The 72,089-nt window shown below is 41.4% G+C and overlaps 2 protein-coding genes and 1 long non-coding RNA gene across 4 annotated transcripts in view; 2 read left to right on the top strand and 1 right to left on the bottom strand.

The window, feature by feature from the left end:
* Positions 1 to 1,137, top strand: part of TIMM10 (translocase of inner mitochondrial membrane 10) — an 11,214-nt gene extending 10,077 nt beyond the window's left edge. For both annotated transcript variants that reach the window (XM_015820553.1, XM_015820555.1), the window contains exon 3: positions 759 to 1,137. In XM_015820553.1, coding sequence (XP_015676039.1) covers positions 759 to 960 — 202 coding nt within the window. In that variant the 3' untranslated portion in view covers positions 961 to 1,137. The remainder of the gene's footprint in view (positions 1 to 758) is intronic.
* A 12,771-nt stretch (positions 1,138 to 13,908) lies between these two features.
* On the top strand, positions 13,909 to 44,494 carry SLC43A1 (solute carrier family 43 member 1). The gene is made up of 15 exons (XM_015820541.1): positions 13,909 to 13,965; positions 22,180 to 22,358; positions 24,109 to 24,292; positions 24,749 to 24,804; positions 25,386 to 25,462; positions 35,368 to 35,460; positions 36,132 to 36,265; positions 39,109 to 39,290; positions 40,941 to 41,087; positions 41,265 to 41,300; positions 41,931 to 42,069; positions 42,192 to 42,333; positions 42,509 to 42,582; positions 43,296 to 43,419; positions 44,133 to 44,494. The coding sequence occupies exons 2-15, from the start codon at positions 22,205 to 22,207 to the stop codon at positions 44,304 to 44,306; spliced, it is 1,716 nt and encodes a 571-aa protein (XP_015676027.1). The 5' UTR covers positions 13,909 to 13,965; positions 22,180 to 22,204; the 3' UTR covers positions 44,307 to 44,494.
* A 14,012-nt stretch (positions 44,495 to 58,506) lies between these two features.
* On the bottom strand, positions 58,507 to 62,567 carry LOC107291543. The gene is made up of 4 exons (XR_001548977.1): positions 62,523 to 62,567; positions 59,918 to 60,247; positions 59,098 to 59,226; positions 58,507 to 58,745 (listed from the first exon to the last, which is right to left on the bottom strand). It is a non-coding gene; the product is annotated as an uncharacterized LOC107291543 (long non-coding RNA).
* Between the last annotated feature and the right edge of the window lie 9,522 nt (positions 62,568 to 72,089).

Raw genomic sequence — 72,089 nt, 5'->3', positions numbered from 1 at the left:
CACTGACCTTGTGTTTTAACTATATAGCCCAGTCTAGATCATATTTTGCCGATATACATTTTTTCTTTGGTTTTCTGTTTAACCCATTTGAATAGCAGTAATTCATGGTCTGTTTTACAACCTGCAACTGGAAGTGTCTGACTGACTGGATTGTGAATGGCAGCTAAAAGAAGATGGTAGTGATGGCAGAGAAGTGTTTGAAGAATTATTAATAAAATAAGAAACCTACCATATTTCAGCTACTGAGGCAAAATATGGATTTTTGAATGAAGTGCTGCTACTCACTCCATCATAGTGTCATCTGGATTAGAATATTAAGATGTGGTAAACTAAGTTACTTAGAGTGCTTTGAGTCTGCAGTGTCCACTTTACAAAATTCAGTAATGAATTGATAGTTTCTGTACAAAAGTATAGTTTAGACCAGTGTTTCTCAACCTTGACAATTTTAAGGCATGTGGACTTCAACTCCCAGAATTCCACAGCCAGCAATGCTGGCTGTGGAATTCTGGGAGTTGAAGTCCACATGCCTTAAAATTGTCAAGGTTGAGAAACACTGAGACTATTTGTAGATTAAGAAGGGCTCATTCTGTAATTTTGATCTTAAAGAAATCAAAGTTGCATCAAACATTTTAGATACCTTTAGAGTTGTGGGCATGATGGTCTTTAAATGTTTTATGTTGTCAGAACAAAAGGCAGATGTAGTAGAAGTCCGAAAAATGACTGTTTCCTCAAGTTCTTTTCTTCTTGCACTATCACAGAATGACCAATGCCTGCCATCGTAAATGTGTTCCTCCTCACTACAAGGAAGCTGAACTGTCGAAAGGGGAATCCGTGTGCCTGGATCGCTGTGTCTCCAAGTATTTGGACATTCATGAGCGCATGGGCAAGAAACTGACAGAACTCTCAATGCAGGATGAAGAACTGATGAAACGGATGCAGCAAGGGACTGGACCTGCCTGAAGTCCGGCTTCTGATTCTCCAACCTATCTCCACACCTTGGGTCTGGACTGGTGTTAATTCTTGCTTTTGCCAGTAAAACATCCATACTGTGTTTCCTCCACCAGCTGCTAATGGGGGTGAAGCTCTGCCTGCCTTTTTTAGGCCTAATAAATGATTATGCCTTGTGAAGGAAAACAAGCTCATCTCTGGAACCCTTTTGTTAGCTTATCCTTTCTCGTTGAATATTGGAAGCTGATCCTTTATGTTTGCCTAGTGGGCTATTTTAACACATTATCTCGCTCCACAGACTTTCCCGGCTTGTTTCCATTCCCTTGGTACACTAACAGGAAAAAAAAGAAGCAGTTTATAATTTTTCATACTTCAGTTTTCATTTAGTGAAAACACCGTTCTTTCTTAGGTATGTTCAGTATTTCAAAGTCAAGACTAGGCAGGGTACTTGAGTAGCACCTGCTTTTACTTCCTTAGAGCAGTTGCTATGTTTTTTTTCCCCTGAGATCTGTTTACAGTACTGTACACCCAACAGATTTGTAGACATGCCGTGTGCATCTCCCCAGGTGTCCCCCTTTTGCTTTTTGACGACAAAGAACTGCAGGCGTTTCTGTTTAGAAAAGTGTTTCCCTGCCTTGGCAACTTTGAGAGAAGTGGAGTTCAACTCCCAGAATTCACCAGCCAATATGACCATTGCTGGAATTCTGGAAGTTGAAGTCCACACCTTCAAGAAAATGCTGGTTTAGAATCATAAGAGCTTGAGGGGTATTAAGGGCATTCCTAATGCATTCCCTCTCCTGCAGCATGTGGAACCATTTAATTCACTTCCATAGGGAATGGGAGTGGTGCATCACGTGACACAACAACTATCTCTTAGCTAATCTAGGTAGTCAGCCAAGCTAAATGGGAGGGAAACCATCCAATTTACCAGCCAATGTCAGGAATGGGGAGGGGTGGAATCTTCCCTTGCTCCAAATTTCAGATATGAGATGTTTCAGAAGCAGACTTTTCCACAAAGGAAAAGGAACATGCTGGCCTATATGATAATGCCTGATAACATAATAGTTAAATGTTTAAGCAATTGGTATGAGCGAAGTATTTCCCGTGATTGGGCTCTTTGGTAAACTGGCTGCAGTTGCAACAGACAATCAGAAGGGGGAGCTAAAGTCTGCAACTTTGAAGGTCCCAGGAGTGCTTGGCTGGTTTGCAGATTTCAGAAAATAGGAACCCCAGTATGTGGAATTCTTACTGGACACAGGCAGAGGCCAAGTACTGTACTGAGAATTGTACACTATTTGATAAGTGATTTCTGATTCAACCACTTCTTCAAAGAAAGATTACTCAAATTATTAGCTGCTGGCTTCTTGGCTAAAATATAGCTGCTGTTCTTTGATGTTCTTACTGAACCAGCAATTTTTCATTATCTCCTGGTAGCTTTTTATTAGAGTATACAAACAATTTCTCTGTAATTTGAAGCAGAGATCCTATTTCTCTTCATGTTGTCTTAATTTTGCTGGAAATAAGATGTGGCACGTTATTGCTTTCCAAAGAGCTTTCTGCCTCAAATGCACTTGTAATTCATTGGCTGTTGAAGAATGCCTCTGTGTTTCTGCATTGTTGTGGGTGCTGCAGTCTCTAGTGTGACATTTATGAACATCCAGGTGCTTTCAGAAGCCTGCCATGGGGCTCACTATGCAATCTCTTCTCCCCCCCCACCACAGATTGACTGATATTTTTAAAAATGGTCTCTCAAAACAGCATTATTCTTTGTCTGCTTGGTGCTCCTTTCTGGGTCCCTAACGCACACACCCACTTTCATTTGGATTTCACAGCATATTTGTGGGTTGCGGAGGCTAAATTATGCCTGTTGTGGCTTGTAGGAGAAAAATGTGAAGGGGGAGGGAAAAACAGATGGAGGCCATGGGAGGAAGGTGGAAAAGCGTGGGTTGGTCCAGGATGGTGCGTTTGTGTGAGGGAGGGAGAAAAATAAAACCATGAAGAAAAAAAGAAAATGCAGTTAAATAGAAAAAATCAGTGGAAGAGGTCTGGGTTAAGGAGACCACGGGGAAGCGCAAGGAAAAAAAGATGGCAGTAAAGTGGAGGTTTACATCTCATCTGCACATGTACACACACACACACACAAGTGTGAAACAAAACTTGGTGATTGGTACTTTTTAAGGAGTGAGTTGAGCTGATTAGCATTGATTAGGCAGTAGAAGAAATGAGTTGGCTGGTGGAAGCAGAAGAACCATTTGCTTTTTTTCTTGCACTCTACGAAATGGAGGTTCTACGGAAGCAGAAAGCCATGATTTCAGTATTCGCTACCCCTCTATTTGGCACTTGATTTCACAGGCGAATTATTATTTCTCCTTTAGCCTCACTATTGCCATTCTGTGTCAGCGCTCACAGCTATTTTTATATTTTTTTAAGAAAACACCAAGTAGATCTCTGAGCCCCAAACCTTAGATATCTAACTAAGCACACTGCTACATCTTATGACCAGCAGGGGTCGGTGGTCAACAAAGTCTTGTGAGCACTACTTTATCAAACAAACAAATAAATTTTAAGGTATGGCTAATTTTTTAATGAGTCTGGTTCATAATTGGGCCCCTTAGATTTCTTTTAGACGCGCTCTACCTTTTCTAATTAAATAGCAGTACTTAGCCAGAGGGTGATTTATTCAATTAGAGCTGCTTAAAGCAATTAGACGTTATTTAAAACCACATGCTGGAAGTTATTTGGCAACCCTTGCTTGTGGTTTTATTTCTACCCAGGGTAGGAGGCGATGCTGCAGTTGCTTTCATGGATCCCTGCATGCACCCTGCGGGGGCTGGGGAGAGCAACCAGAGTTTAATACACAGCAGCAACAGCAAAATTGCAAGACATTCACAGGATTTTGTGATTGGGCAGAAGTGGGAGAAGGAAAGAGAAATGGGACCGATAACACGTTTCAAATAAGACCCGGAATTTGATTCACAACAGTTCACTTCTATTCTTTAATTTAATTTCTCTGAGAGGAAAGTAAGTACTACAGGTAGTCCTCAACTTGCAATTATTTGTTTAGTGACTGTTTTGAAGTTACAACAGCACTGAAAAAAGTGACTTATGACCGTAGTTCACATTTATGACTTGCAGCGTTCCACTTGGTCATGTGATCAAAATTCAGAAGCTTGGCAGCTGGAATGTGTTTATGAGGGTTGCAATGTCCCGGAGTCATGTGACCCCCTTTGACGACCTCCTTACAAGCAGTGGGGAAGCCAGGTTCACTTAACAATCGTGTTACTAACTTAACAACAGCAGTGATTCACTTAACTATGGCAAGGTCATAAAATGGGCAAAATTCACTTGTCTTGCTTAGCAACGCAAATTTTGGACTCAGCTGCATTTGTAAGTTGTACTCCAATTGTTAAAACTATTAGGAGTCAAAAACAGATGTTCATGCAGATGTTTGCCAATAGACCCAGTACTGTTCTATATATCTATGTATCTTCCATAAACTTACTTTATAGCTACTTTACAAATATAAAATATAGAGTAAAATGCATATTGTATATTTTGCCCAGATCATGCAGGTCCTGGCTTCATATTGGCTATGTACAAACTGATCCTATGTTGTAGAACAAACTAAATTCTCATCTGCGTCTCAAGATTTTTACCCACTGCTGGCCCGAAATGCTTTCAATCCATGAACTAGCAGAAGACTCTGGCATGAAATTTGCCATCCTCGTTGCCAATTCCTATCCTTGCTCTACTGTCTCTGTTTTCAAGGCCCAGCAGTCACCTGACTTCCTTCCAAACTAATGGGTAACAAAAGCAAACTATATATCATAGTTGTCACTGAACACTGTTGACTTAAGGGGAAAGCAGCACTTTCGTATAGCACAGGAAAGCTTAAGATTGTCATCTTGTGGGCTGGGAACAAGGTGAAGGTGACATCAAGAGGACACAGCAGAAAAAATGATGATGCCAGGGCATATGTGTGCTGTTGTTAGATACAAGAGGGGAAATGTCCATTCCTGCAGTAGAGGCAAGATGTCTTTCAAATTATAGATATTCCTTTTGGGGAATATGCACAAGAATCTAATGTTTTTCTTCAGCAGGCTGGGGTGTCATCAGGAGACTTTTCCCCCCCAGTCTCTCATATATGTAATTGCTTTGTATTTTCCCAATTTGGCTTTGCCTCCTATTTGATGGTTTCCTTATTTACATTTTTCCCCCTCCAGGTCCATTTCTTATGGTGGCCTATTAATCCTAAGGGTATAAGCCTCACATAGGGACAGGGTGGCTCAGCATGTCCCGTTCAGTTTAAATCTGCACTAGTGTTGATCCCCAAACCTTGTCAGCATTAGCTTTATGCTTGCCATTGTCATGTTAGCAGTACAAACCTGCATTTTCCTTATTAGGGAAATTAATAGAAACTAGTATCTTCTGCCATGGTTTCTAAATGGAAAGCAAATCCATGTTTCTTCTGCCAAGGGTAAAGCTGAACTTATGGCTCAAGCAGTCTATGTAATAATAATAATAATAATAATAATAATAATAATAATAATAACAACAACAACAACAACAACAACAACAACAAAGTTGGAAGGGACCTTGGAGGTCATCTAGTCCAACCCCTGCTCAGGCAGGAAACCCTATATGATTTCAGATAAATGGCTGTCCAGTCTCTTCTTAAAAACTTCCAGTGTTGGAGCATTCACCGCTTCTGGAGGCAGAGGTTGTTCCACTGGTTAATTGTTCTCACTGTCAGGAAGTTTCTCCTTAGTTCTAGGTTGCTTCTCTCCTTGATTAGTTTCCATCCGTTGCTTCTTGTCCTGCCTTCAGGCGCTTTGGAAAATAGCTTGACTCCCTCTACTTTGTGGCAGCCCCTGAGATATTGGAACACTGTATCATGTCCTCCCCTCGTCGTTCTCTTCATTTACAGATCAATTAAGCTTAGAGCCACATCTCTTGGTTTTTTTCACCTATTGTGGCATCGCCATTCTTTGTCCATCCCTTGACCTTAACCATCAAAATGCTTTTTCTGTATTCAGGGGCATGCAGATCCTGGTTCACATTACTTTACTCATTAACCACTTCTAAATCTCCAACCCTGTCTTTTAAATAATCAGATAGCCGAGTTGCTACCCCTCTATTCAATTCAGTGAGAGAGAATTACTTCATAATTACTTGCTTATGCTCAGCAACCAGATCTTCCTTATCTAGCACAGTATTTTCTCCTATGAACTATTTCATGCTGCCCATTTAGGAATTTCAAGAACAAGATTAGGTGGAGAGAATTTCAGGCAGGATCTTAAATACCTGATGCACTGAAATTACCTGCAATGGGTTATATTTTTTGCACTGTGCTAAAGACTATGTACATGTTGCTTCTGACACAATCTCACATACATTGTTGTGAATAAAAAGGAGAAATGTAAATGAGATGCAGCTGCCTGTAAGGTGGATATGTGCCAGGTTTAAAAATGTTTTCAAGGTGTAGTAACTTAGATAATTGGTAAACTAGGCATGTTGGAAGGACTGTTCCCCGAAAATTGTGCTTCGTTGTATGCTATTCATAAATCTCGAAGCAACATGGATAAGGGAAGGGGGCAAATACAATAATCTAACTCAGGATTTCCCAAATTGTGAGGTGTGCCTGCCTTCGGGAGGAAGGTGCAGATAGAGGCCAGAGGAGGTGTGAAGATTTTTTTTAATGTCTTTATTGAAAATAAAGTTTAATTGTATTATTTTTATTGTTCATGTGTATTCATTTGGGTGTTTGGATTTTTAGGGGAGGTTTGTACATTAAGATTACACTAAAGGCAAAAAGTGATGGCAAACTATGATGGCAAAAAGTTAGGAATCCCGGATCTAACAATTAGACAAATCAAATTGCACAAAAACAACATTAAAACAGAAGATCACTGTTACAATTGCAGGACTGGATTGACAACTTAAAATAACACTTTTAAAGGAGAGATGGGAAAATGTTTATTTATTAGATTTATATTTTGCCTTTCATTCAAAAAAGGCAATAGGCAAAGTGCTAACTTCTATTTTTCCCAAACCTGTGAAGGTAGGATGGGTTGAGAGAGAGAGGGCCTTATCCAAAGTCATTCCCATTGGTTCAGTGTTAATTTTCATCTGCTCCAAGTAGCTTGATCAATGGTCAAAGATGATAGTTACTGTAGTTCAGCAGCCACAAGTTCCCAAGTTATAAATTTAAGTGATAGACAAAGCAAATAAATGCTTAGATAAGACAAGCCATTTGTTAACTAATAACTGAAGCACAAACTAGCCAAACACATTTCAACTTGGCATGTTGTCTGAACCCAGCTTCTAATGTTGTTTGTGTGTTCATAATTGCAGAAATGTGTGTAGATGGACTAAATTATAGTTAAGCTAATGATAACTAAATTTGTGGTGCAAACCCAGCTGTTCAGAAACACCTGAGTAATACATATACTGCACTTGCTAGCTATATCCTACATCGTGAAGCTTTCTGGATGTACCAGCATTATCTCTAATCAAAAATGTTTTTATAATGTATTTGAACACTAATGGAATATATATGCCAGCATCTCCTTATCTCGGGTAATCATAAGGCAATAAAAGCAGCCACTAAAACAAATAAGCAATGAAACAAATAACCATCTACTTAAAAAACAGAGCACAAATAAAAACCTTGAACTTGAGTGAAAATCCACACGAAAAACAAAAGCAATCTGTCTTCTGAGCTATTAGCTTTTCGGGTGGCCATATTCTGCACTTCTGGGAGGTATAAGGTATAAGATGGCTGGCTATATATGTTTTAATCAAATGAATACATTTCCACACTATACAGTATTGTATCCCTAATAGAGGAAGCAGTTCCTTGGCAAATCTTAATACTCAGGCAAGTGAAGACGTGGGGAAAGGCATTCCCTCAAACACAAGAGTCCCAAAAGATTTAGATGTCAGAATAGTATTAGCATTAACTCTGACTGGAAGCATAATGGAAGAAACCAAGCAATTCCTTTAAAACCAGCCATGATTCTGGTACCAAGCCACTGCTATATTTTGAATTAGCTTCAATTTGAATGTTTTCAAAAGTAACCCCAGATGTAGTACATGGCTGTACTCTAAAATATATGAATTCCTGTACTGTGATTAGTTCACAGCTCTACCACCTAGTGTGTCGTTTTCCCCATCAAATTCTTATAGCCTTCAACAGTGATCCAACAGCTGCACTTGATTCTGGTGACATGGAGAAATACTGTACCACTCTAGTGATCTCACCTAGCAGCTTCATATAGAGATTAGACTACCTAATAGGCGCGTGTTTATATAGAACATCTCCAATTTTTGGAATCAGCATTCACACCATCGCATAGCCACCAACTTTTACCATTTGTAGCTGGTGCAAAAAAAGATCTAGAATCAATAAAAACTGGTGAGACACAAGTGTACTAGCAAGATGGCAGTTACCTTACTTCCCTTCCCAGTCAGGACTAGCAAGACTACTTCAGCCTAGAATCCTTACCTTACCTCCATAGATAATTTCTCCGAGATGTTTGAAGCTGATTGCCTGTCATTATCTCAGCATTTTGTCCGGAAAGCAACTGGTTGATTGCCTTTTATACCTGAGTTCAGGGAAGTCCTTCTCTGAAGAGACTGTACTATCACTTTTCATAACATCTCCTCCCCCCACCCCTGCTTAGATAACCCCCCCATCTTTTCAAACCAGCCAGCCAAATTCTTCTGCTAGCTTTTGTAAGCCAAATGATTAAGACTGCATGTAGTGGAACAGATTGACTCAAGCATTTATCTTCTTTTTCAGGCCGTGCTGATTGAAACCAATGATCCCATATATCAGAGGTCCTCAACCTTTTTGGGCACCAGGGACCGGTTCCATGCAGAGATGTTTTTCCACGGCCCAGAGGGTACGTGGTTTTGTGTGTTGCCTGTATCTCGCGGATGGGGCTTTGCTTGTTTGTGCGGCCCTGTTGCTGTCATGCCGTGGCCCGGTACTGATCCACGGACTGGGGGTTGGGGACCCCTGCCATATATGACTAGGAAATGCTTTTGATATCAATCTGGAAAGTCTTCAATTACAGTGTTAAATTCTGATTAGATACAATAAACCTTCTCAAAGTACAGAACAATTTATCAGAGCAGATGGGCAAGAATTTCACTTCTATATCCACCAAGTAAAATGCTAACCAAATGCTAAGTATTACCACCTGGAACCAGTCTGCTGGACAACACTTTGAGGATACCATGGTGGAGATAACATGTCACAGAATGAGCCAAACAGCTGGACCTAATTATCTAAACAGCTCTCAGAGGTTTTCACTATAACAGCATTAAGCAAACGGGTTAGTGAGAAGCAATTACTTTTGGGGAAAGAGGGACACGATGCATTTATGTCTAGTTCTGTCTTCTGCTGCTGCTCTGGCTATTAGTACATAGGCACATGAATACAAATCTGGGGATTTTGCATTTCAAAATTATACTTCTGCATCACTGGGATACTGATTCTACATGTTACTCTAGGATTGTATTTCTAATACTAAGCACCAGTCTTCCAAAAGATCTTAATATGCTGCCCATCTGCTATAACGGTTAGAAAACTGCATTTAAACAAATAATAAATAGTTGAAAACTTTTGTATAAATAAATAATCACATATCCATTTTATTTGGAAAAGATCTTCTATAGGACCCAACTATGTTCAATAGTTCACCAAAATGGAGCACTGGGCAGACATATTTACTATCTTGGTGAGAGCAGCTTCATGTGGGATACAAATATCCTTTCAGGATTGAAGATTACTTGACACAGTCCATCTTGCAGCAAAAAGTCAGAATCTATAAGCAGTTGGGCAGTATTGTCCAAGAAACACTGTCCATGAAAGCCTTCACCAATATTTTAGCCTAGTGGCAGTCTAGTTAGTCTACTTTTATGACTAACCAATTTTATTTAAAGGCATTAAGCTTTTTTGAGCTGCAGCTCACTTCAGCAGATGCATAAAGTATTCAAAATTGCTGTGAGGTAAGCAGGGGGAAGGGATGGAAAGGGAGGAAGAGAGAGGTCAGTTATGCACATCCAGGTAACATAGGAGACAGGTTACATGTAGCCTATCAAGTGTTCATAGTCTCACCTGTATTCTGTCTCCTCAAGAAATCAGGAGGAGTCCGGTAGCACCTTTTCCAACTAATCAATTTTATTAAAAGGCACGAGCTTTCGTGAGCTCACTTCATCAGTTGCACAGAATGGCTCGAGTAGAAGACTTTCAAAAAAATGAAGTTTTGTTGAACTGAACAAACAACACTGAGCAGGCTTCTTGGTTCAGTTTCCAACTGAGCTCATTGCATGCCCTAAATAGGCATAGAAATATAAAGCTTTGAAATAATATTTGTAGTTGAGGGATATTGCTAAGCAGTTGGTGAATTATCCTTCTGCCTTACAACACATCATATTTTAGCAGTCTCTTCAATTGAAGAGCCATAATATCTATACTTGTCTTATGGTCACTAAACGCTTCCTCCATCTGTGCAGGCACACATACAATCATAAATGCTTTTAGTTTCCAAATAACATATCATTTAGGCTGTACCATGCTGTTAACTTGCATTGGCGTATATGATTTTCCTAACTTTACAGTGCTACTAAAACTGCCCTACAACAATTTAACATAGTTGCAACAAGTAGTTTCCCTCATATGAATAACTGCTAACATTGGATGTTCTTCTTTGACATACTGTAGTTATTTATCCCACCCCTTCTATCCTGACTTCTGTTCCTTTACCTGTTCTTGCTACATGATAGACGTGGGCTCACCTGCCTTAGCTAGTCTGGCAAGTTCAAGAGATAACCAGTTTAGAGAGTGTGTTTTGTGATGCACCCGAGGGCATAAGAATGTGAATAGGAAATTTAAAGTTGTTTTTTTTTTTAAAAAAAAATATCAGAATTCCAGTGTCTCTTTGTCTTTCTCAGTGTCTCTTTTATCTTTTTCAAAGTCTTTCCGTCCATTGGATCAAAACTACAAGGTCCTTGAAATGATACAAGAATTGGTATGTCAAAACAAGTGATGGAAGAACACAAACCAAAGAGACATAGGGATGGGGAAAATCTAAGCAAAGACGCTTGATGAGAGGACAGTAATTTCACAGCAAGAGCTCACAGTAGGAGCTGTGGATATATACGGCTTAGAACATCAAACAATATTCTTAGAATTCTTTGTCACAGGACATATGTCATTCTTATCCTCTTTTCTCGGAAAGTAATTTTTAACTAGACTCTAGAAGAAGGGAAGCTAGAAAAACAAGAAAAATCTACCTAAGGGGGATTATACTGTGAGCTAGTGTCTTAGCTTGCAAGCCATTTCATTTTTAAAAAATTATGGACTGCCACTGATTTGTAAGACACTTTTGGCAAAATATTGTTTTGCTGCCCCCTCCCCTTAAGAATTTTATAGGTAGTCTTTGGTTAACAACTGCCCTATTTAATGATTGTTTGAAGTTAAGATGGTGCTGAAAAAGTTATGACTGGTCCTTGAACTTATGACTGTCACAGTGTCCCACAAGCACGACTGCCATTTGCTGCCAGCTTCTGACAAGCAGTCAATGGAGAAATCAGCAATAAGTCACAAGTCACAGTCATCTGATGTCTCACTTAACAATCACAGGTGATTTGCTTAACGGCCACAATTGAACTGATGCTGTAAATCCGGTGTAGTCACATAATGTTTCATTTAGTAATTCCTTCCCTTGATGAAGGAGTTGTCAGTCCCAAGTGTGTTTGTTAAGCGAGGAAGGTTACCTGCATTTGCTACTCTTTTAACTTGAGACAACAGGCCAATGATTATGATTAGACAGGAAGTTTGGAATAAGCTTTAACTCAGAAAACCAATGGGAAGTGTTGTTTTATTTGCTTTGTATATGATTCTGTGCAGCTTGTGTTTATTAGGATGAACTACCTGGAACCGCAGCAATATGCATACCTGAAGAGTTAGCTGCACTGATAGCTTCAGATAGCACTCCTTTTGGAAGAAGTGAAATCTGATGTTACTGAGCACACAATTGGTGTTCAGAATGGAGAACTGATTTTTAAAACTCATTCTAGTGCCCCCCCCCCCGTTATGGTACAGTGCACAACTTGCACACCTGCTTGCAGAGATCCACACTACCATATGGTAAATAGCTTGAAAAATATTCTTTGAATTAACGTCAGCTCATTCTGCACTCCATTGTAGTAGTGCTGAAGGCATGAAGGAGAAACACAATGTTTTTATTTTATATTTTATTTTATTTTTAATCCTGGAGCAAGCCCAAGCAGCCCAGCACGACACTTGGAAACCTATTGTCACCGCATGGATTAGCTCAGCTGAATCAATTGATAGAAGATGGGCTTTAAGGCAATATCACAATTCTTCGTGTTTTCTTCTGTTTTCTCTGTTTCTTAGACTACCCCCCCAAACATGTTTTGCATGGCTCTGTAAGCATCACGGCACCATGGGACGTATATTTCTGCACTTGTGTTATAACAGCAACGTTTATATCGTTACGCCCCTTGTGCTTGTATTTGCTTATAACGGGGTAGAGAAACTAAGCCCGTTTCTCTCCTTTTCTTTGGTTCCGTCGTTTATGGTGAGGGAGCCCGCGACAGCTTTAGACGGTGTTGCTGCAAAGGATCCACCTGTGAACTGAGGGCTCTCCCTCACCTCCCCCACCCCCAAACGAAGTTTCCCTATTGGTTACTGAGCCAGGCCGGGACGAAAGCGATCGAAACTGGAGTCCAGCGGAGCCGAAATGCCCGGGCAACCTTTTAAGAGAAGACCACCTCTCTGCATATTGCGCGTGTACTTTTTCAGCCCCCCCTCCTCCTCGCGCGATCTCGCCCCAAGTTCCACGTCCTTTTTCGGAGGGGTCCCCAAACCCACACCGATGACCTTATAAAGTCACAGGCGGACGAGCCTCTCGAGACCTCTCGCCCTCCCCCCCCCTCCCGTTTTCACACCAGCAAGAAACACTTCCTACCCGGGACCCACCGCGCGGAACACGCGCTTCTCTTTCTCCAGGTTGAGCGGACCCTGCAGCTGGCAGGCGAGGCGGAGCGCCGAGGCGGCGCCGCCAGCGGGCTCCGGAATCGGTTGAGCCGCCTCCTTCGCCGCCGCTCGCAGGGGAGGTTCCGGCCGGCCGCTCGCCCGCGCCCGGGGGCAGCCCGTTGGCAACAACGCCTTGAAGGGGGAAAAAGGCGCACCTTCGTTTCAGCCCGCCACTTTCAGCTGGAGCCGAAAGTGAGTTGGTTAACTTGGGGGACAGTTTGGCAAAGCGGGGCTGGAAGGAAGGAAGGAAGGCTTAAATAGGGGCAGCGGGGGCCGAGGGGTGCAGGCGATCGGGGGTTGCCCGAAAAGCCCTCTTTGTATGGCTTCACTCCCTTACTAGGCAGGGCTCTGGCTTCCACGTGGCAGCGGCCGCGGCTCCCTCCAGCTCGGGCTGCCACTTAGGCGGCGGAGAGCGAGCCCTGCCAGCCATATCTTGACGCGCCCCCCTCCCGGCGTTTTGGATTTGGCTCGAGTTGGGAAACGAGGCCGTCTCTCGGCCTGCCCTAAGGCGGGAAGACAAAAAAGCGGGGAAAGGAAGGGGGGGATGAGGGTTTTTTTTTGGGGGGGGGGAGGTTGCAAATCTCCCGAGTGGGGAAGGGAGGGGACGAGTTGAAACGAAGGATTCTGGCGTGGCGATTATAACGCATTGGAGGATGTGAAGAACTGCCTCCCCCGCCCCCCCCGCAGATTTTGGGATGTCCCTAAGGATAATAAAACAGGGTCACAGGAAAGGGGTGGGAAGCAACTTACAGGATTTGCTAAACCCGCTTAGGCTGGAGTACATACTGTGGGAGCAAAAATCTCTTGTATGGTTTGACATTCAGAGGGAGCCAAGGGGGTCTCGGGCCTCAAACTTTTCTTGAACTGTGCTTCCCTTCCAGCTTTTAAAGATCTCTGAGAAGTTTGCAGAAAGACTTTGGGCTAATATTGGATCTGCATAATTGGTAAGGGACTTGTAGATATCTAAAAGAGCACCTTTACTCTCTTAACTATTTGTTTACAACTTCTGGATTTTCATAGCTTAAATTCAAACAGATGTTCATTTCCTGGAGCATGTTTTGTTCCTTCTCTCTATTAATTTTGCCTGATATTTTTCAGATCAAAAGCTTATCTGTACTGAGATTAAACTGAATTAAACATGCAAGGGTGAGGGATTTGGGGTGTTTTGTTTCCACTGTCAGTAGCTAAGTAGAATCACAGCTGTATGCGTGACCATACAAATGTGATACCATTTCGTAAATTCACATGCAAGGAGGAGGTTCCTGAGACTTGATTTTAAATTTGTCACACATTTAAGTTTCACTGAATACAAATCACAAATCTAAGCCAAATGTACTGTTTTATGAGGCGTCTTTGGTATTACTGGTATCTGAGCTTGGTTGATTTCTTGCAGATGTTTCCTAACCTAAACTGGGTAAAATCATCAGTGCTATCAGGGAATGGGGTTTACCCGACATGATGTTACCTAGTTTGAGTAATCAAACATCTACAAGAAAACAACCAAGCTCAGAGAGCACCAAGGATCCCTCATTTCCACCCTGAGCTACAAATATCCTCCTTTAGCGGTCCTATTTTATCCCTGCTCAGATGACCTCAGATGTTCCTGATCTTTCCAGATGATCAGCTTTGGGGGGGCAGTGAAAATATCTGCATGTCTAGTGAAGAAGGTCCAAGAAACTTAATTGGCCAAAACTTGAGTTATAGATGAGATGGGGTTTTATTGATGAATCCTAGTCTAACAACATTTTAATTGTTGATGTCAGTGACAGGCTGATAACACCAGCAGTCTTAACAGTACAAACCTTGCTTTGAGTGGTCACAAGCAAGTTCCTTCCCCCTAAAAGTCTGTAGACTCAGTTGTTAAGTGTGCCTGGACTTTCCATTATCTGGGACTGGTACTTGAGTCCTTTTGAATCCCCTGCCTTGATTTCTGTCAGGGACTACCTTATCAGTGCATCCCTAAAATTTTTGATCCAGATCTCCAAAGTGGTTTATCCATACAAAAGGTATCCTTTGTCTCTGTACAGTCTTGGCTATTAGTCCATGGTTATCTCTTTACCATCAAATTGCTCAGTTTTCTATACTCCTTCCGCTCTACTTCTCTAGATGTTACCCTCATCTCATTTTGCCTTATTTTATCTTATCATCTCCATGCAGCTCCCAGCAACAACTGTAAATTTCTGTTACAGAAGCAAAACAGTACAAACAAGACTCACTATTTTATAATAGTTACATTGTTCATCTGCCAAACTTGAAGTCACACTAAGGCAGTCAATGACCCAATCCATTTATCATAACAACTGGGTGTTTTTTCATGGACTGCCAAGAATAAAGTGGTGTGAGGAGGCAACTTAAATGGCATCCCTCAAATAATAATAAAGGTAGATTTGCATTGATATTCTACTTAGGCCTGCTCAGAGGTAAGTTCCTCTGAGCCATGCTTCTAAATAAATATGTAATGGATTGCTGCCTGAATAATGCTTGACACTGTGCAGTTCTGTAGCATTACTCTGATCAGTGCCTTCCTCTGCCTATTAAATTCTCTCTGGTTAGCTAAGTTAATTCCCTGTGACATACAGGTGAGATCTCGTTATCTAGCACCACTGCTGAGATGACAGCACCCAATTGGAATCTTCTTCTGTTTAAAAGCAAAGTGGTGGTTTTCCAGAGATTTTTCAATCATATTTATAATTCTAAAAAAAAATGTATAATGTTTCTCACTGCTAATATACTGTTTCTCTTGCTCTCACATTGCATTTCGAGCAATTGTGAAAAAACTAGATTCACTCTTACAAGTTTTGCTAGGATCATGGAAAACAATTGTGTTTGCTGGTTCATAGTTTGCTCAGGCACACCTGCATGCTGTTATCCTGCCATGGAAAATAGGAGGAAGGCCCACTACTTACTTAGAAGTGGAATCCTTGATTGCATGCTTTGTTAATTTTAATATAATTGAACCAACATTGGATAATACCCACTCTTCATTTCCTTCTTTATAAGGATGCCTATGGGATCTCTCTAAGTCAACTTTCCTTTGCAGTCCCCTATTTAGTTTTGATTCACAGAAACTGCTGTTTGCATAAAATTAACATCGGGTAGGGATCTTGATATAATGGGATTCTGATACGTTGATTCTTTCAACAAAGAGAAAAGAAAACAAAGAGGGAAAGAATCTGTCTTCTTTCTCCTTTTCTTTTGTTGTACTTAACTGACTTAAAAGAGGAATAGATTTTTAACTACTTGGCAAGGCACATACATTGGAGTTGTATAGAACCCAACAGCTTCATTCTTGGATGTTCATCTTAACAGCCTTAGACTAGGTATTTCCAAAGTTTTCTTTTCTTTACTCCATGTGGGACAGAATCTTGCTTTCCATCCTTAAAACAATCAGGCATCTGGTTTCCAGTCTATTACTGTAACTTGCTGAATTTCACAGAACATTTCACTGTTACTAAATGAAATGCAGGGCAGAGCATGTATTATTTTTGTAATATATACCCTTCTGTCATGAACAAGATACAATCAGAAGCCCTATGCAGTAAGGAAAGAAAAGCATAGGCATGCACTTGCCTACTTCAGTCTAAGAATTTTTCCATCTGGCCTCATGCTCTGTTAAAAAAATGCAGCAGCAGTTCATTTACTTTATTCAAGATGAATTCAGATTATTGGAAATTCAGGGAGCCATATTAAAATCGAATAATTTATAAGGATCTGTCATGTACTTCGTATGTATGGAATATGCACAGTATTATCAGAAGCACTAGATCCTTGTTTTTCTTGAAAGAAGTCGATCAAACAAGTTTTCCATTTAGATAACTGATAGTTGATAGCAACTGGAAAAATGAGACTAGATTAATTCTCTACAATGATTTCATTAAAGAGTAGCACGCACAGTTGCAAATATAGTATTGCTAAACATCAGATGATCAGCTGAGTATTTTGAAAGAGGTCTGTTAGGATAGCATAACCTTTCCATCCATTGGCCTCTAAATGTGTTGGACTTTAACTTTTATAGAGTAGTTTTCAGGAAGTTTTATCAGTTTTAACATTCTGGATTTCTGGAAAGTATAGTACAGGTAGTCCTTGACTGCAATCATTCAAAGTTACGTTGGACCTCTCCAAAACTACCTATGACCTGATTTTATAGTTAACAGTGATCACACACATACACAAACAGAAGTCACAGGATTGCATTTTGGGTGCTTGGTAACTTACATTTATGGCTCTTGCAGCATCCTGTGGTCATGTGACTGATTTTCATTTTTTGCTGATTTCTCGCATTTACTGGCCAAAAACATCCATTGGGTAAAATGAATTTGCTTAACAACCATGGTTCACTTAACAATCATGGTATTCACTTAATTCACAAAAATTATTGTAAAATCGGGTCTGGTCATGAAATGACCTGCTTAATGATTGCAACAACTTATAACTGTATTTCCGGGTTCAGTTATGGCAGTAAGTTAAGGAGTGTGCAAATTTTTAATATTCTTCATTATTTCTATAACTTGATCTGACTGTTGAAAGCGTTAGGTCAGAATCTGCTAAGCTTGCATCAAAAGAAATTCCATCTTTTGCAGAAAACAGCACCAAAATACATCATTTTCTGGTTACCCTACATATTCAGTTAAAGGGATATTCTGATTTAGTACAGAAAAAAAATATTTTTTTATAGAATAGAGAGAATTTCTTCCGTGCTTTTCAGTCTTTTCACTTCATTTTGGAGGAAATGAAGTAAATTTACTTTTTTTTCCTCCATGAAGGAAAAATCCCTTTTAAGGGCAATTTTTTATAATTATAAGATGGCCAAGAATCAAGCATAATGTGATCATTTCTATTGATATGCAGCATCCCAAGTTCCATAGAATTTAATTACAATTCAAATAATGACATCACGAAGGATTCATTCCACAGCACTTTTTATCATGAGCAGCCACGGAAGCGGATCCACCAAAGTTACAAGAACTCTCCAACATCTCATAGTAAGAAAGGAAGTTCAGATACTACGAAAGAAATTGTAAAACACAAAAAAAAGGAAGAAGTATAAAACAAAACTATCTTTTTCTGCGGTGCGGGAATAATCTTTCAGGAAACTGGAAGGCAGATTTCAGTGAAGTTGCAGAAGAATCCATTTTTCTAAAGGAGGGGGGAAAGTAAAATTACAGTTTAATGTATTCTCTAATCCAGATCAAAGTAATGGGACCAGTGTATCAAAAATTATATAAAACATCTTAGTATTGCAGAGCATAGAGCCCAGATAGAGCACTGCTTGTGCATTCCATCCCCTGTGGTTTATAAAAGTTGTGACTAATCACACTAAAGCTGGGCCTCCAGCCACACCGGCATTTGGCCCAATATTCCAACCTTGACATTCATACCTTTTAGGATTTGGCCGCATTTTTCTAGGAAGGGAACCTGGCCACTCCTACTCCGTTAGCACTGTGCAGTGTATAGTGTCAGGCTTCCAATGTTTGACAACACATTCCTGTAATATGGATTCTTAAACATTTCAAGCAGCAGCAGCTTTTTGGCACTGGATCCTTTCAAGTAACATCTGTCTTCAAGGTTCCTTTTTTTAAAAGCTTCTGTGCTAAATGATGCAAGCCCTGTTTCTTCCACTTTTCCCTTCTTCTTTCTAGTTTAAGAGCTATCAGCATCTCTTTCTCTCCCCCATTGTGCTTGTTTACAAATGCTGCTGGATCTGGTGTCATCTCTGAATTTCATTACCAAGCTGTTTACTTCCCATTCTGCCTCATTACATAAAGCATTAAATCAATCATGACCCACCTTGCATTTCTGGAACTTCAGAAATATTAGTCCCAAGCCAAATGTTCAAAAGGAAAAACCTAACATTCACAATTCAGGAAGTTGGCACAGCATTAGTAAAATCAAAGTTCTGTGCCGGGACAATCTGACTTTTGCGTGTTTAGGTTACACATTTACATTTTTAAGTTCTCAAAGTTTGCCTCTGAGGAATGTCCTAATTCACCTCTGCAGCCTCTTTCAGGTATAATAATAATAATAATAATAATAATAATAATAATAATAATAATAATAATAATAATAATAATAAAGCTGGAAGGGACCTTGGAGGTCATCTAGTCCAACTCCCTGCTCAGACAGGAAACCCTATACCATTTCAGACAAATGTCTGTTCAATTTCTTCTTTAAAACTTCCAGTGTTGGAGCATTCACAGCTTCTGGAGGCAGGTTGTTCCACTGATTAATTGTTCTAACTGTCAGGAAATTTCTTCTTAGTTCTAGGTAGCTTCTCTCCTTGATTAGTTTCCATCCGTTGCTTCTTGTCCTGCCTTCAGGTGCTTTGGAGAATAGCTTGACTCCCTCTTCTTTGTGGCAGCCCCTGAGATATTGGAACACTGCTATCATGTCCCCCCTCATTCTTCTCTTCATTAAACTAGACATACCTAATTACAGCAACCGTTCCTTATATGTTTTAGCCTCCAGTCCCCTAATCATCTTTGTTGCTCTTCTCTGTACTCTTTCTAGAGTCTCAACATCTTTTTTACATCATGGTGGCCAAAACTGGATGCAGTATGCCAAGTGTGCCCTTACCAACGCATTGTAAGGTGGTATTAATACTTCATATGATCTTGATTCTATCCTCTGTTAATGCAGCCTAGCACTGTGTTGACTTTTTTGGCAGCTGCAGCAGCACACTGCTGGCTCATATTTAAGTGATTGTTAACTAGGACTCTCAAGATCCCTCTCACAGTTACTACTATTGAGCAAAGTACCTCCTATACTATACCTGTGCATTTGGTTTTTCTTGCCTAAATGTAGAACCTTACTTTTTTCACCATTGAATTTCATTTTGTTAGATAGCGCCCAGTGTTCAAGTCTGTCAAGATCCTTCTGTATTTTAAGCCTGTCTTCTGGAATGTTGCCAGCTTGGTGTCGTTTGCAAATTTGATGAGTTTCCCATCTATCCCTTCGTCCAAATCATTGATGAAGATGTTGACAAACATGTTGGCTTTTGGTTATGACTTTGTTTGCCTCTAGGTGTTCACTGGTTCATTGTTTGATTATCTTTTCCAGCATCTTTCCAGGTATTGAGGTCAGGCTGCTAGGTCTGTAAATTCCTGGATACATTTTCCCCCCTTTTTTAAAGATGGGAACTACATCAGCTCTTTTCCAGTCCTTTGGTAGTTCCCCAGTGCTCCAGGATCTTTGAAAGATATAGTTCAGTGGTTCTGAGATCACATCTGACAGTTCTTTGAGAACCTTGGGGTGTAATCCATCTGATCCTAGTGATTTGAACTCGTCTAGGCTAGACAGGTACTCACTTACCATTTTCTTGCCTATCTTAACTTGTGTTTCTAATCTGTTTTTTATGGTACTGTTTTTTTATAGGTTGGGCTGTTTTTTCCCTTTGTGTAAAGACGGATGCAAAAAACGAGTTAAATGGTTCTGCTTTCTCCCTGTCGCTTATCACCTTCTTGCCACTTTCTCCCACTAATGGACCAATCATTTCCTTGACTTTTTTCTTGTTTTTTACATGTTGAAAGAAGCTTTTTTTGTTATTTTAGTTCATTTTGAGCCTTAGCTTTCCTCACTTCATCTTTGCAGGCTCGGGCTATTTGCTGATATTCTGCCTTAGTTATGTGCCCCTCTTTCCAGTTGTTATACTTGTTAAAAGTGAATATGTTTAGATTGCCTCTTCTGACTTACGTAAATATTTATATCCTTTTCTCCAAGAGACACTATGCTTAGTGAATGTGATTTCTTATTCCACATTGTCATCCTCCCATTAATCTCCTGAGAGAGGCAGAGTATTTCAAGATCATTCAGTAAGCAAGTGGGGGATTTGAATTCATGGCATGTATCTTTAGGTACTTCAATTGCTACATTAGAAGGGTTCCCCTTGAGCTAAAAACATCATGATTGGCCCATTTATGACTTCAGTGTAATTCTTAGTAATTTTTTCTCTAGGTTGTTCTGTGAAGACTTCTCTTGTCAAAATAATACTTCTGATACAAATACATTGTAAGCTTTTGTATACAGACGCATAACATAACATGAGCATCTGCACTATAGCTGATGAAGCCCACTTATGTAATTGATTTTCAGAAAATAAACACATTTTAAAAAGCTCATAGGAGCATGTTGTTGTTGTTTCTTTTAAAAAAGGGGGGGTACTTGAATTATACTTGCTGACAACAAACAGGCCAGTAAGCAATATACTGAGGCCAGTTTACTCTCAGTCTGTGATAGGCAACTTCAAGCAGAAAACAAGCGAATTGGCCTGGCCTGGTTTTTGCCAGCAAGCAAGGAACAAGATCTCCTTTCATAGCATATGATACTCCGTGGTGGGGTTCTAACCCAGGCATGTAAACGAAGGGATGTATATTGACATTTCTACGGGGCAGGGTTTGCCATTACTGGTCTGCATAGTTTTATCTTACATTTTATCTTCCTTTTTGTTCATGAAAAAAACGAAAGGGTGAAGGGGAAGGCGGAAACTCACGAAACAGATGGAGGCTCCAATGATGCATGTGCTTTCTGCAGGGAGGGGCTGTAACCTCTCTGAGGCTCCTGCCCTGTGAGTGGTAGCAGCTGCCAAGGCTGCCCTTGTTTAACTCCAGTAGCTACAAGGCAACTGATTGTGTGGCTCAGACCTCTTTTGGAAGAAATCCTAGCAGCTGTTTGCCCTCAGGCTAATAGCTGGGCCAGCAATTTCCTTTTTTAGTAGTTTTCAAGGTTATATATTCCCCCTTTTACAATATTTTGCTGCTAGCTCTTGCCTTCCGGGATATGGTAGTAGACAGGTATCACCACCCCGATGTGTAGTGTCAAGCTGGAGTGCTGCTTCATTACTTCTCTAGATTATTAATAACTCCAGTGAGTTTGGGAGAGTTTTGCATCCCATTATTTTCTTTAAAAGTAGGTGTCTCCTGCCATCAGATCTGACTATTGTTCCATCTAATATGGGTGGTGATTGGCAGAGGTCTACAGGCTTCCCTTCCTAACCCTTTTTGAAGAGAACAGAGATTGAACTTGGGACCTTTAGCATGTAAACCAAGCATCTTACCACTGATTGTCTTACCTATATGTCTTACCTATAATTTTCAGGTCAGATCAATGGAATAGTAAATAAGACCCGGGTGCCAAGAAAAATGATGATCTTGTTTTGTTTGCAGCCTCCTCTCACAAGCCAGAGGGAAGATGGCACCCACCTTGCATCAGGCATACCGGCGACGCTGGTGGATGGCCTGTATTGCGGTGGTGGAAAATCTCTTTTTCTCTGCTGTTTTGCTGGGCTGGGGCTCCTTACTCATTATGCTCAAACATGAAGGCTTCTACTCCCATATGTGCATAGGTGAGTTGGCTGGGATCAGAGCCTATTAGGTGAGATAAAACGATAAAGTATGGGGAGGTTTGCAGGGGATATGCTGAGCAAAGTGTTGCACTTCCCATTTCCACAAATCCTCGCTGGCCTCATCCCCAATTCTGCACTTACCAGAACATTTGCAGACGAAGCAAGTTGGGTCCTATTGACAAGGCTTCTGTGGGGACAGAATTAAGCATGAATCTGACAGAACTGATTAGTAACTTGTACCAGTATTGTGTACTTGATCAAAAGTTGAGAGGGGGACTCCATACAAATGGATTCAGCAGCTTCAACCTCGGGGTCTGGCATTCATATGACTCTTCCACAGATTCTACACAAATCTTGCAATTTATGTGAGGGACTGAAGATGGAGGAATAAACAAATTAGTACCAAATTGATAGAGCTGGTTTTATTATACGGTAATGGCTTAAAACAGTTTCTGTGGGGGTCCTTTATCGTTATTTTTTTATAAAACATCTCCACATTGTAGTTCCATATTGTACCTTCCCCAACAAGTGAAGTTTCCCATGATCCTAACTCTTGCTAGGGCTGTGAAGCATTCTATGTTGCAGGACATAGCAGTACTACCTCACCGTGACCATGTGAGATTAACAATCCCACAAAGCTTTTTTTTTTTCAAACCATCTTTTTGTAAATAAACACAGTGGCTGGACTAGCTCTTATTTTCCTACTATTTTCCTCAAAGGCCCAGAGAAATCTTATAATAGTGTTCTTCCTTATAAGATTGACCTTGCACTTTATAGGAAAGGCAGACTACAATTCCTCCAAGTGCCTGGACCTCTCATTTTCTGGAGTCAGGCTTTTATTGTTTCTTGTGATACAGCACCTCAGATCATGGCCTGTCTCCTAAATCTTTCACAAGCAACAGATTACTGTCTGACTTTATTAAAATTTTAGAAAGAGCTGCTCTCACTATAAATGATAGCCAAATCCATTATTCTCCCCTACTCACATTCTCTTTTATCATAGAATCGCTCCCTGCCTTTCTTGGCTGGCGATTGAACTAGCAAAGCAGCCCCTCTCTGCTCAGAATGGGCCCACAGCAATCAGCTGGAACACTCAGAATGTGATTCAGATCCTCTTCCTTCCCAGGTTATTTTGCTCCTCCTTTTGCTTTCTCTGCTGTACATGAGAAGGTTGTGTTTAATCCACAGTGTTGAACCAATGATCAAGAAATAATGCCACAATCAAGAAACTACCAACAAGCTAATAGTAAACAGTAGCCTAATCAAGGAGCCACCAACTCCCACTAACACTGGCAGGGCAAGCCACTAGTGCAAGGGTAGGCAACCTTGGCTCTTTTATGACTCGTGGACTTCAACTCCCAGAATTTCTGAGCCAGCCATGCTGAGGGGAAAGGGAGAGGTTTCCAAGCTCAGCCATGCTGGCTCAGGAATTCTGGGAGTTGAAACCCACGAGTCATAAAAGAGCCAAGGTTGCCTATCCCTGCACTAGTGTATAAAATGAGAGCAAACCCCACTTCCTTCTACTACTGATGATGTTACCTATTTTGGTAATGCAATGTCTGCAAGAAAATAACTAAGCTCAGAGAGCATCAAAGACCTCCACAATTTTGTGTTTTCTTCAGTGCAGCAAGAAGGTCTTGATTGTGCTTCTTTAGGAACAGAATACAATCCTGCCCTAGGATAGAATAGATGCAACAGTGGGATTTGAAATCAATGTCCTAATGTATTTTGCCATTTTTTTTCTCTTTAGATAAGAATAACACCAATGTTTCAATTGTGTTTAATGTGTCCCATCCCTGGCTCAGCTGTGTGGAACAGGAAGAAATGCTTACCCTGGGTTTCACCATTGGCTCCTTTCTCTTGAGTGCAGCTACTTTGCCTCTTGGCATCCTGATGGACCGATTTGGACCCAGGCCACTCCGCCTAGTTGGCAGGTAAGAGGAAAAAGGTCTTTGGGCTGAGGCAAATAGCATGGTGGCCTGTTGAACAAAATACTTAGGAAGACAAAATAAAATGCCTGGAGGTTACTAGGTCACAAAATCTCATTTCAGTGGAAATGAATAAATATTAGAAAGTGAACTTGTACATAGATTAGAAACCACACTGGATGGAGAGGGAGAACTGACAACAGATTGCAGCTTTTAAGGTGGAGAATATAATTTTGAAATAATTGGGGAACAGTTTTCAATAATTTTCTGTGTCTTTTTGAGGCAGAATTTCCATAGCGGGAGCTTTCCAGTTGTGTTGCACTGCAACTCACAATATGGCCACTAGAATTCTGGCAGTTGTCATCTATACAGTACATCAAAAGGGCACAGGTTGAGGAAAGCTGCTTTGAGGACATAACTTAGCCCAGCAATGATTTGATATACCTATTACTTTCTTTGTAGTGCCAGCTTTGCTCTCTCCTGTGCTCTCATGGCTCTGGCTGCCTACAACCCATTAGGTGAGAAGAATTTTTGTGTTAATTGAATTAGTAACTTTTAATTACTTGCAAATGTGAATTTCCTTCCTTCCTTCCTTCCTTCCTTCCTTCCTTCCTTTCTCTCTTTCTTTCTCTCTTTCTCTCTTTCCCTCCCTCCCTCCCTCCCTCCCTCCCTAATATTCTTCTGGTTCTGTCATACAACTCAACCCAACCATTTTGGTTTCCTGCCTCTCTGGCCCCACATGTGCACTGCGAGAAGTCCAATTCATAGAGAAATGACTCTCGGAGGGTTATGGCTACATCCCCCTTAATGACTCTAGATATATTAAAAAGACAGGTTCTCCCATTGGCAATCTTAAATTCCTTCAACTATCTCCAGCCTGATCTCTTCAAATGTGCTAGATTATACAGCTTGTGTCTTCCCCAACTGGATATTTGTAGAAAAGATGGATCTATTCCTTTTAAAAAAACCCATATCATATTCTCAAGTCTTTTTGCTATTCCACTCAGTCTTCCATTGTATTTCTATTTCCCACAAATCTCCTCCATTCCTTGTGAACACCATCCATCTTCTCATCCCATATTTCTGTTCTCCTTCCCAGTTCTTTCTCCATTGATTTTTCTTGGCCTTTCCCTAAATGGTTTTGGTGGGATCTGCCTGACGTTCACCTCCTTAACTGTAAGTACAGAAATAATCTTTCGTTGTCTAACTAGAATTCTTCCAGCAAGATTAGAACAGTCTGTTCCAAGGTCAGGGTGGGATCATTCTGGCCTTAAGTTATTTTGCCCATCCCTGGATTTTAAGATACAGAGGTCTATTGGCTTAGGGTTCAGAGCCTGACTCCTAATTTGTTTGTTCTTTTCACTCAGATTCTCTATATTGCTCAACCTGAGAACTTTCAGGCACAATCTGTAATTTATTGGCTTTGCCAAAATTTTCTATTAAATTTCTACTAAGCTGAGACCATAGCTTTGGCTCTGCGCATGTTTTGATTAGGTGTGTCTGTTTCACTTCATTTTGGACACATTGATTATATACTTACTCTTAATTGAGCCTAGATGTACTCTTGTACTCTTGGCTGAACTGAAAGACTCACCAGGAATCTCATGTCTTTTAGAATGTAAGGATTACAGAAAGCATTTACAAAAAAGAGAGAGATTCCTCAGATCACTAAGCTTACAGCAGATCTATAAATTAGATCCAGTTCTTTTGTAGTGCAGTCACAGATTAGAAGCTGGTTCTTCCTGAATTCTCACTGTCTTACATTAAAAGTGAAAAGTCATTGCCCCAACCTCTTTTTTGTGCCTTGTAGAGCTCTTTCTGACAGTGATTGCAGGAATAGGATAGTAAAGAACTATTTGATGGCTGGGGAATGGGGCAAGGGCCATGATGGATAGGTGATGGTTTATTATAGCAGCTCCACTTCATATATCTAATATATAATTTAAAACATAACAGCACAGTATAAAGAATCATAATAAAATGCAAACATACACAAACACACGGGGTGTGTGATGGGGTTCTCCACTAACACATTAACTCTGGGCCTAGGAACAGAGGTAGATCTTAAAAAGATTTCCCCCAAAAATTGGAGAGTGGGAAGCTTGCATGTCTTAGGGCAGTGGTTCTCAACCTTTTTAATGCCGCGACCCCCAACCGGTCGTAAGTCGAGGACTAAACCGGTCGTAAGTCGAGGACTAAACCGGTCGTAAGTCGAGGACTACCCAACCGGTCGTAAGTCGAGGACTTTCCCTGCCCGGGAGCGCTGCGCATGCGTGGATCCGCCCCCTGCGCCGGCAGAGGTGTAGCTGGCAAGCGGCAGAGACGGAGCAGGCTGACCACCAGCTGGCCCAGCCCAAGGGAGGTAAGGCATCCGCCGGAAAAGGGGAAAAAATGGCAGACAGCCTTGCTTGGCGACCCCCGTGAAATGGTCGATCGACCCCAAATGGGGTCGCGACCCATAGGTTGAGAACCGCTGTCTTAGGGGTATGGCTTTCCAGAGGACAGGAGCTATGATCCAGAAGGTGTGCTTCCTCAGTCCCATAAGATGAGAGTGTTTAATTGAGGGGATCTGAACTGTCCCCCACTCGGCTTGAACATATCAGGTGGGCAGAATGATGAAAGTCAGCTAGTTCCACCGATGTGGCAGTTCAAACAGGGCAGCTACTTTGTGGACTTGGGCTGGAATATTCTTGTCTTGAGTGGGTTGTGAGAGAAGTTGGCTTATTTTTGTTTTTAAAACATTGTTAAGCTTATTTGAGGTTTACCATGCACATCTGTATGGTCCTTTTATCAAAACAAATGGGAATCCAAAGTGTAGTATTGTAGCCAGAGGAGACATTAGCAAGTTCAAGGTTGCAAAGAAGGTCCATTGCTGTTCTAGTAAAACTTCACCTCCTTGTTGAGGGGGTGTATTCTAAAAAGAACAGATTTGGCCCTTTGTAACACCACTAGGACGCGACAGTGGCTTTAAGTGCCTGTCTGCAGAAAGGAGAAGAGACTGTGTGAAGATCTCTACGGTTGCCACAGCTCTGCTGGGAATTGCTACACCTGTAATTTGATCCACTGCCTGATTGCTTGCTTGCTTGAGTTTATTATCCATGGAAGCAGCTCTAGGCAGCATACCAATATAAGAAACCATTTAAAACAGGTTTAACATGCATAGCAGAAAAGAACATCAACTACTCACATTGGGGAAACAGCAGTGTAAAACAACATGCCCCCAAGTGAGGTCATTAACTGCTCTGTCCCAAAATATATTGAAGAAAACTATCAAGGTCTTCCTAACAGGCCACGTTGAGCTGGGTGGAGCGGATGGTGCTCCAGAGGGCAGGAACAGCCTCAGAGAAAGCACATCTCTGAGCACCAGCATGGTGTCATTTCTTCACTGATGGACTCTGGAGCATGTCAATCTTGTTAGAGCTTTATATTGCGTGATTTTGTATTCATGGCTGGCAGGGCTGATTAAATAGCCACTGTAGTTTGTAAAACAATGAATGTCTGTGGGCTTCAAATCTAATTGCTTGGACCAAAGCAGTTCCAAGAAGCATGGATCCATAATTTTTGTAATGCATCGTGTGCTGTCTGGCACCTAGAAGATGCTAGAAAGCTCTGATTAGTCATGATTAGGATACTCAGACTTTCCATGTAAAAGCCAGGATGCGTTGTGCTTCAGGATCACAGGAAAGATGTACGTATTTCTAAATTCTACATCCTTTTTAGTTGTGTGGGGGGGGGGGAAGGGGAGAAAAATGCTATGTGCCAAAGATAAATCTCTGTCTCAGCTCAATTTTGAAAAGCATACTGCTGTTCTTCCTCATTGGCATTTTTTAAAAAGAGGCGGGGAAAACTTTCTTGACAATTTGTGCTTCAGATCTGTTTTTGCACGGTGTACATTCAGGATAATTTTTTTTACAGTGATTTGATGCATGCCTATCAGAATTGAAATTGTACTGTGAAATCTATTGAGACTGTTCCTGTTGCAGGTAGACACCTTCAGTCGCAGAAGAGAGAATTATGAGAGGGGTTTGTTCACTCACCCTTGGTGCCCCTGGAAGTCTGTCTAGCAGTCCATTCAGATGTTCCTTAGAAAGTGGCACTGGGTCAGTAAGGGAAAGATGATATCAGAGGGGGGGGGAGAGATTTTCTTCTACTGCTGTGAGTTTGCTGGTGCAAAACCCATTCTTTGGGATTCCTTCAAATCAATTTGCATAACTTCTGTGTAATACCCGAGAGCATCTTTTGGCATCTGTGCTTCGGGTTTGAGTGGTTTTTGTTTTCACAATGGTAATTAAAGCTTTGCAGTTTGGGCTCAGAGGGATTGCTCATGTGGCACCCGTTTGTGTGTCCCTGCCTGCATCTCTTTAAAACAGCCCCCTAAACCTCGGTAAAATGCACTTTCTTTAAAGCATTAGAGAAGATAGTAGATGAGTGCTTCACGTTCATCAAATAACATTTTAAAGCTGGAATCTAAAAAACACCACATAGCAGTAGTGGCAATACTACACACAAAACTCTGTTTCTCTGGCTTTTGTGAGACAGCTGGCCAACAAATATGATGTAAATATTGGATGATGTGGAGGATGATAATACACCTTGATAGGAACTGGTGAAGATTATTGTTATCTGCCTGAAAAAAATCATGGGGACCAGTTGCTTGATTCCAGAATGTATAATTCCTCAAGTAGTTTGTGGATGCAGATATGAGCATCTCTTTACAAAAGCATAACGATCTGTGAGAATCTGTGCCCTGAGTTAATGATTTTATAGCTGCACCATAAAATTGCATCCCTGACCATATGAGTAGCCTGTGGTATGATCTCTGATCTGATAGTGACTTGTCTCTTTAAAAAATATGCATTTTGAAGGGACTGTGCAAGATACATGGTTTTCAGGGAGACATTGTTTTTACAGCAGGCCTTGAACCATTCTCTGGAAAGATACTGAGTTTTCTCCACAGGCTTGTTTCTTTAGCTATTGTTATGCTGTTGACCTATTTGCCCATCTATTATTGTTGTCCTAATGGCTGCTCAAAGTACTAAGCTCATAGAATTTCCCTGAAAATGTGCTTGTCTTTCTCTTTCTCTCAGTGTTCCTTATTACAGTAAAAAAGCCAAAAATAATTTTAATACTGATCATCACTGATTAAAAATTCTCTGCATTAAGCAGTGAGCAGCAGATTCTGAATATTTTTTTTCCAAATGAAAGAAGTGCCAATAATGCCTTGTAAGTTTGAAACTGGACTCTTATTAAGCTGCTCTCTGAACCAATCAAACTGCAAATAAATAGTAAAGATCACAGGTAGATTGCCCATGGCTGACAGGTGACATATGGCTCTCAGCTCCACTTTTTTTGCTCCCAAATTGTACTGCCCAATTTCAGTGATACAACCATAGTTTTTTAATAATAGAGTTCTCTGACCATTTTGTCCATAGTAAGGAACAAAATTGATGTAATAAGCTTCCATGACATTTAAGGTATTTATTTCTCCCTTAACTTTTCTTCTTCCACTCCCCCAAAAAACAAACCCCAGACCCTTGGCGAGAAAAGTCACATTACCAGCCCCGATACCTGTGGTTGTCAAAAGATGAAAAAAAAATTAAACAACTCTTAAGTTTTGGCTCTGCTTTAAAACTATTGCTCACCCCAACAATAGGCAAACTATCCATGGCTTTTCTTGGCACAGGAGTTTGCTTTTGTAGCATAAAGAATAAATATAGCGTTGCTTTGGAGCCTAATTCTCAAGCATAACAATTAGGGAGAAGAATAAAATCTTTGTGCCCCTTTGAAAGGCTGAGTGTTTTTTCAGATAAAAAAAAACATTCTTGAACAAAGAAAACATATATTTGGAATATTAGCATAGTCTTATCTAATACTACTAAAATTCTTATTGTCACGACTTTTAATTTGGTGAAACAGTGCAATATAGGTAACAATTTTTAAACTGAGATACCTCAAATGGGTCAACTTATAGAATGTGTGCAAAATCCAGAACCCATGACTTTCAAGGGAATGAAATTGCGAAGATTGTGGCTGCTTCAGGCTGTTGTTGTGCTGCTTTGGTCATGTGATGTTCATTTGGAATATTCCATGACAGTTTCCCAGCCACTCTCACAATCCTTTGCTCCCTTCCCTACCCAGCAGCAGCCATTTCCCTGCCTGCTGGGGAAGGAAGGAAGACCCCCCCCATCCTATTCAGCCCATGCCAATCCTCCTATGTGTTCCTATGATCTGTGCCACCCCTTGAGTGCTTTCCCTGACTCGCATCACCCCCTTTGAGTGTCTTCCCCACCACACAACACCTGGTATGCACTCTGATGACAGGGAGGAGGGAGGGAGGGAAGGAAGGAGAGAATGATGCAAGGAACAAAGGGAGGAAGGAGGGAGGCAGGAAGAGAAAGAAAAATGGAAGGAAGGATTGTATGAACAAAAGAAGGGAGGAAGAAAGATAATGTTAGAATGACAGGGAGAGAGGGAAGGCAGCTAGGGAAGGGAGGGAGGGAGGAAGGAAGTTAATTAAGTAAGTTAGGGATTCCTAAATCTTTTTGCCAGCTTCTCACAAGGAAATTCAATGAGGAAGCCAGCAGGAAATCAGAAATTGCTCCTGCTTCCATTACTGTTTGCTAATTCAGTTTCTCTGATTAGGTAAGGAAATATCTCTGTAACAATGACCTAACGGGGCATGGGATGTCTAGTATTTCCTGACATGCTAGATTTCTCTCTTTCTATTCTGAGCATTATCCATTTATGTAATCCTCCATCAGCAGACAGAAGTGCTTATTTTTTTCCCTTTATTTGCTAGAGGTAAATCTAAAGCAAAACAAAATGTTATAGGATAAAAGCATTAAAAATCTGAACATTATTCCTTTGAATCACAGTTAACACCCACATTTTTATGTTAAACCTCTCAGCCCTACTGGCTCTCATTAGCATTTCTCTGTGTTCATATAATTTAAGTAATTTACAGAGATAAGTGAATTTAAATATCTGTAGTTGTAAAATTTAGTAATTTTTAACCCTTGTGTAACAAATGGTAGAACTCAAACATACAGTTTTAAACATCTTGCTCTCTCTGGGTGTAATGTGAGTGTCTAAATTTTCCTTGTTGGGCTGTGTGTATAAGTGATATAAGCTGTATGGGCTGTGTAGTATATGTCAGAGGTCCCCAACCTTTTGGGCACCAGGGATCGGTTCCATGGAGAGAAGTTTTTTTCCACGGACCCGAGAGTGTGTGGTTTTGTGTGCTACCTGCATCCCACAGATGGGGCTTTACTTGTTTATGTGGACCGGTTGCTGGCATGCCGCAGCCCGGTACTGGTCCACGGACCGGGGATTGGGGACCCCTGGTATATGTGACTCTGGTAGCTGGTAGAAGTCATGGGTCTCTTCTCCTGCTTGAGATACCTTGAATGTCATGTATTATGAGGCAATACTTTGAAATTTGGGTGACCCTAACCCTGTGCCTTTAAGAGCCATACAAAAGAGAGATTAGTGGTACTTTATCAGCTGGGGCTCAAAGATCTGTATCTGCTGGAATTTCCTGTTCACCATTGATAAAGGCCCAGGGTGGCTCTGGTCATTTCGGGTTCTGCAAAGGAGTAAGGATTATGACCTTGGCAGGAAGTTCTCTCTCCCTGTTTGCTGGTCTAGGTGACCTGACCAACAGCTCTTCCAAGCCCTCGGCTTAAAAACTCTGCCCCATTGCTATCTCAAAAACATTGCTATCTCAAAACATACAAGGATTATACTTGCTTCACCTGGAGATCAATGTGTTTTTTGGAATAGGCAGAAAAACACCCTCAGGGCACAGGTGGCGAGTACCAGCCAGTGAGCAGGCAGAATAAGGTGCCACACCTTTTCCCTTTGCCTTGGAGAGAGGCATATATTGGGGAACTGGAGAAGGAGCCATTCTCTGCTTCACTGTTTACCCAAGTCCAATGTTATGTTTGGCACTATGCCACGGAAAGAAATAAGCTTAAAACGGATAGTACAGGTAGTCCTCGACTTACAACTAGTTGTTTAGTGACCATTCAAAGTTAGAACAGCACTGAGAAAAGTGACTTATGACCGTTTTTCATACTTACGACCATTGCAGCATCCCCATGGTCATGAGGTCAAAATTTGGACGCCTGGCAACTGGTTCATATTTGTGACGGTTGCAGTGTCCCGGGATCATGGGATCAACTTTTGTGACCTTCTGACAAAGAGGGCTAATGGGGAAGCCAGATTCACCTAACAACTGTGTTATTAACTTAGCAACTGCAGCGATTCACTTAACAAATGTGACAAAAAAGGTAAAATGGGACAAAATTCACTTAACTGTCTCATTTAGCAATGGAAAATTTGGGCTTAGTTGTGGTGGTCAGTTGAGGACTATATCATCCCTCCATAATCCAACAGCCTCTCAATCTGAGTGATGGAGATTGTTTAGGACAGGGGTAGGCAACCTTGGCTGGCTCAGGAATTCTGGGAGTTGAAGTCCACGAGTCATAAAAGAGCCAAGGTTGCCTACCCCTGGTTTAGGACTTAATTTCGAAGACTCCTGGGATGCTTTAATGTTCATCCCTGAATTACCTGGCCTGTGCTGGATTTCAGGGATTTGGATTTGTTTTTTGTATTTCTACTGGGCAGAAGGATGGTGGCATCTGCTTTATGTCTGCTCTCTTGTCACGCTTAGAGTCTTTCTTATTGAGATTATTCCTCTCTGCAGAGGTGGGAAACCTATTAGAGTGGTCTGCTCCCCAGGAGGTGGATGGATTTCAGAAGGCTTTTGGGGGGCGGGAGATTTTTCAGCTAATATGGTTGGTGTTGATGATTTGGCTGCATGTGGAATATAGAGATTGATTATTGCTCCTGAACATGTCATACAGCCTGTTCAATCCCTTGATACATACGAGGGCAAGTCAGGAGATGACTAATACCCAAGTGGAGGAAAAACACATCCTGAATCTGATCAAACACAAGAGCTCATTATCAAACATACTTTGTGGTGATGATGGAAGCAAAAAGCAGTTTCTCTTCCATCATTGCATCTCTTCCCAGTGTCATTCAGCACAGTTTTTCTGAATAGCTGAGGGTTGTTTGGGATCCAGCTGAATACAGATCATAATCCTTGATGGCTAGCTGTGTCATGTTAACTATTGATCACAATCATAATTTAGACTCTGCAGCTTCAGACCAATTTGTAGACGTGTTCAGGGCTCAGTTTTCATCAGATTTCTTTGGGTATTTTATTTTTAGGGCCTGTTAACACTGTTTGAGTGTTTGAGCAAGTCAGCCAGCCCCACATCTGTTTGCCTGTTATCCCTTATGGCTTATTGTATTCAGCAAGAATGACATGCTTAGCTTGATCTGGAAGTTATAAATCCTGCTTACATAAATGATCATAACCTCATTAAAAAAGGTGTAATGAGCCCATTCCTGGGAATAATATCAGTGATTCTAGATTAGATCTAAATAATTTTAAGGCCAGTGGCCAGCATTCCCTTCCTGGACAAAGATGACCGCTGATCAGTTGCAGGTGCTAATGGATTTACTAGATCCACTTCAATCAGGTTTAGGGGTTTTGACAGGGAAACTGCCTTGACAATCTTTGCCTGGAGAAGATGGGGGAGTGAAACTTTATTGATTCCCCAACTTCTTTTAGCAGCTGTCTATCAACCATGGAATCTTTCTGGAGACATTAAACAGCTTAACTTATAGGCAGAACAGCCTTAATGTGGTTCTACTCATTTCTGGACGGCTGTCTGCAAAAGGTGATAATGGAGGACTTCTGACTGACCATTGTGGGGCTTCACAGGTTCCATTGTATCCTCCATGTTGGTCAATACGTACATGGAATGAGGGACTTCGTTTGAAAATGGACTGGATGATGAAGAGCAACAAATTGAAGCTCAGTTCAGAAAAGACAGTGTGCTGTTAATGACATTTGTACCCAGAGTCTGTTCTGAATAGTTTTGCATGTGCCTTAAAGAATCAGGTTCATAGCAAAGGGCTATGTAGCCTTTGTGGCACGTAGTTCCTTTATCAGTTTAGGCCAGGGGTCTTCAAACTCGGCCCTTTTAGGACTTGTGGACTTCAACTCCCAGAATTCCTCAGCCAGGCAAGCTGACTGAGGAATTCTGGGAGTTGAAGTCCACAAGTCCTAAAAGGGCTGAGTTTGAAGACCCCTGGTTTAGGCTGATATGCTAGCTACAGCCCTAACTGGATATACATACAGTAGCTTCAAAACAATAATCCATGTCCTAAATATTTGTTGTTGGATTATTGTAATCGGATATATGTACGTGAGGCTACCCTTGAAGATGGCTCAGCAGCTTCAATTAGCACAGAACTCTGGTAGCAAGAGCATTGAAAGGAACTGGGCAATATGAACACATCATGCCAGTTTTTTATGATCCACTTCAAGGTGCTGGTTTTAGCCCTTTATAAGTTTGGGACTGTAGTATCTACAGAAATCCCTCTTCCAAAAGATGTTGACCTGACAAGGTCATCTTCAAGGGACTTTGGAAAGGTCTCCCAAGTGAGTGATTATTGACTCAGTATATTTTTGTTTTTTCTAGTCTTTTAATTATAATGTTGCTGTGATTTTTAGATCTTCTATTGCTACCTTTCTTAGTATTTTTGTTATAGAGTCTGTATATTACCTATAATGTTTTAATGTGCAATATACTTTAAACAATATATTATTGTTTTAATTGCTAGTTTTTAGGCTTTGAGTTTTTCAAGGAAGTAGTATATAATTTTAAAATAAACATTGTATTAGTTAGCTAATGCTACTATCCTAGGCCACTTACTTCATTGGATCTTGGCTTCTGAGTACACAAGTGAAGCTGTGCACTGTAATTTGTTAGGCAATAATACCTTTGGTTTGAATATGTATCTGTGATGCAAAATTAGAATTTAGAGGGAGAAATGGGGATGATTTAGATGAGAATATGGAAAATAATGAAGGATCCAGCTTTTTGGTACTGAAGCTGATACCTGTTATGGTCTACAAGACTTCAAAATAAAAGAGTAATTTGAAAGGACCAGACTAGGGAGTATATTTCTGTTTATTGTTGCTTCTTTTTGTATCTCTTCAGCTGCCCAACATGTTTGGAAACTTGCGTTCTACTTTCATGGCCCTCTTGATTGGCTCTTATGCTTCTTCTGCTGTTACATTTCCTGGGGTTAAGGTATGTAGTAGAACCGGATGATGCAGCAAGGAAAGTTCTAATCCCAAATTCCTGAACTGGAAAGTCAAAGGCAGCTGTGGGTTGTACGTCTACATTCTTCTCTCTTGGCTGATGATACAGAAAGCTTTTCATCATTAGGCTGAGAGACACACATGAGGAATCCAGATGTGTGGTCTACCAGCAAAGGATATTCTACCTCTGGGAAGAGGAAAGGAGAGTAGAAGCAGGCCTGATTGACATGTCATCTGTTATTCCAAAGCTGCTTTTCAAAAGGCAACTGGACTTTCTTGGGGGTTGAAAACATTTTGTTTCTCATCCAAGAACTTTCCTCAGTTCTGAGGATGATAAGTGAAATGTTTTCAAAGAAAAAAACCAAGAAAGTCAAGTTCTCTTTGGAAAAACAACTTTGGGGCAACCATAAACTGGATGATTGAGAATTTCCATAGACGACATCTGTCATTGCTTTCCAAGCTTAAGTGAAGAGATGGATGCATGTTTTCAACTGTGTGCACGGAATCCACAGGGATAGTATAGATATTGTGTAGATATTAGAGAATTTATCAGCCTCTTCTATGACTACTTATTGGAATGTCCAAAGCCATTCCATTCTTTCTCTGTGGCTTTTCTACTATTCCAGATGTTTATTTTGCCTCTTGTCCTATTGCTATTAGCTGATCTATGATGCAGGAGTTTCGTTCATCGTTATCATGCTTGTCTGGTCAGGCCTGGCTTGCCTCATCTTCCTCAACTGCATGATCAACTGGCCTAAGGAGTCCTTCCCAGCTCCAGAAGAGGCCAACTATACGTAAGTAGGAATTGCATGGCAATGTAGCTCTAGCCAATCAAAGTTATGCATGTTTTCTAGAGGTAAACCATCTGGTAAACAGAGTGCAAGAGTGATGATTCTCAAGAATTTATATTGTGGCTATTCTCCCTCCTTATTGCGGACGCCGCACCTATCTTTCCCCATCAGATGTATTGTATTTATTATCCTTAATTTCTACCTATTTGCCACGTTCATTAGAAATTTTGGGAGTTCAGATCAGCTCGTGGATAGTTACAGCACATTACGCTAAATGGAAGATGGACTGATTTGCAATTTCTTGACTGTCAGGGTCAGCATTCTCTGCTTTAGTATCTTAAGTAGTATTAAAGAGAGATGTATCCGGTTCCGTGGAGCTTCCTTCACAGACTCTGTTTCCTTCTTATATTGCTTTGTCTGTCTTCTGATGGCCTGCTTTTGCTGCCATGTGTTGGCTTGATTTGGGGGAGTCTTGTTCTTCTACCTTTTGCTAAAATGTACATCTTTGTTAAGTGTGTATTGCAGAAAACTGGCTTGCTACTGGTTACTTACTATATTCTGATTGGTTGGTGATGCACAGAAAGCTTAGCCTGCAGTGGAACTTCAGGCTTTCAGAATGATACATACTTCTGTAATATTCCCCTGGGTCAGAGACTCAGAGGGGATGAAAAAGATGGTATACCCAAACATCTGGCACTCTTCCTGAAACAGGCATAGTACACCCCATCCAAATCTTGGCAGGTTCTTAAAGGTGCCAGATGTTGATGCCAGCCTTGGCTCAGCTTTTCCTTTCAGCCCCAAGGCATTTCCCTCTGCAGTGTTTCTCAACCTTGACAATTTTAAGGCATGTGGACTTCAACTCCCAGAATTCCACAGCCAGCAATGCTGGCTGTGGAATTCTGGGAGTTGAAGTCCACATGCCTTAAAATTGTCAAGGTTGAGAAACACTGATAAAGTTTGAAGACAGACTTGTTTTCCCTTGGAATGGTCCACAATTCTTGAGGCTCTCCCTAATGCACTCCTTGTATTTGGCTTGGGCCCCATCAGGCTCCTCTGGTACATGTTCTGTTGCAAAGGTTTTTCAACCATTTCACCGATTGTACCGCTTTTAGGATATGGCAATATTCAGGTACCACCTAGCAAGGTGTCAAAAACGTGATGACCAAAAAAAAAAAAAAAGGAAAAAAATGATAAAGTACAGGTAGTCCTCGACTTACAAAAATTTGCTTAGTGACTATTCAAAGTTACAATGGCACTGAAGTGACTTATGACCATTTTTCACATGTATGACCGTTGCAGCATCCCCAGGATCATGTGATTTATATTTGGATGCTTGGCAACTGATTCATATTTATAATGGTCACAGTGTCCCAGGGCCATGTGATCCCGTTTTGCAACCTTTTGACAAGCAAAGTCAATGGCAGAGCTGCTGGTGGCCAAGTGCTAAGGTGGGACTTCCTTCCCTCCCTCCTTCCCTGCCTCCCTCTTTCTCATTCCCATCTCCTTCTGAAGGAAGAATTTGAACCCCCCCCCCCCCATATTTTCCCTCTTCCATATATTGATCAAACAAGGAAAAGCCTGCAGAGACAGAAAAGACAAACCGCTGAGGGAACTAGCTTAAAAAGGCACATTCCTCTTTAAGAATTAGCTACTGGTTAGAAAGGAGCAGGCTGGCACTTAAGAACCCCCCCCCCAAAAAAAACCAAATGTAAATAAGTACTGGCTGCCCGCTAAGGCAGCCTCCCCAAATGGCTTCATTCATAAGTAAAGGAATGTTACAGGCAAAATCCATTCAGGACAAAAATACTTCAAAATCTCTTGCAGCAAAACTTACAGCTAACAATAGCAGAGCAATAGAATTAGAACCCAAAATTTGACACCAGACATCAGCCACAATAGAAATTGCCAAACACTCCTTAAGAACAAAAAGCCCGCATTGCACAAATCCGAGAACTTCAAAGTCACAAAATCACATAAGAATCCAACCACTGGTTGAAAAGCCCTGTTCTATTGTACTTCAGGCTCTCTTGTCCTTTCTTCACCTCGGTTTTCTGCCAAGTAGCAGAAATCAAGGGAGGGAAAACCCTTTTTTTATCAGCTGCAGTAGGCTTGGTTGTAGCTACTATGAGACGACATTGCCAGGATCATTTCTGTCCACAGTCATATATTATGTACACTGTGATTTGCGTACTTGTAGTTTATTAAACAAGCAGCGTTTTATGTGATTAAGACAAAATTCATTTACTATACTTTTTAACTACAATGGTCATATATGCCCTTAGTTATAAATGATGATCCTTTATTTCAGAAAAAGTTTTAGATTTATTTAATTTAATTATTTATGTTTTTGGTTTTGCTCTTAAATGTTCCTTTGTAAAGCATAATTATAAACATAAACCTTTTTTTAATGCCTACAGACCGCTTTCATATTTGCCCCCTTTTCAGGTTTGTCCTCTATTTTTCCAAATAAAAGATGATCACTGTATGTATAACTCCTGAAGGCTGGATTCACTTGAGAGACCACCAAAAGCCAAACAGTCCATGTAGCGATAGCAATAGCACTTAGACTTATATACCACTTCACAGTGCTTTACAGCCCCTCTAAGCGGTTTACAGAGTCAGCATATTGCCCCCAACAATCTGGCTCCTCATTTTACTGACCCTGGAAAGATGGAAGGCTGAGTCAACCTTGAGCCCATCAGAATTGAACTCCTGGAGTGAGCAGTGAATTAGCCCGCAGTACTACATTCTAACCACTGTGCCACCATGTACAGGCCTTGTTCAGTGTGTGAGTCCAACTCTCGTCTCTCCTTCTCCTCCTCCTTGATCCTTTATCCCTAAAACAGGAAGAAGATCAAACTGAGCAGCCTAGCTCTAGATCACAAGGTGACCGGTGACCGATTCTACCTGCATGTGACAGCTGTGGGGCAGCGGCTAAGCCAGAGGGAGCCGCAGCTGGAGGGGGGCAAGAAGGCCCTCTACCCATCAGTGCAGGACCTCTGCCAAGGGGCCACCAAATCAGCCCAGCGTGAGTCTTCTTCTTGCCTTGCCATCCCTCAGCTCAGTGAGAGAAGCTATGCGGGGAGGGGATGTGGGCAAAGGGCCTTTTTCACAAAGCTTGCAGTTTGTTTTGTCATGTGCCTGGCTTGCAAGCTGCTTCCAGAAGGGTTGTTGGAGGTTTGAGGGCTGGTACCAGCCTTCCTAAGAAATGGGAACTTCCATAGTTTGTAGATTTGGCACTACGTTATATCTTCCCTCCCAGCTGTTCCTCCCCTCTCCAACTTTGGGCCTGTGGCATCAGGGGTGATTGTTAGCTGTGGCTGCCAAAGCTCAGGACAGACCCTGGCATCTGGCTCCATCTGTTGGCAGGAGACAGTTCGAGCATTTTTGTTTGTTGGCTTCAGTCCTAATTTTGGAGGGAAACACCTCCTTTGCCTGTTCTAGGCAGTGGTGACTGGAAAAAGAAAACAAAACAAAATTCAAGATAGAAATAGGAGTGATATGGATCACCAGTCCAACTACTGTTCTTTTGACCAAACAAACAAGCAAGCGAGCAAGCAAACCAACAAAAAAAAAACACCTGGTGTTGTAATTGAATTAACTCTGCACTGTTCTCGTAAAGGAACACAGTCTTTTCTCTCTAGGTTTCTACCGGTAGCAATCCTGTAGCAGTATAGGTTAGAAGATCAGCCAGGGAAAAAGTGAAACTTGTAAATAAGTAAGTTATGTGACCGGTACCTTTGTGGAGCTTGAACTCAATCCAGGTTTACAAATAACAGAAAAGATTTATTTAATTGATTAAGATCCAAATTCTGTGAAGCAGAAATCCTCTCTGCTTGTAGGGGGTCCTCACTTAACCAGAGTTGGGACTGGCAGCTTCTTCTCTAAGCAAAACATCATGTAACCCCAACTACAATTTTACTGCTGGCTTCTCCCTTGACTTTGCTTGTCAGAAACTGGTTGTGAAGTATGCGGATAATGATCATGTGGCCATGGGACACTCCACTGGTTGCAAATGCCCTCTGGTTACAAAGTGCCCCATACTAAAGCCACGCGATCGCAGAGACACTGCAATTGCCACAAGACTGGTCAAAAAATTACATTTTCAGTGCCATTATGACTTGAATGGTCACTAAACAGGGGAGTTGTTCAATGAGGACTTCCTGTACATTAAGCACACTGGCCTTTCAGAACTGTTAAGGCCTCCTGAAGTACTGTATATTCTGTTTAGCTCAGGGGTAGGCAACCTTGGCTCTTTTATGACTTGTAGACTTCAACTCCCAGAATTCCTGAGCCAGCCATGCTGGCTCAGGAATTCTGGGAGTTGAAGTCCACAAGCCATAAAAGAGCCAAGGTTGCCTATCCCTGGTCTAGCTGAAATCACCAGTACATTCCTAAGAGATCATAATCTCTGACTCTCAGGTGAATCTTTATTACCTACCTTGTTGAAAAGCAGAGTGCTAAGAAAGGATCGTTTAGATCAGTCTTTCTAGGTCTGATGCCAGATAGATTGCCTGTGACAGCTTACTTTTTCTGGGAGGCTATAGCCATAAAGCACCTTATGGAGAAGTCTTGTCTGAGACACAATCCAATTCCTCCCTAATAAGTACAGTGTAAGGGGAAAGGATATTCATTTGTTTGTCCAAAAAGCATTCTAACGTTTTCCTTCTGGACGCAGGCTCCATCCCCTTCTGCCGCAGTGTCTGTTCTCCCATCTTTCTGTGGAGCCTCATCACAATGGGCATGACCCAGTTGCGTATCATCTTCTATATGGCAGCTATGAACAAGATGCTGGAGTTCCAGGTGACGGGTGGCGTGGACCCTGGTGAGCTCAATGGGAAAGGGCGTCTGGAAGCAATGCAGGAGAAAAAAGGAAGCAACGAGAGGGAAGAATCAGGTTGTTTCTTCCTGCTTAGTGAGCTTCTAGTTGAAAGTTCTATCCTGAAAATAAATCTGGTTAATCTGACGTGAGCTTTTTCTTTTTTTTTCCTTTTTATTCCAGTGCCAGAAGAATTGGAGGATAAAGCCAAGAACACAGGCAGGAGTCTTAATTGCCTCGGGCTAAGATGGGTCTCTCAAAGTATATGTGTAATGTAATCTGATAAAGGGCTTCTATATACAGTTCTCTGCCCAAGCTTTAAGGTGAAATCTTCCATTTCCTAGGAAACAAACCTTCCAAATATTCTCCATGTCCTTCAAAAAATGCTAGCCATTGCTGTGAGCTCAAGCACTGCTAACTATCTGCCCCCTTCGTGTTCTCTGATTACTGGGTAGATGTAGGGGGATGATTTTTTTCACATTAGTGAAATCAGAGTGCTGAAACAGCAGAACCATCATGACCACTGTGGATGTTAACAGGAGCTTCCTGTTATGGACTGGGAAGTGCAAGGCAAAAAGGGGAAAACAAGGCATAAAATGATGGTCAGCAGGTTGATCTAAGTGTGTAAATAAGCTGGACCAGAAAATTTCTGCTGTTCTGAATGAAGGTTTCATTTCTGTTACGATGTGGTTTTATACTTCTATCTCATCCTCCCCCTCTCCCCCCATGAACTTAGAATAATATGCCTCGGGGCTCCAAAATGATTTATTTTGGTTAGGGAAGGAACATTTCTCCTGGTTCTTTGGATTATTTTTTCATTCCCCCCTCTCCTTTTTTTTTGTTGGACAGTCAGTTTCTACTCTTCCATCTTTGGTGTCATGCAATTATTATGTCTTCTCACTTGTCCCTTCATTGGCTATGTGATGGACTGGCGCATAAAGGATTGTGTGGACGCACCAGGAAATACAAATCGTGCTGGATCTATCAAGTGAGACTTTGATAATTTCCAAATGTCAAAACAGCAAATGTAGAATGGAACCCATGCTTGAGGGTAGAGATGCTGGGGCATTTAACAGGAGGACCAATGATGTCTTTCCTTTATCTTCCTAGTCCTGAGATGAAAGGAATTCCACCTAAAGTCCGCTACCTTAAGATCCAGAAGCTCACCAATGCTATCCGAGCTTTTGTCACCACCAACTTTCTGTTGGTTGGCTTTGGTATCACCTGCTTGATCAACAACCTTCCTTTGCAGGTAACCTCTGTTGTGTTCTTCATTCCTCTCTGATTTTCCTTGATATTCCCTCCCTTTGATAATGCTCTTCTGCTGCCTCAGTGCTGTTTTCCTTCCCTCGCCAGCGCCTTAGCTTATCTTTCATTCAAGGACTCCTGTTGGTTTCCTCATTCTTTCTTTGTCTCTTCCCCTACAGTTTGTGACCTTCATTCTTCACACCATGGTACGCGGCTTTTTCCATTCTGCCTGCGGAAGTCTCTATGCTGCTGTGTAAGTTTTGCCACTGGATGGCATCTTTTGCACTTGAGAACGAGTGCAAGGGTATTGCCCTAGTTTGGTAGAATGGTCTGCTACTCAGCTTAAAATGGGGTAGTCCTTCTAATCTAAGCAGGGCAGTCTGTTCAAGAAGAAGAAATCCCTGTGACTTGGCTTTCTTTTCTTGCTTATCCCATTGTCTTTTTTTCCCAAGGGACCAAATCTTCCCTAAGAATGGAAGAGGATGAAGTAGAAGAGAAGCATTAGTTAAATTTCTTTTCCAATTACTGAGTCTAAATACTGTTCATGGTTTTTAAACAAGAGTGGCAGTTTATCTTGCTTCTTACATTTTCCATTAGCATTTTCTTAGACTTAAATACACGTTTAATCCATTGAGGCTTTTAAATCTTTATAATATTGATAGATTGGACAGTTTTTGAGCAGGGTGGGGAACCTGTGGCCTTCTGGAGGATGTTGAACTATCGTTCCCAGCGTTGTCCATCATTAGACGTATTGACTGGGCCGCAGAGAGTTGCAGTTTAGCAGTTTCTAGAGGACCACAGGCTCCCCAACCCTGAACAACTGATAGATTTCCATTTCCTCTAAACAAAATAGAAACTTGTGGTTGTTGGGAATGTATATTTCTATGTAGATGTTGAGGTAAGGGTTGTCAATAGCTTCTCTAGCTTTTTGAGAGTTGTTTTCTTCACATTATGTTTGATCACCAGGTACCCTTCCAATCACTTTGGTACATTGACCGGGCTCCAGTCCTTGATCAGTGCCGTATTTGCTCTCCTCCAACAGCCATTTTTCATGGCTATGGTGGGACCATTACACGGGGATCCCTTCTGGGTGAGTTTCAGCTGTTTGAATGAAGATAGGAGTTACTTGAAGAAGGAATGAGGTGTTTTTTTCATGTCTGGTGTGAAATCCACTTCACTATTTAGGTTTACTAACAAACACTCTAGTAAGCTCAGTGCCAAGCTGATATGCTTCTTCCTATACCAACAATATGTTTTGGTTCTCAGTTTTCTTATTCTGTACTTTGTGTATCAGCGTATCCCTTGCCTTTTCCCCCCCCAAAGCTGTTATTGTACCCAAACCCACATACATCCTATGTCTAATTTGCAACTCTCACTCCGTATCAGCAACTTTAAAAAAAGGGTTTTTAAAAAGTGCTTTACAGATTTGGAAAAGAGAGATATAGGTGATGTCACATAAGCTCCACAAGCTACAGAATTGCTCTGTCTTGGCTTTGTCATCTGACTTTTTCTCTGGGATGTTATTGCAGAGCTAGGGAGAACTGTTCACGGATGGCTTTATATGGGCATCTGTTGTAATTATCTATTGTAGGTAGATAATTATTATCTCTAAAATAAATAAATGTATGTGATCTCATTTTGAATTAAAGAATATTAATGGAAAATTAGGGCTTTGATGAAGTCAAAGCAGGCTAGTCCAGAAACAAAATTAGCAATTTCGTACCAGTTGCTGTCACTGATCATAAATGGACATAATTCATGGATATGATGTTAGATGATTGATCCTCCTTGCTTTATTCGTAGGTGAATCTTGCCCTGCTTATCTTCTCATTTATGGGCTTCCTGCTCCCTGGCTATCTCTTCTACTACCGCTACAAACTTACCCAGAAGCAAATGGCCAAAGATGGTGCTCCTGTGAAATTCAAGGACAATACACTTGCCAATGGCTTGCTGAACAATGAAGCCACCTCTTTATAAAAATCAGGCATGGGGAAAGTGGGGAGTTGTGGATGATGGAGAGCAGAATGCAGAATTGGTGTGCCTAACAGATGGAGCAAGGCGCCGTGAGCAAAGGGATGAGACAATACTGTGAGAACATTACGTTTGGGAACTATGAAAATAACTGAGGTGCTTTTAATTCTCAACAAATGCCTATCTATATTTATATCTATCTATATTTTTTATATATAGAAACAAAACTCTATTTTTTTTTTTGCAGGGTATTTTAAAAAGCTCAGTGATTTTTAAATAGACGATTAGAACATCAGTCACTAAGCACTGCAGACCAAGAAGCATTTAGGAAAAGATCTTGAATGAAGGGCTGGCAGGGTGGAGTACCATGTCTAACGTACAGCACCTTAGGTAGCTCTCGCCAGTCGTAATTTTCCAGTGTTGTTTGGCCCTGGGCAGGAACTTGACTCTCACCATTTCCTTCTCCTCCCTGCCTGACAATTATTGCAGAGAAAATCAAGAAGTGACTGCAAAATCCCAGAAGTAAATTCAAAGGGATTATTGTTTGCTAACAGCCCCAGGGAGTCCCTTGTGACTCTGTCCCGTTGGGTTTCGGCAACTAATGTTGGGGGTTGTCAAAAAATTGGATGCCGTGTTAGATCATTGCTTGGTCATGAATGCTGCAGGTTGTGCCTTAGCCCCCAGTCCTGTTTTGAGCTTTAAAAGACAAGCCCCCTCCCCATGAATTGTCCCCCAGAGATGAATTTAATGGCCTTTTTGAGTGCTGTGAATTTTTCCAGATATTGTTCTTTGATCTGTCTTGATTGCAAGTGTGACAAGGTTTGTATACTAGAGAAGTGTAGGCAGGCATTGATTTAACAAGACTTGTGTCAGAAGAATAGAAGTGCCAATTTTTCATGACTGACTTTCTGCCTGGGCCCTTTTAATTTTTATTTTTTTTTAAATCCTAGCGACTGGATTTGCACTCCCAGCCCAACTTCTTATTTATTTATATGGAAATTGTATTGCTGCCTTTTTATTAAGAGTGGGCCGTGGTTTGTCTTAAAACAAAATAAAGCCATACAGCAATTCAACAATAAAATCAAATAAATTTCTGTGCAACATTAAACCCAATAACTGTCTAAAAAACTAAATAAGCCAACTGGCAACTGAATGATAAAATGTAGGTAGATTAAAAATAGAAATGGTGGAAACATGGTTAAAAATGTTTTTATGAGGTACAAAAAGTAGCATTTAGCAGGGCTGGGCAGACTCTTCCTTGGAAGGGAATTCTGCTTACAGGTAACCCTCAACTTACAATCATGAACCCAACATTTCTGTGGCTAAGAGAGACAGTTGTTAAGTGAAATTTGCCCCATTTTACGACCTTTCTTGCCACAGTTGTTAAGTGAATGTGGCTTTCCCATTGACTTGGCTTGTCAGATGGTCATAAAAAGTGATCCCACTTCAACCGTCATAAATATGAGTCAGTTGCCAAGCATCTGAATTTTGATCACAGGATCAAAATGTGATGCTGCAACAGTCCTAAGTGTGAAAAATGGTACTAAGTCACTTTTTTTCAGTGTTGTTGTAACTTTGAACAGTCACTAAATGAACTATTGTTAAATCGAGGACTACCTGTACTAGAACCAGGCCTGAAAATGCTTTAGTCCTACTCAAAGATACCTGCAAGTTTCCATTCAATGGTTGTGACTTGGAAAAAATGGAGGAGAAGGCACCTTTGGCTGTGGTTGATGGAGTGTTCTGTTCCAAAGGTCAAAGCCATCCACCCTCAGCTAATGTGGTAGCCAGGGCAAATCATATTTGGACTGTTTCTGCTCAAAGTGGGGCTGCCATATTTTGAATCAGTGGAATTTTTTGAAATGGTTTCAAGGACTTCTCTGTATAGCATACTGCAGAAGCGAAGTGTGAAAATTGCTAGATGAGCAACATTTGGAAACATCATAACGCTTTCACTGAGTGGATGCCATAATGGGACTTGCCTACTCATGAATGGCTACCCTGGTGTGTCTTGTAGTCACAAAACACCCTTTTTCTAGGACAAGGCTTTTCAACTAGTGGTACGGGTACCACCTGTGGTACATTGGCACCTGGCAGGTGGTACGCGACCATCCTAGAAAAGTAGCGGGGGAGGGGAATGAGCTGAACCAGTGGCAGCACCACACAAGCCTGAGCGAGAGATGGCTGGAGCTGCAGGGCTGTCAGGGATCAGTGGAAGCGCCACGATCAGCGCTTCTTCGGGACTGTCAGGGCTCAGTGGAAGTGCCAGGATCAGCGCCAGGCTCCAGCTGGAGCTCAGCGTTGATCCTGGGACTTCTGCTGAGCCCAGAAGAAGTGCCGATCAGCTGGAATGTTGCAGCATCTCCAGGGTCTTGTGATTTACATTCAGATGCTTGGCAACTGATTCATATTTATGACGGTCACAGTGTCCCAGGGTCATGTGAAGTGACCAAAACCTGCTGCAACCACCCAGCAGATGGGGGGAATAAAAACCAAACATCCCCCTACCCCACCCCCGCTGCCAATCCTCAACAGAAATGATCACAACAATGAAAACCTCGGACAGGAGGAAGAGCACCACCGGGCGGGCAGGCAGGTGTCTTGCTTGGCTGTGCCTTGGGGGGCACTTTTTTCAGTGCCATTGTAACTTCAACAGTTACTAAACGAACTGTTGTAAGTCGAGGACTACCTGTACTTCATCACTTTTTTCCTTTTTTGGGGGGTCATCAACTTTTTGACACCTTGCTAGGCGACTGGTGGTACTCGAATATTGCCATATCCTAAAAGTAGTACAATGGGTGAAAAGGTTGAAAAGCCCTGTTCTAGGAGACACACTGGTGAGATGATTTTCTAACATTTCTAGCCCAGCATTCCAACATTGCTCAGTCTTTTTTTGGGGTGGGGGGGTGAGTTAGGAGGGTTTCCAAAAAATGATGCTGTTCATTCATCATTTTCTAAGAATACCTAGGACCTGTTTTCAGAAATATTCCTCATTTTTGGAAATAAATGTGAAATTAGAATCTGGCATTTTGTTGTACATCTTTCCATTATGTATAATACCAAATGGGGCGGGGTGTGTGTGTGTGAAGGGGGAGAGATTACTAAACACAAAGAAAATATCCCCTGGTATATTGGTGCCCATTGACACCATTCCACTACTGTAAAGTTTGAACCTGTGTAAAAATTACCAAGTTTGTAACCATTGAAAAAAGAGTTCAACTGATATAACTGTCAAAGCTGGAAAACAGCTTATTTGTGGGTATACCAGTTACCTGGCTGTCTAAAAGTAATGTTTTCAGAGTTACTTTTAAATTGCAAATCCATAAGGGAGCCAGAGCAGGTTATACCCACCATTTTTACCTCAATTCATCAGATCATTCCTTTAGAGCAATGTCTGTCTGTCTGTCTCTCATCTGCCTGTCATCTATTCCTATTGTCTGTGTAGGTGTGTGTGCATCTCTCTCATCTGTGTGTTAAACACAAAATGACACAGCTTGTCACTCATCTGATTTAGAAGCAGCCTCTAACGAGTGATGCTCTCACGCCTGATATACTTGGGAAAGCAAAAACCTAGTAATGGCATTTAAATGGGCCCATCTTTCTACTCCTTTTAATGATTTTTTTTCTTCAATCATTTTGCACAAATGCAAAAGGAGGAGGCAGAGGCCTGCAGTATAATTGGGAAGGCCAGTAGTTTTCCAGGATCTCTTCCTGCTGGACCATTTTTCTACCAGGCAGAAGACGAGCTTCTGCAAAAGCTATTGCTACCGACCTTTGGAAGCAGCCCAGAAAGATACTGTAGCCACTGTCCATTAGAAAATGCTAGCAGATCTTCTTGTCCCTCAGTACAGGGGCAGTTGGAACAGTCTGCACCTTGAACACCAGAGTGAAATGGATTTATCTTATTCATTTCATCCGGAGTAAATGGAGTTGATACATCACTGTCTGCATGATCACCTTAGCCAAGATACTGGTAGAATAAGAACAGGCCAATGGCCAAGGCATAGAGAATGAGGGAAGGCCTCTTTAAAAGCAGTATCAGAAGCATTTAATTGGGGGGGTATTTTAGAACATGACAAAGACATAGAAATAGTGATGTTCCCAGTCTATCCAGCCTAAAATGAGGAATTGCCTTTCTCTAAGTAGGACACTGTCTGATCTGGCATCAGAAGATAGGAAGGATTCTATTCATGGTGTCCTTAGAAATTTTCCAGAGCTACAGTGTTAAGTAGTTTAAGACAAGTTTTAGAACACAAGTGATGGAGACTTCTGTATCTTTTAGGACAGTGCCATTATTTGATTGATATCTTGACTTACTTTTCCTTAGTCAGTTCCCCTCATTCAGAATTGTTCATTTCCCAGCATCAGTGCTGAGGTTAAAAAAAACAAACAAACACTCAGAACAGGTTAAAGTTAGTTAGCCCAATGCCCACATCAGTGCAAGGGATGTACACATGAAGTTTATTCATTTCTGTGACAATCAACACATATATCTTTTTCCACCATTACTCTTCAGGAAAGGGGAAACGAAAAAAGGTAAGTTAATTTGTAGCCCTGCTAATACTTCTACTTAATCTGAGACGGGTCAGAATGTGCAGATACTTGATGCTACCAATAAATAACCCACCCTGTTCAGCTGCTTCAAATTCCAGTTGTGTCTTAAAAGGGCATTTAGAGGTAGTCCTTGAGACTGTAGCAGAGCCTGCCCATCATGGTTGTAACTCATGACTGTCTTTAAACGGGGTCAGTCATGTGATGTGATGACCTTTGCAGTGGTCGCTAACTGAACCAATGGTTCACTATGAGTGTGGTTTTGCCAAACACCAGAAATAAATGTCAGTTTTCAGCAAAACTATTGTAAAACCCGGTCATGTGATCACAAGATGCTGCAAGCCGCTGTAGATGTGGCCTGGTTAAACTGAGTACCTGAAATTCAGGCATGTTATCCTGTGGAAGGCCTAAGGCTGGAATAGTTGATAGTTGCTTTTTAATTTTTTTTAAAATTTATTTAGAGAATTTATATGGCCGCCCTTTCACTCAGTGACATTAGGCGGCTTACAAAAAATAGAAATCTATGGCTTGCCTATTTTATGTAATGACTCTAGTTGGCTCTCAGCAATCCATAAAACTATGATTAAAAACAAAAGTACCCTTCCTTCCCTTCCCCCAGTTGCCAGACCAGACATCCTCACAGCTTCTCCCCACATGCTGGGGGGCAGTGATGGGATTCAGCCAGTTCGCACCACTTCGGCAGAACCGGTAGCTAATTTTTTGTTGCCCAGGCCCAGAATGGACTTCCGGAAGCGGCATCCACACAGAGAACCGGTTGTTCACATATTTGAATCCCACCACTGCTTGGGGAGAAGAGACAGGGCCTCCAGAAGGTCCTGTCCTAAAAAAGGCAGGGATCTCTCTGATTTCAAGTAGGAAGCTGATTCAAAGGGACAGGCAGCTATTTCTTGGTTGTGTGCCTGCTGTCTTGCACAGCCACCTATTCAGAAGTAAGGAGAGAGCATATATACCATGTGCATCTGGCTGTCCATTCCCCAGTAACCGCTAATTATTTTTCTGGTTTTGGACCACAGCTTTTGAGCTGACTGGCTGGAGAACAGCAAGTGACAGCAGTCATGAGGATAGCCAAGGATGGGGTATCATTGGAGAACATTCTTTTGTTTACAAAGTGCCATCTTTTCTCCAGGTAGTACACCTGTTGCTTCCGTGACTGTAGCATGGCAGAGAGAAAGGACGTAGCTCAGGGGCAGAGATGGGTTTGCATATATAAAGTCCCCAAATCAATTTGTGGCACCTTCAGTGAAAGGTTTTCAGGTAGTATGCCTGAGAAACAGCGCTGCCCGAGACCTGCTGCCAATCAAGCTAGACAGATCTGGGTTAGATGAATAATTGGTCTGACTCTATCTAAGACAGCTCCTTCTGCTTAGTTAATTAATATCCTATCTTTCTGATCCAAGGATTCCCCCTCAGGCAGCCCACAAAATCTGTATATCTATAGCTAACGAGGGTTCTACAAATGTCAGAAGGAATATCTAGCAGGTATCCATGACACAATTACTGGAGTGGCAAAGTAATTTCTCCCCCCCTTATATATATACAGACCCCCATCACCTTTTTTTAATGGAAGAAACTCATTGCTGGACTCTTCCCCAAGCCCATTCTGGGGGTAGAGACTAGCTGTGCTGTCATTTTGGTCTTTTGGTTTGTAGGATTAGGCAGCTAGGAGATGCTATTGGGGCAACATTTTATTATAAGTTTGAAAATAAATTCTGAAGGATGTTTGCCAGTTTTCTTTGGTGCCCTTCAGAGCTCTCTCAGTTGTTTAATTACTAGACTCTTAATGCATTATCCACTAGGTTGTCTGTTTTTGTAGGCAACATACAACTGTTACCAATGCAACTTTTTTTTTTTTAATGCAGCACTGTAAATGGATTTGTTTATTTGGACGGGAAGGGCAATCAGTAAAATATGTTGTGGTATTTATGACAGGAGAAGAAAGTTAATTTTCATCATGGAACAGAGCAAGATTTTTTAGAAACTGGCGTCCCATAATTCAGTAAACTATGATGTGATTTGGGTTTAGTCGGCATGAATCCAGCCAGCATCAAAGATGGCAAACAATCCATGACCATGCTTGTCCTAGAAGTTAAATTCCAGCTTCCACAAACTAACAATGGCATTTGCTCCAGGTTCAGATGACATCATGTACCTGAGCTAAAAGCCTCTGTATTTATTTAAGAAGCTAAGGGTGGGTGTAAAACATCACTGGGTGTGCACTGATTAATGGTTTCCAGTGGTTTAACATGATGTTGAATGCTTTGAGCCCAACACTTGCATGTGGTTGAATTCATGGAGTGCAACATATCTAGATGACTTCATAGAGAAACAACATGTGGTCTCCAGATAGAATTCTGCCTCCTCCTTCAATCCATATTTAGGGCCCTGTTGTTTGGGCTTGGATGCTGAGAAGCGTCAGGCCTTATTAGTACTTGATGGAAGATTGCCAGGGAACACTGAGGCTGTAGGCTAGACTGGAAATTGCAAAAAATAAAAAAGTAAAAAATATCTTGGAAGGGGGCCCACAGCAAACCACTTCCATGTTGCTGCCAATAAATCTTTATAAAGAAGTTCATTAAGTCACCGGGATTCAAAATCATCTTGAAGCAGATCTTCTTTTTATGAACCAGAGTCTATGCTAATGTATGATTGGTTTTCCTGAGTTCTTACTATTATAAACCTTTACAGTTTGCTTCATTTAATAAAATAGGGGAGAATTGGACACCTCAAAAATGTTGGAAATTTTTGCTTTAAGGTTCTTGAAATGGACTTTAAAACAAACAAGATTGCCATCTATGAATAATTAAAAACTTGGTTGCAGGAACATTTGATTATATTTTAGAAATAGTATTTTCTCCCACACATACAAAGAATCTCGGCCTGGAAAATGTCAAGCAGTTTTCCTTTGTTTTCCATTATTCATAATATACGAGTCAGAAACAGCTCAATTAAACTGAAAGGCAAAGTATCAGGGGAAAAAAAATCCTTTCAAGTAAAGGTACAGTTAATGTAGGGAATTCATGCATATGGAACTGGAACAAAACAAGAGTAGCAATTACGTGGTCATTAGGCCAGAAAGCTTTGTCTAGATTTATATCAAATATTCAATATTCATTCATTTATGTTCTTTTAAAAATGTTTATACCCTTCTTCCAACGCACACTTCCAGTGATCATATTACAAAATACACGTCAGTTCATTGAAGAGATCCCATTCTTAGGAGTAAGGAAGGAAAATTCCATTCTTAGAAACGGTATCTGTGAAAACTATAGCTTGTTCAGAGTGTTCCAAAGAATGATAATTGGTTTGGCTATGCACCCTCTAGAAGATTGTATATCCAGCTACTATTGTATATTGTACTATTGTATATCCACCTATACAGAATGAGTGTGCCAATGTGACAACTCAAGGACATGTGGCATTGTTAATGGTATCAATATCCTACTAATGCAGCAGTTCTCAACCTATGGGTCGCGACCCCATTTGGGGTCAATTGACCATTTCACGGGGGTCGCCAAGCAAGGCTGTCCGCCATTTTTTTCCCCTTTTCCGGCAGGTGCCTTACCTCCCTTGAGCTGGGCCAGCTGGTGGTCGGCCTGCTCCGTCTCTGCCGCTTGCCAGCTACGCCTCGGCCGGCACAGGGGGCGGAACCATGCATGCACGGCGCTCCCGGGCAGGGAAAGTCCTCGACTTACGACCGGTCGGGGAGTCCTCGACTTACGACCAGTTTAGTCCTCGACTTACGACCAGTTTAGTCCTCGACTTACGACCGGTTGGGTAGTCCTCGACTTACGACCAGTTTAGTCCTCGATTTACGACCGGTTGGGGGTCGGGCATTAAAAAGGTTGAGAACCACTGTACTAATGCAAAGATTTGCATTTTTAGAATGACTCAGAAGGAGCCATTCGTGCCCTGAAACTATGGCACCCTAGATCAGTGCCTACTCATCCTTTAGCTTAAAGCCAGCCCTGTGTGTGTGTGTGTGTGTGTGTGTTGTATATTGTATGCAAATTAGTTTTAGGGCCAAAGTGGAAGCCTGCTGCAATTCTCCCAATTTTCTGGGTGCACATAATATGCTAAATTATGGTTTATGCAAAGAACTAGCTCTCTGGAAAAAAAGCTCTAAAGCTGGGAAAGGTGAAAGAAAAAGAAGAGGATGGCCAGCTGCAAGGTGGATGGCTCGGTTCAGTGGCAACATGTGCATCTTTGAGAGACTTGAAAGACCAGCTGGGGACAGATCTTCATGGTGAAAAGCTATGCGGTCCTTAGGAGATGAAAACAATTCCATGGCACGTAATCAATGGCTGGTTAGTTTGAGGTGCAGGGTGTTGTATGAATAATTTTTGCTTAAAAGTCCATTCTTCCCTTCAGGATCAAATTTAGAAAAAAGAAAAAAGAAAGGTTTGTCAGTTTCCAGCAGAGGAAAATTCTGCTTAGCATGAATTGGCCTGTCCTTTTGCTATTCTTAGTCACTTCTGCTTATCTGACAAGCAATAGAGTGAATGGCCATAAGTGTATCTCTTTCAAGTACTAAAATACAAAAACTTCTAAACGGCTGGTTCATGCTTTACACAAAACGTAGCAAATACAATGATTGTTCGCAACATAAAAGAGGAAGATTGGGACAGAAAAAGAAATCGGTATTGATATGATTTGTGTACAAGCCAGTGGGTGGCGATGTGAACACATTGTGATGCAGTGAAGAGGTGGAATCCCGCTTCCTCCTGATCAAGTAGTAGAGCATGGCTTTAAAGGCAAACACTCTTGATTTCTTTCCTTTTGGCCATCGTATCCTTCAAAACCCATTGTAGACTTTGAGTACATTCCCAGCCAGCTCATTGATAGTGGAAGCTGAGGCTGAATGAACTTGTCTCAACAGAAGGAAAACCAACCCTCACCTTGGTAGGTGGCATTGCCTGGCAGACCCCTTCTGGGTTAGATCTGATCAGTGCTTTGATGGGAGATTTCCAGAGAACGTCAGGGCTGTTGGTATATGGGGAAATCAAGAAACATCCGAGAAGATAGCAGTGCCAAACCATTTTTATAGGATTGCCAAGAAAACTGCTTGGATCTGAGCATGAAGTCACCAGCTCAGCTTGAAACATCCCAAGGAAAGGAGGTAGAGCTCAGTGTGACATACTGCTCTGTATCAGCGAATACAAGCATTGGGTATCTGCACTGTGATTTCTTATGAAGGGAGCCAAAACTTTGCAAGAGAATACATTGGAGCCACAGTAGCATCTTAAAATGTGGCTTTTATTTGATAACTGACCTGTGAAATAGTCAGCTATATGCAAAGGAGAAAATGCAGCATTCTTTAAGAGCAACAGAGGAAGAATGCTATTTTTTTTTTTTTTTAAAAAAAGACCAATTTCACTTCACCTCCCCTCCACCCCCTACTCTGTCATCTGTAGTGGTAGAATGTGGCAGCGTTGCGGTAGAATAGTTGCCTTGATGATGCAGGTGCTAAATGGGTAAGGTTTTTACAATTTTTGTTTTCTTTCATAAAATGGAGGCAACCCTGTTCTTAATATCAAAACAAGCCTCTCTGCGGCAGGAAACAGTTCCTGCAGCTGCAGATCAACCAGATAGAGAAGCTAGAAATGAGTCAAGGCGTTGGGGGAGGCTTTTTTTCCCCCTCCTAGTGTTACAGTTATAAACAGCAACAATAAAATTAGTAGGAACCCCCAACATTTGCTCTGCTTTGGGATGCAACAGTTGTTGGGGGAAGCTGACAAAGATTAAACAAACTCTAGTTTGACTTGCCCGGTGTTCCCTTTATGTTTTAAATATAATGAAATAAAGTGGTTGATTAGATCCAAATACTCTTTGATGAAATAGATTAGGTGGTTGCAGTTCAGGTTCAGTTTTGGCACCGAAAGAAACATATATATATATAGGTGTATTTTTCTTTTGTGTGCCATTGAGTCACATTGAGCTGAGCAACCATAAAAATGCTTTAAATGCGTGAACTTTATTGATTTTCCTGGACCTCTCAGCAATTTTCAACACCATTGGCCTGGCATCTTGTTGTCCAGACAAGCTGGGGCTAGAACAGCCTTCAAGTGGTTCTTGCTTATACCTGGATGGCAAATGGTTACCTGGGAGTAGGACTTACCTGGTATCCCTGGTTGTTTTTTGGTACATCTCTTACCATCTTTATTGCCTTTTTATGCCGGGCAAATGCCTTTTATGCCTTAATGTCCCAGGTTTTTAATAACAATACTCTTGTGATATTTTTGACTTTGTGTTGCTGCTTTTTTCTCTCTGTTACTGTGATATTATGCTGCTGATTCAAATATAGAAATTGAATTACAATTTATGTCGTATTAATTGTTTGAATGGTTGCACGCGTAAATTGGTTTTAACTGTTTTAAAATAGGATGTGTTATGTCTATATTTTAAATGAATGTCTATATTTAAAATAGGATGTGTTATGTCTATATTTTAAATTTTAAATGAATAAATGAAGCCATCACTTCTGTGGTGTCCTAAGCATATTAATTGATCACCAGAATACTTGTAAAGCATCTGGATGGGAAGTTATTCTTTAAAGAAAAAAACAAAAACAAAATTTGGCTCCTAGAAAGCTTAGAACTGAAAATGGCTCACCAAAAGACTTATCCTGCCCACCCCCACCCCCACCCCCCGCAGTAGCAAATTTTAAGTCTGAGCATGATAGATGGAGAAAAGTATTAACACAGAAACAGTGATTGTATTAAGGGTATTGCCATTTTAATTAAATTTAAATATGATTCTATTCTCCTCCTGTCATTTCTTTGTCCTGGTCAGGTGTGGTCCCACCCAGCTTGAAACACATTTTGCAGACATGCTTTGAAGACAGATCTATTGCTGAACTTCAGGCTGCAAAGAAATTTCATTTAAAACATTGCAGACAAGTACATGAGGCGTGAAATGTCTAGTTTCATCCCAGTCATAAATAGTCTAAGTTAGAAGTTTTATTTACCTTTTCTTTTTTCACTAAAATCCCTAAAGTGTCCCAACTTGAATCCAGTGTAATGCATTAGCAACATAGCTTTATTCAAAATGATTGGCAGGAGGGACAGAAGCATTGCTGCATCTCATGACTCCTAGGCTATGCTAGCCTGAATAAGGGAATAAAACCCTGAGTGGCCACACTATGCTAAGCCAAAACGTTTGTGTGTGTGTGTATGTGTGTTTTAATCGTATTTTATTAACTATTTTTGAGAAAAGAGAAAAAAGAGAAACAAGAAAAAAAGAAAACCTAGAGTAACTAAATAGTGAATTTACCAACATGAGGGATTTAGATTAAAAAAATTTAATATTTCTTTAATTAGTTTTAAATAACTGAGTATTTAATAGGAAGGGTTAAGTATCCTTATAGCAATTACCCTGTACAAAATGTTGATATACTTAGTGGGAAAGTAAGATTTAGTAATATTTAATTAAACAAATGAAAAGTTGGAAAAGAAATTTAGGTTTATGAATTTGTTTCATTCTGTTATCAATAATCGTTGTGATTGTTCAGCTTGCCACTGAGTATGGAAAACTGATCCAATCTGGTTGTTATTTTACCAACAATTTTTAGAGAGCGAACTGCCCATTTTAGCAAACAATACTGGAGTGAAACATCAGCAATAAAACACCTTATGGCAGTTTTTTTCTAAGTATGTGAATTTAATGGTTTTCTTCCATTGACATTCCTCTTGAAGCATATTAAATATTATATGTAGGATCTTCATCCGTTTAATTACAGCATTTCTAAATTGTTTGGTTTCTGAACATATTTCAACACATAAGGCCCAGCAACTGCTCTGAATTTGCATTAAAAGGTTTTCAAATTCATTAAGAATCTCCAAGTGTTCCCACTCATTTCTGAGATTCTTTTAAATCTTTTCTTGAGATTCTTTTAAATCTATAATGTTTATTTGAAAAGTGAAAATGGTTGGATCATTCTGGGATTTTCAAAGAGTTTCAAAATATTTTCTTCTTAATAATCAGTTCTTGCAGTTTATACAATTTGTTATCTCTCCACTGAGTTTGCTTTCTGTTTATTAAAATAAAATTTTAATAACTAGGTGAGAGATAAATCATTCTTCTCCTGTATTTATCACATTTTTTTAAACACTGTTTATTGCATGATCTCTCTATAAGCCATTTATTCCTGTTTGTATCAGCCCAAAGACATTTGTACAAATGATCTGGGATTTCTGTTCCCTTAATAAAAATAACTCAATCATAAGATGATATGATCCAATCTGTAATCCAAGTTAGACAGTAAGGTGGTTGGAGCTGCTGGACTAAGTTGTTCCTCCAAATTTAAAGTTAAGTACTGTAGTTAACTTAAAATATAATCCTCAATCATTTATTAGTCCACCAAAAATTGTCTCTTTTAATATTTTATTAAATTTAATAAAATAATAAAGTTAATATTTTATTTTCAATTTTTATTGGGAGCATTTGGACAGAAAATTAAACCTTGGCAGAAAGTTCATTTTAATTACTATGATTTCTCTTCATTAATATTGTTTTAACTTTCTCCATCTTAAATATATATCTACTGTTATATTTTTGAAATTCTGTAAAAAAAGTATGTTTAAATAGGACTTTGTTATCAACCTATCTGGGTTTTGGATCTAGAATCCAGTGTTTATACTCTAGATTTGTTTTTATAAACTTAGTCAATTATGATTTATTCAAGAAACCATGTTTAAGCAAACCAAGGCTTAATTTGTTATATGAACATAGCAAAATTCTTCATCTGAACTGTTATTGTTTGAAACATGCTTTTAGCACTGGAACTTAGATCCTTATTCTTTCACATTAAAAACGTAACATCTTAGTTAATCAACAGACTTTGTTTCATTTTATTAACTGATACAAAAGAATAAGACCCCCTTTAAGATTTCTGTCAAATCACCTAACTAAATACTTGCAGATGCAATGTGCTTTCTATACAACATTGTAGAATGAAAGCTTAAAGTGCTGTTCATCTCTCAGCTTCGTCCCCAATATACAGATAGATTTCATTAGGCTGTTGTAAAAGATAACTTAAGTCTAAGCCCAAACTTTGTGACCCCTAATTCCGGAGCCCTTCTGCTCCCATACTCCTCCAACCCTCAGGCTTGCTGGCTGATAGATTATGGGAAAGGCACCTGGGCGAGTCTAGGCTGAAACCTGGTTTAGATAATAGGCTTGACATGACTTGAGGCCTTGAATAGCATCCATTTTCACTCTCACTATGCAACCATAACAATTATTTCCCTCTTTCCCTGAACTAGTTCTAATGAAAGTGTCTGTGTTTTCATTTCCGTTGACTATGGTGACAGAAGCACAGTATGATGCTATTATCAGGGTTCATATTCCAGCACATTTTATGAAAGTTGCCCATCCAACAGTGACATTGTTCCTTTCTATAGTCACCTTGCCTTGATGGAGGACATCAGAAGACTCTGAACGCAATGAAGACCAACCAACATGTGAAGTACAAGCGACCCAGGATTTAACGAGAGCAGCGATGTGATTTGGAAGACAGCTATGTGGGAAAATGTGTCATCATAATTTCCTCTGAATAGCTGCAGTTTCCTTCAGCTCGCCCAATATTTGGAGACAATATGAAAACCCACCCGGATTAATAATTTCCACACAAAGATAAGGAAACACTAACATCTTTATTATGAGGCAGAAAATACGTATTGAAATTTTCTCAAGGCATAGAACAATTTAATATAAAGTGACCAATGAGTCCCTCTGGAAGGAAGAGGCTGAGATGAAGGATGTAGAAACTTCGGAATGGAATGGATCTTCACTGAGAAAGGCCTGCAGCCATACGTAAATCTGTGCTTGGCTGGTAAGGGAGTGAATACTGCTGTAGCGGGTAATGCAATTAGAGACCTACAAAGGAAATAAATTTAGATGTAGGGATATAGTCAGCAATGACCATCAGCACATGGCTGCCTGTCACTTAAGTATATGTCCCAAATAAGACATCTCAGAGTATGTTTACTGTATACCCAACACCTATCAGGGCCTTTGCTATACAAAGGTGGGATCTGCAGTTCACGTTAAACTATAATGTGGTTTAATTACTCTTAGTGGGACTCCATCACCATAATTTATTGGCTTAGTATGCTGTGTGAGTAAAGTCATTTGTGGCTTAGTCAATAAATTATAATTAAACTATCAATGTGATGTTTCAACGGAATCAAAAAGTTGTTCTTGGTTAACCAAGAAAGTTGTCTCTTACCTTTTTTCCTATAGAACTTGTAGACGGCCAAAATAACACTGTAGACCAAGCTTTTGGCCCCTAGTAGGAGGAATATAAAGTGTCCTGCATAAAGGGTGAGTTGAACCTCAGAGATACCTGAAGGTGATTCTGAAGAAAGAAGGAAAGAAGAGGTTGCGGTTGTTAACAGAAGCTAGCGGCATTGCTTGCCTTAAGGAGACATTTCAGGCTGATATTTTAATACCCCCCCTCCCCCATTCAGTTTGCAAAGCTTGCAACCCAAATGTTTTGAGTTGGGACTTTTTTCATTTCATTCCACAGAATCCTTTCAATAAATAAGCAACAGATTTTGGCCAGTCCTCTTGAAGAGTTCATGCAAAAGTAGCAAATTGTGCATTTTAAAATGTGTTTTGTTACTGATGTTTCTAGGGGAAATTGTTTGCAGGATTTTTGCCTCAGCCATTTGCCAGAGAAATTTGGTTGTTGGGGACTATGCAGAGACTATTTCTCTCCCTCTCCCTCTCCCTCCCTCCCTCCCTCTATATGTGTATATGGCAGTGGAGGTCGTGGGTTGCCATAAGTAAAACTCAGGCCAGCTCTGCTCAACCCTCTTCCTTGTAAAACTGACTTTAGACTGATGATCCAATAACAAACAGCCCTTTGGTTGGGGGGAAGCAGATGTGCTTGACCACCAGTAAATCAATCTCCAAGGCCCAGAAAGGTTTTCTCTTGCAGAAAGGAAGAAGAGGAAGCCATTTTCCAACCATGTCTTCCTGATGACAGAACTCAGCCAGCTTATTCATTCCCCTGCCGCTTGCTTAGTTGCCCGGCATTTCCTTACCTGTCTGGTGGTCTGGACTGCTCTTCACCGAGTCACCCACCTCCTGCCCTATTTGGTTGACATGGCAGGAGTAGTTGTGGCCTTTCTGCCACTCCTCTGCCAACACGCTCAGGCGACTGGCAGTGGCGAAGTTGCACTTCTCTTTTTGCTGGACTGGCTCAGTAGCAAAGGAGAGCCGGTTAATCTTTTCGCCATCACGCTCCCAGATCACATCCAGGGGCCACTCGTAGTGGAAGCCCTGGACCAGGCACACGAGGGTGATGCGCTTTTTGTGGCATAAAGGGCTCAGGAGAACGACGCTTGGTGACGGCTGATCGTCACAATTTGGATCTGCAGGAGAGAAGTAGCCCGTGTTTTGCCTTTACAGACAGACTTAACCTGTGATTAGAAGCAAGACTCAGGAATGAAGCATCCTGTCAAGGAAGAAAGGTCCCTTCTCAGTCTTCAAGCCCTCCAAGAAAGACTTGGGAGTGGCACCAGATATTCCAGAAATCGTGGACGCTCCATCACTGGAAGTTTTTAAAAAGAGACTAGACAATTATCTGACTGAGATGGTATAGGCCTTTCTGCTTGAGCAGAGGGCTGGACTAGAAGACCTCCAAGGTCCCTTCCAGCTCTATTCTATTATAAGTCCCATAATCCTCTGGAGGGCACGAAGCTGGAGAAGGCTGAACTTCGGTTTAATTATGACACTTGCTACCACTTGGATGGATGCTTTTACTAAGCAGATCAATTAATGCCAATGGTACCCTTGCATCATATTAATGAATAGGATGACTAATAAGGTCTCTGGTTTTGGCTCCAGTGTATTTTCAAAATTGGGCTTGCTTTTAAGACTGTTTATACTAAAGCATTCCTTAGGTGAACATTTTTCTAGATATTTTTTTAAAACTTTAAAGTAATATAAATAGGCCAAGCAAATGCCAACAACAGTGAAATAAACTAGCTCAAGACTCGGTTGGGGGTCCCGTGATTTTAACTGTTGAATATGAAGTGTGGCCTTGTTACTGTTTTGTTTTTAAAGCTGCTTGTATGATGTAGTTTCTCTTTATTTGATAACCCTTAAAATGAACTGAGAGACAGATTGCAGTGACTAAGACATTAGGTTAGAAACCAGGAGACCATGAGTTCTACTCCCACCTTAGGCACAAAGCCAGTTGGGTGACCTTGGGCCAGTCATTCTCTCTTAGCCCTAGGAAGCAGGCAATGGAAAACCTCTTCTGAAAAACCTTGCCAAGAAAACTGCAGGGACTTGTCTGGGCAGTCACCAGGAGTTTTTTTTTTTTTTTTAAATGACTCGAAGGCATCCCACCACCAAAAAGCATCAGTTCAATTAAATCAGCCTTCCCTAATTAGCAACCAGCCATGTGCCTTGGACTACAGCTCCCAACAGCGGGAACATTATGGGGAGTATAGTCTAAAAACTCTACTACATCTGAAAAGCAACTGGTTGGGAAAGGCACCATTATTAAATCTATCTGAAGGGGCGAGGGCTGCCTCCGAGTTTGAGTTGTCTTAAAGCAGGGCAACTTGGAAGCCTCCAACGGCCCACTTCCAGGCCAGATCTCAGCGACCAGCTGGCCAAAGCTGCCCCTCGCCTGCTCTTTCCAGCTCCGCCGGGGACCATCAGCCTTTCCCAACCAAAGCTCTGGTAGTTCTCACAAAGGGAGGACGGGCGACTGCTCGGAAGGACGTGCTGGCTTGTTTTCGGGAACGCAGAAATCTAGGGTTGCCAGGTGTCCACTATTTGAGTGGACAGTCCACTTTTTTTCACATTATGTTCACTATTTTTTTTCACAAAATAGTGGGCATTTTTTTTTATTCAAAAGCTTTATGATGAAATGGTACGTAATCTAAAGCTGTACAGTCTACTTTTTTTTACTACTTAACCCCCCCCCCCCCCGGCTTGTCCGCTATTTTTTGGAAGCAGACCTGGCAACCCTACAGAAATCCGATCCTATCACAGGAGGGCTGCCTCTTGCCCAGCTGGGGATGGAGTTTACCCTTCGCCCAAGTGGACTGATCCGGGACGTCGCTGACCCTCCCCTTGGCCCGCTGCACCGGCAAAGGCAAGCGAAGAGCCCTTCTGCTGCCCCTGAAAACCGCCTGAGCAAGGGGAGGGGGGGAGGCTCGCTCCCGCTTCTCCTCTGCCGCTTCCCTACCCCCCCCCCCCCACGTTTTGATGAATCCTCCAGCCCAGAGGTAGGCAACCTCGGCTCTTTTATGACTCGTGGACTTCAACTCCCAGAATTCCTGAGCCAGCTGTGCTGGCTCAGGAATTCTGGGAGTTGAAGTCCACGAGTCATAAAAGAGCCGAGGTTGCCTACCCCTGCGCGGGACCTTCGTGGCGGGAGCCCAGCGGGTGCCTTTGGCGCTCTCTTCGCCCGTCCGACGAGAGGCGAGGGCGGACTCCCTGGGAAAGAGGAGGAAGCCCTCGACTTTGCCTCCCCACTGCGCAGGCGGCAATGGAAGACTTCCCCCCCCCCCCGGCGATCTGACCCTCTGCCGCTCCCCGCCTCGGACCAGCCCAGAGTCGCTCCCTGGTACCCCCCCCACCGGGGGGAGTTGGGAAAGAGCAGGCGAAGCGGGCCGCTTTCGGACTCACCTGTGACGAGGACCTGCGTTCCGGTGGGGGCGAAGTGAGCTTGTTCTCACAGCGCTGCAGGCTTTCCGGGCGCCTTTGCAAAATCTTCCCGGCTCTTCCCGAGCCTTTGGCGGCCAGCGTCGCCGCTCCCCTTCGCCCGCCGGGCTTGCCACGTCCAGACGAGCCGGGCTTAGTCGCCGTTCCGTCCAAAAGGGGGCAAGACGATGAGCTCCGCTCGGCCGAGGACGTCGCAAACGCTCAGCCCGGCGAGAGGGCGGCCGGCGAGCGGGAGCCCTCGCTTCTCATTCGGGAGCCCGCCAAACGGGCCTGCGCCCCAACGCCTAGTTCGGCTCCCTCCGACTTCTTCTCCCGGGACCCGACCTGGGATCCGAACCCTTTTCCGCGGCTCCTAGCAGCCCCCACCCTAGTCCCTTGCCTGGGCAGAGTATCAGACGCGCCTTGTATCACCGTGCCCCGTACTGTACACAGTCAGACGAGGCGCGGCAAAAACTTCCTTTCACTTTTTTGCGGGCAGCCCCGAACGTCCAAATTGCACCCAGACAGTGTTTCTCAACCTTGACAATTTTAAGGCACGTGGACTTCAACTCCCAGAATTCCACAGCCAGCATTGCTGGCTGTGGAATTCTGGGAGTTGAAGTCCACGTGCCTTAAAATTGTCAAGGTTGAGAAACACTGAGAGTGTTAATTCACGCTCCCTTCTCCGAGGCTCGACGGTCTCTGGATATTAGGCGTTTCGGAGACCGACCGCTGGCCCGGGGCCGGGGGCTGGGCTGTCCTCCGATCCGGGGGCCAACTCCTAAGCGACTCAGGTGTTCTCATTTCTCCTACCGTCCCCCAGCTTGAAATCGCCGATTTCCATTTTTAAATGCAATGCTGCCCCCCCCTCGCCCCCTCCAGCTTCCTTCCAACTTCTGGGATTGGGGATTGGGGATTGAGATTGGTCCCCATCAGCCGCCCACAGGATGCTGATCAAAAAGTGTTCGCCTGCGCTACTGTATTGTGGCTATATTTTTTCCCTTCAACTTTTGCTGTAAACCCCCCCCCCCAAGTCTCCCTCAGTAAAATGGTGGGCAGGGCACTGAGGTGACAGGCCCACCAAGTGGACAATGCGGTGAGTGGAACTAGATGGGCTTTAACCTGTGGAACCAATCCCTGGTCTGAGAGGGCCATGGCAGGGCTCCTGCCTCCTAAGTAGAGCATCCACTCCAAGCCCACAGGCTCAGAAGCAGCAACACCAGGTGCCTCATCATACTTGTAGATTAGAGGTCCCCAACCTTTTGGGCACCAGGGACCGGTTATGTGGACAGAGGTTTTTCCATGGACTGGAGGGGATGTGGTTTTGTGTGCTGCCTGCATCCCGCAGATGGGGCTTTGCTTGTTTGTGCAGCCTGGTTGCTGGTATGCCACGGCCCGGTGCCGGTCCATGGCCCGGGGGTTGAGGACCCTTGCTGTAGATGATGAGATCATGCGGATGATGCTGATGGCAGTTTGATCATCATCATTGCTGAAATATTGAATCATATCGAACATTAGACTCATAGGATACAAGGGTTGGAAGATATCTGGGAGCACTTGTAGTCCAGTCCCCTGACCAATTCAGAAATCCCTTCAGTCTCCTCAGCAAATGGCTATCCAAACTTTAGGTACATCAAATCCCAACACTTGTCAGTTCCATGTCTGAGAACAGCTCTCAATTATCTGGAAATTTTTCCTGATATCCAACTTAATTTGACTTGTAATTAAAATCCCTTGTCTTTTGTCCTGTCTTCTGAAATAACTTTGAATAATTCTGCCCTGTCTTCAACATGACAGTCTTTCAGATGCTTGTAGACAGCTACCATGTCTCATCCCCATCTTCTCTCTAGAGTCTAGACAAACATATTCAATGCTACCAACAGGTTCTTATTCATGGGGTGTTTTTTTTCTTCCTATCATTTTACTGTGGACATGCTCCAGTTTGTCAGTGTCCTTTTGAAAATAGGGGCCCAGAATATTCTAGGAGTGGACAGACCAACAAAGAACAGGGTTTTCTCTTGATTATATTTCTGCTGGTGCAGGATTGAATTTGCTGTTTCTCACAACTGCAACATACTATTGACTCATGTTGTTACACCAAGACACCCAGATTTTTTCTGCATGTTCTGTTGCTTCTATTCATGCCTTTAGTTTTTCATACCCAAATAAAAAAGCTTTACATTTGTTCCAGATGAAATGCATTTTATTTGTTTCTAACCATTGTTCTAGTTTGTTATTAAATATCTCTCAACAGGGAGAAAGCAAAAGTACTTAACTTGTTTTTTGCATCCATCTTTACACAAAGGGAAAAACAGTCCAACCCATCAAAAACAGTACAGTAAAAAACAGATTAGAAACACAAGTTAAGATAGGCAAGAAAATGGTAAGTGAGCACCTGTTCACGCTAGACGAGTTCAAATCATCAGGACCAGATGGATTATACCCCAAGGTTCTGAAGGAACTAGCAGATGTGATCTCAGAACCATTGAACTATATCTTTCAAAGATCCTGGAGCACTGGGGAACTACCAGAGGACTGGAAAAGAGCTGATGTAGTTCCCATCTTCAAAAAAGGGAAAAAAATAGATCCAGGAATGTACAGACCTATCAGCCTGACCTCAATACCTGGGAAAATTCTGGAAAAGATAATCAAGCAACAAATCAGCAAACACTTAGAGGCAAACAAAGTCATTACCAGAAGCCAACATAAGTTTGTCAAAAACAGATCATGCCAGACATGCATTCTTTGGCGAGGTGACAAAATTAGTGGACCAGAGGAATACTGTGGATATAATTTACTTGGACTTCAGTAAGGTATTTGATAAAGTAGATCACAACCTACTACTTGATAAGATAGAAAAATGCGGGTTAGACAGCATCACCACCAGATGGATTCGTAGCTGGCTGACCGGCCGTACTCAGCGTGTGGTCCTCAGTGGAACTGCATCTACATGGAGGGAAGTGTGTAGTGAGGTGCCCCAGGGCTCTGTTCTAGGCCCAGTGCTCTTCAACATCTTCATCAATGATTTGGATGAGATAGATGGGGAACTCATCAAATTTGCAGATGACACCAAGCTGGCAGGAATAGCCAACATTCCAGAAGATAGGCCTAAGATACAGAAGGATCTTGACAGACTTGAACATTGGGCGCTATGTAACAAAATGAAATTCATTGGTGAAAAAAGTAAAGTTCTACATTTAGGTAAGAAAAACCAAATGCACAGATATAGTATAGGTGCTACCTTGCTCAATAGTAGTAACTATGAGAGGGATCTCGGAGTCCTAGTGGACAATCACTTAAATATGAGCCAGCAGTATCCTGCAGCTGCCAAAAAAGCCAACACAGTGCTAGGTTGCATTAACAGAGGGATAAAATCAATATCACATGAAGTGTTAATGCCACTTTATAATGCCTTGGTAAGGCCACACTTGGAATACTGCAGCCAGTTTTGGTCATCACGATGTAAAAACGATGTTGAAACTCTAGAAAGAGTACAGAGAAGAGCAACAAAGATGATTAGGGGACTGGAGGCTAAAAGATATAAGGAACGGTTGCTGGAATTGGGTATGTCTAGTTTAACGAAGAGAAGGATGAGGGGGGACATGATAGCAGTGTTCCAATATCTCAGGGGTTGCCACAAAGAAGAGGGAGTCAAGCTATTTTCCAAAGCNGCCAGCGCCCGGGCCAGGGAGTCAAGTAGTGGCCTAAAACCAGGCCCCATCACCAGGCCGCCGGAGATCTTCCCGGCCAAAGTTCTTTCCGACCACCCTAGTCCTTTCGAACCGCCCGGGTCCCTCCAAGCCGCCCGAGTCCCGGTCACGGCCCAGGCCCTCCCACCGAATACGGGCCGACTCGGGTCGAGGACGGGCCAAAAACGGGCCGGGCGGACTAGAACAAACCCGAGGGGGGGGGTCCCCAGGCCTCACCGCCAAGGGTTTCCTCCCTGAGCAGGGGTTGGATTAGATGACCTCTAAGGTCCCTTCCAACTCTATTATTATTATTATTATTATTATTATTATTATTATTATTATTATTATTATTATTATTGTTGTTGTTGTTGTTGTTGTTGTTGTTGTTGTTGTTTCTAAGATAGGGGTTCTTAAACCTTTTGCCGTTATACCTCCCTGTATCTTAATATACAGACCTCCCTTTAAGCTCTAAGCCTTAATAATATATCAACACAAAAGAATGATGAAAACAGTTCAATAAAACTTTGGGAAGCAAGGATTTATTGTAACAATGTACAACAAAAATGTTCTTACCCCTCCCCTGCACTCTGTCTGAACCTCCCCAAACTGTGAGGTACACCTCACAGTTTGGAAAACCCTGCTTTAAGGTATTTGCTCTCTTCCGGTCTTTTTGTCATCTGCCAATCTGATAATATTATGTTTTAACTCCTAGAGCTAATGTTCGATCAAGTATGTTTCCAAGTAATAATAGTTTAGCACAGTCACATTATGCCATTTTCTTTATTAAAATCACATTGAAGGCTCTGTTAAATGATTGACTGAAGTCAAGATATACTATGTCCACTGCATTTTTATGGTCAACTAACTGGTTACTGTCAAGAAAGTTTGCACTCAGCTCCTCTCCCCCTCCCCACTTTTGGAACAGCATTTATTCCTTTCCTTGTCTGGCAATATATGTGGTTCAAATTATTGTCAAAGATCACAGAGAAATGACAGTCTACAAGTTCTGTTAGGACTTTTGTCTTAGAAGTTTAACTTTTCATGGTAACCTGGTGCTCCCTCACTACTAAAGAATGGAAACTAATCAAGGAGAGAACCAACCTAGAACAAAGGAGAAATTTCCTGACAGTTAGAACAATTAATCACTGGAATGTCTTTCCTCCAGAAGTTGTGGGTGTTTCAACACTGGAGGTTTTGCTGGAATTGGGTATGTCTAGTTTAACGAAGAGAAGGACGAGGGGGGGACATGATAGCAGTGTTCCAATATCTCAGGGGCTGCCACAAAGAAGAGGGAGTCAAGCTATTCTCCAAAGCGCCTGAAGGCAGGACAAGAAGCAACAGATGGAAACTAATCAAGGAGAGAAGCAACCTAGAACTAAGGAGAAACTTCCTGACAGTTATAAGAATTAATCAGTGAAACGAATTGCCTGTGGGTGTTTCAACACTGGAGGTCTTTAAGAAGAGGTTGGACAACCATTTGTCTGAAGTGGTTATAGGGTTTCCTTATTGAGCAGGGGGTTGGACGAAGACCTCCAAAGTCCCTTCCAACTCTGTTATTCTATTTTCTACCTCTTTACTTACCTTGGATTGCCCAGTTTCCTGCTTACATCAGCTATGTCAGTGGTGGCGAACCTATGGCACGGGTGCCAGAGGCGGCACTCAGAGCCCTCTCTGTGGGCACGCGTGCCGTCGCCCCAGTCCTAGGCCTTCAGCTGGGTTTTATAAAACCTTTTCACTTTAGGCCTCTGCCGTGTGCAAAAAAAAAAAGAAGGTTCAATCAATCAGTCAATTTCAACTTCTCACGGGGAAAAAAAAAGATCTTGCAAAGTTGGAATTGATTGATTGAACTTTTTAGTCCCACCCAGTCTGCCGTTACCACCACAGCCACGCCCACCCAATGGGCCACACCCAGCCAATGGGCCACACCCACCCAGCACCCGACGATGCATAAGTGGGTTTTGGGTTGCAGTTTGGGCACTCGGTCTCTAAAAGGTTCGCCATCACTGAGCTATGTTATCATTAGGTCTATTTGAACACTATTATCCTTTGCAGAGAAGTCCAAGCAAAGTAGGAAATGATGAGCTCTGTTCTCTCTCTGTCACCTGTTACCCACTCTACCATCTTCTCCAAGAAGCATGCCCACTCTTTCCTTTTTCTTCTTCTTACTGTTTACATAATTAAAAAGTTTCATTACTCTTGGGTTTTTGAGTGTTAGCCTTGCTTTCTGCATGTGAGCTATTTTCTGGTATCCTTCCTTAGTGATTGCACCCTTCTTTCATCCCCCCTTCTAATTCTTAGCTCAGTCAAAAGATCCCTATGCATCTACAATGATTCTTAAACTACTCATCCATTTTTTACTATTTACTGAAATAGTATCCAGTTTTACTTTCAGTACCTTAATTATGGGAAGGTCAAAATCTCATGTACTCTCTTTGACTTAGTACTTCTTAAAGTTGGCTTTTCAGAACTCTAGAAGTGCATTTCCAAGTATGCTGCATTTTCCTTTCCGTAGATAAAAACTCTATTTTATTTTGACAGCTCAGCAAAGCTCCATTTCCTGTGGTAAAGCTATAAAAGATTTAAAATGTGAAAGATGCCAACATATCTTTTTAAAGTCAGAATTAGCAAACTTTGTTTTTGCTTGTATGCAAAAGCAGTTATGAGTTTCAGTATACATAACCATTTAAAAACAACCTGTCTCTTTAAAAGATTATTTACTTCAGGGTTTAAAACTACCCACTTTGCATCACTGAGTCAAAATAAACTCTCTTTCCGCTCAGACTGTTTTCCTCTGGTTTTAAAGAATATTCTATTAAATTTTAAGATCATTAAATTGCATTTTTATATACACCCATTCACCATGGTTTCTAACACTAACATGAAAGATTTGTGCTTTTCCATATTCTATCCCTTAACACCTAAATGTAATTTTTTTTAAAAAAGAACTTGTACTTCTTTTTGAATACATTTTCCCACCCCCCATTAGCTTTGCTCTTATAACTTTATCAGCAACTTGATAGACAAACATGATCTCCTTTATTGAATTTTTCAACAATATTGCACAAAACAGCCTTGGCAAGTCAGGATTCCCCATGAACATAGGCCTTGTCCCCAGTAACCATTCTATGATTAAAATGGCGTTATGCCAGTATAATGCAAAACCGGTTTATCACCACAGAACCATCGGATGTACATTTAATTGATCCTGCCTCTCCCCACCAGTGTTGATGCATCATAGCTGGATAACGGCAGAGAGAAGCTTTAATTGGAAGATGAAAAATGCATATCATGGACTGTTTGTGAGCCAGTCAGTTCCCACAAAATCTCTCCCACCAACATTAGTACTGAGGACGATACATTCCATTAGACAGCTCAAATATCATTACTCTGGTGAGATCTTACATTGTTAAGCCAAGGTTTACACTTAATATTTTACTTACTTGCCTCACACTTTACCATGGCACAATCTTTGGTAATTTGATATTGATCTCATCTCATTCCCAGCCCAAGAATAAACCAGCCTTAAATCCTTAATAAATGTACTGGTTTTGAAGTAGTTACTCTTTCCATACTATTTTCCTATTTTCCATCAGTTTCATCACTTCCTTTCCCCCCATAAATTAAGAAAGACAATTATCCAGTTACTACTTAGTTTAATTCTTCATCTCTGCAGGGACTAGCTAGTAGAAAAAATCATATCCCCCCCGAATTATTTCTGACCCAGGTGCCTTCCTATATATTCCCCACTTTTTTAAACTTAGGAGATGCCAAAATATGGTACAGGTATGCAAAGAAGGCTTGACCAATTACCTCAGGGAAGTCAATCCTTCTCCATTTGTGCTACAGACTCCTGATTGCTGTTTTCCTACATTGGTTAGTGATGTGCTGAAGGGGAGAACAACAAAGAGAAAAACCAATTGCTTCTAATGGGTTGATCACCCACAAACCAGGACAACACCATTTGGCAATGATTCAGACAGAAGGAAAGAAGTCAGGATAAGGGCTCAGCTTAACTAGCAGTGGGCTCAACTATCAGTTTTGTGTTGGCATTGTTAATGCCAAATCAAGAATGGGGCAATATAGGAAAATCTCTACAAGATGTTTTATAGATGGCACTTCCCACCCGTAAGGTTAGCCAAAATGGGTCCAAATATCTCATCTTTATGCTGGAAATGTAAAACAGCAATAGGATCATATTATCATATGTGGTGGGAATGCCCAAAGGCTTGTGAGTATTGGAATAGGATACGAAGATGGCTGAAAGATATATTAATGTTGGACTTAGAGTTAAAACCTGAACTTTTCCTGTTGGGAATAACTACAGAGAAATACAATAAGGGAACAACCTATTTGCTGTTACATATCTTGACTGCAGCTAGGCTTGTGTTCGCGCAAAAATGGAAGAGCAAAGAAATTCCCCCAGAGGAAGAGACACTATATAAAATATTATCATGTGCGGAAATGGACAGGCTCACAATGGTTGGGATTATAGGCTAGCGTTAAGATAGAAATATATGTAATTTTAGAATAAGTATTGTATATAAAATTTAGATGTATATTCAGAGATGAAGAATCGATTGTAAAATGTGGAATAATTTGATAAGAATGTATATACTGGAATGTCACGTTATATGCAATGTTTTTTTTAATTGTATTATAAATAAAATTTTGAAAAAAAAAAAAAGAATGTGGCAATTGTGTTTTAACTAGCAATCAGAAACGAACTTGTGTTACTGTATGCCAAGGATTACTACTATAAATTGATTTTTTTCCCCAGTCCAAACCTATGTATAATCAGAAGACAGTTCCACTGTCATCCGTGTGTATGGGCATACTCAAAAGAAAGTGGGGAAAAGGAAAAAGAAGGCACAAAGCACACACCTCTTAGGTACTAAATAAAACTAAGAATATAATCATATCACATCATAAATTAAATTATTGATAATATTAACAATATAAAAGAAAAGCTTATAAACTCATATATGTGGTCCAATTTCTAAATACTCCTCCAAACTGGACTCCTGGTGATAAAATCTATGTTCAAATATAGAAAGAGAGATGAGTTCTTTAGACCATTGTATAATTGATGGCAAATGGATGTTCTTCCAGCTTTATAGTATCCTTTTTTGTGATCATAAAAGCAGACAATATTTATTTCCATTATCTTCCTGTTAGTTTCCAAACCATTGATATATAATTCAAAGGGATATAAGCCTCTATAAAAAGAATGAGAAGAGAATTAATATGTAAAACAATTTCTATCCAGAAAGAACTCTTGTAGCACTTGGTGACATCTGGCATGAACCAGTGTTGCTTTTTAAGCATAACTTCTCCAGCTGTGAGCTGAAACCATCAATTTCTTTCTTAAAAAAATGATAGGTATTCACATGCAAAATAATTTTGTTGATGAAGTTGAATTAACCATAATTTTAAACATATTGAAATGTGACACAGAGAGGCCCAGAAGACAGTATAGTGATAAACATTAATGCTTACATACCCAATATTTCCCAATATTCTTGGATGTCTATTTTAATGTATTCTAATAGCCTTTTATAAATAGCTGTTACAGGCTTATTATTATAAACAATATGTTAAATCCTCTAGAGCTAGAGAAGCACTTAAGGCTCCTGGCCCACATCTAGATCATGTCAAAAAATGTTTTAACTGAAGATATTGCCTCTCTGCACTGTCTGGCAAATGATCCTTATATTTCAACTCCTCCAATAAGAAAAAAAAACCCTATTAACTGGAGGTAGTAGATTGAACAACATAACATCAATGCTCCAAATTTGTTTCCAGGTCAAAGTGCTGATAGTTTCCCATGCAAATTGTAACCAGTCCAATCCTGCTTAAATTTGGG

This window comes from Protobothrops mucrosquamatus, unplaced genomic scaffold (assembly GCF_001527695.2).
Source record: "Protobothrops mucrosquamatus isolate PMUCROS unplaced genomic scaffold, P.Mucros_1.0 scaffold1143, whole genome shotgun sequence".
Lineage (NCBI taxonomy): Eukaryota > Metazoa > Chordata > Lepidosauria > Squamata > Viperidae > Protobothrops > Protobothrops mucrosquamatus.
This window is presented reverse-complemented; position numbering and strand designations above follow the sequence as displayed.

What these genes read in the sequence shown, in the direction of transcription:
- SLC43A1 (XM_015820541.1), top strand. Translation starts at nt 22,205, where the DNA reads ATGGCACCCACCTTGCATCAGGCATACCGGCGACGCTGGTGGATGGCC. An exon ending in CTACTCCCATATGTGCATAG is followed by an intron (nt 22,359 to 24,108) that starts GTGAGTTGGCTG and finishes TTTTCTCTTTAG; the next exon opens with ATAAGAATAACACCAATGTT. An exon ending in AATCGTGCTGGATCTATCAA is followed by an intron (nt 42,070 to 42,191) that starts GTGAGACTTTGA and finishes TTATCTTCCTAG; the next exon opens with TCCTGAGATGAAAGGAATTC.